Genomic DNA, 72,089 nt, shown 5'->3' on the forward strand with positions numbered 1-72,089 from the left:
CCAACTAGACCTTTTGGATTCATAACGAGAAACACTGGAAAACTCACCAAGTGTTAAACAACTAGCTTATGAGAAAAGGCCACTGATATATTTTGCAAGTCATTTTTTACATTTCTTTAACTCTCTAAATTTTCTTCATGGATGTGTTTAGATATAAGTCAATTGTTCATATTCTCAAAATAATTTATGATTTATAAAAAGGCCTTCCTTTTTGTCTGCTTAGATGAAATATTATGTGACAAAATATTCCCCAGTCTATGATTCTGAGATTTTATATGGGTGCCAAGATGGTAGTAAGAATAAATAACATAATGTGTATCAATGTGGTTTGTAAACTGCCTGTTAGCAGAATCTGGGTGCCAGACATAGGTTTTTTCATTGGTAGGGTTTTGGGAGGTGGGAGAGTGCAGTAGTTAAGCCACACCCAGAGATCCCCAGGGTCTACTCCTGGCCTCATTGAAGACTGTCACCTGTATCACCCTTTGTTCCCTTGCTCATCAATTTTCTTAAGCGGGCACCAGTAACATCTCCATTCATCCCTTTCGCATGCTACTGTAGCCCAATGGCTTCTGCTCGCTCCAGAAACACGAAGAGCATCAAATTGTTTTAGCAGCCTCTCCTTACTCATCCTTCCCAATACTACTATATTGGGGGCTCTTTCAGGGTCAGGGGGATGAGGCCCTTTATTGTTACTGTTTTGGGCATATTGAATACACTATGGGTAGCTTGCCAGGTTCTGCTTTATGGACGGTATACTCTTGTAGGCTTGCTTGGCTCTCTGAGAGGGACAGAGAGGCTCCAGCAGATTCTCTTCAAGGAGCTTTGTTTTATAGTCTCCGGATCTTGGCTGTTGATGAGATTACATGGCGCTGGGGGCAGTTTGTGAGTGTGACTGCCAAGCTACTGGAAAACTAGAGATCTGGGTGGAGGAGGCCAAATCCCGATCTGAGCATGCTTGGAGATCTCAGCCACAGGTCCCTGAGTACCTGACTACCTCTGCTGGTTCCTTCATGTGTGAGGTTCATCCAAGTGTGTGGAGAGTGGCCTTGATCATGGCAGTGGTTAGGTTCTGGAGGTTTTCGTCTGCCGAGGTTCTGCTTGGGGCGAGGAGGGAGACTTAACCCACCCACTCCAAGTGGCCCTGGTGAAGACAGCCTGGCATGCAGGAGCAGGAGATTCTGAGATTCATTGAGGACTAGGGCCTTAAATCCTATACTATCTCTCCATCTTCCCAGACATCTGCTATTTCTTTAGCACACATGTTTCTCAAAATTTTCAAAATCATTTCAAATAAATATAGACACATAACCCAATTTTCAACTTCCTCCCACATTCCCTATTGTTTCAAATTGGTTTAATTTAAAGAATATGATTTTGTCACCATCCACTATTTACTTTAGTTCTCATATGTGTACATATATGTGCCTGTCCTGGATGCAGAATACAAGACAGGTAAGAAGGGTTTTCCCTGAATTGGTTTATTTAAGTCAAAAGAGTAACCTTACTACACCTGGACATAATTTAAAAAAAAAAAAACAAAACATTAGTACCTTGTCCATCAAATTATGCATTCTTGGCCTTATATTTTTTAAGAGATGGGGGAGGTATTTGAGATATATTTAGCTGTGCTAAGAGCTTACTACTGGGTCTGTGGTCAAGGATTACTCATGTCACCAGGGGACCACATGTGGTGCTACCAATCAAACCTGGATGAATCATGAAAAAGATATGCACTCCACCCACTGTTCTATCTCTCCTACTCCTCCTTAGCTTCATAGTTCTCATTTCTTTCTGAATCATTGACTTGTAATTATTGATTGAATCCTATAACATATTGAGCTTCACTAATTTATATGTGATACAAGTTCAGAAAATCTATTTGAAATAAAACAAATGTAAAATGCCTAACCCATGTAAAATAAAAAGGTTTAAACCTCAAGGCTATATTGACACATAAGTAGGGAAATACTATTGAGGTTTGATTTGTAGGCATTTTGAATAACCTCAAACTTTTATCTCTCAGGTGACTGAATATAATCACTGTATCACTGTCATCCTGTTGTTCATCGATTTGCTCAAATGTGCACCAGTAACGTCTCCATTGTGAGACTCATTGTTACTGTTTTTGGCATGTCAAATACGCCACGGGTAGCTTGCCAGGCTCTGCTGTGCGGGTGAGATACTCCCGGTAGCTTGCCAGGCTCTCCGAGAGAGATAGAGGAATTGAACCTGGGTCGGCCGTGTGCAAATCAAACGCCCTACCCACTGTGCTATTGTCTATGGCTGTAGACAGCTGAATATAATAACAAGTTAGATAGATAGATATCCTTATTAAGGATAAGATAGATATAGATAGATAAGATAGATAGATAGATAGATAAGATAAGATAGATATCCTTATTAAGCACTTTATTGATTAGCAAAGTAAGACTCAGATTGGTTTTACAAATTGTCCAGAGTTACATAGCAGTAGATGGTAAGATGCATGGTGAAGTGGAACCAAACTTAAAACTCTGACTAATCATTTATGACCTAACTAATGAATACTAATTAAGAAGGGGAAGAAAGAAGAGAAGAGAACACTATAGCCTAAAAGTGGAAAAGAAAGGGAACAAATTGAAGAGGTAATATTGGTTAAGTTAGCCTTAGGGTTATTCAGGTATAACTTACACACTTTGTGTTTACTAGGTAGTAAAGATGCAATAGAGAAGTTCTATACACCTTGTTGTCCAGTCTCCATAGAAAAGCTCTTAGCTAAGATGGGTATGTCTCACTGCTGCAAATTTAAACTCTAGGTTTTAGTAGGTAAGTACCTAGATTTTCAAGTCCATACGTTAAACCTTTCTGTGATTCTTAAGACGTAACGTGTGGGGAGTGCTCTTTTACAGTTTCCATTGGTTGCACAGGGTCTTCCTCAGTTCCATTGTGCTCTTATATTTTTAAATTTTTTTTATTAAATCACTGTTTGATAGGCCCTTCCAAAGATGTTTATAATTAGGTTTCAGTCATACAGTGTTCCAGCATCTATCCTTCTACCAGTGTCCATTTCGCAGCACCAGTGTCAATTTCCCTCCCATCACTGCCTCCCCAGACTGCCTCTATAACAAGTGCTTACTGCCCTCTTCTGTCTCTTTCTCAGGCCTCCTGAGCACTGCTTGGGAGGACTCTTCTCCACCCAAAAATGGACAGGGGCACATCTGCATAAAGATCAATTGCTAGATCTTTGTAATCGATGTACTCATCGATTTGCTCGAGCAGGCACCAGTAACGTCTCCATTGTGTTGTTACTGTTTTTGGCATATCGAATATGCCATGGGTAGCTTGCCGGGCTCTGCCATGTGGGCTGGATACTCTCAGTAGCTTGCAGGCTCTCCGAGAGGGATGGAGGAATCGAACCCAGGTTGGCCGCATGCAAGGCAAACGCCTTACCCGCTGGACTGGAGCAATATTTTACTAAGCACAGTAAATTAAATAAATGGTAATTAATGCTACTTCCACTACTAGTACAAGGCATTAACAAATGCAAAAGTAAAAGTTCAAGAAAAATAAGTAAAGAGAAAAATATTGAATAATTGGGCTTATGTATATGACTAAATGAAGCAAGGACACAGACAGTATCAAACCAAACCAAGCTCTTGAATTTTGACCACAGAACTGAGGTTAGTAAAGAGGTTAAGTGGAGGAGGTTAAAAGGATACAAGAGGTTCAATAGACAGTGGGCAGATTGGAATATTGATATTTCACTGTTAGGTGTAACGTACATTTGAAGAATGTGAACCTGTATTTCTAAAATATAGAGTTGAAAAATTACATTACCTTAATAGGCTTTTAAATTAAATAAACAGCAGGTTATTCTTAGTGCTGCATTGTATGGTGGTAGATCCTAGTTTTTTTTTTCATGAATGATCAACTAAACTAACCTAAAACCCTGGAAGCTTAAGACTCAAAATCATCCTTGAAGTTGATCAGTAAAAACGGACAATATTGTGTTGTCTGGATAACTAGAGAAAGACATCATAATATGAAAAGGAGAGTCCCACAGTTTATTCCTCTAGTTCACAACAGTAAGCTGTCTGTGCCAAGAATATTTCTCACTATGTTCCTCACTAAAACAGATGAAAATGGACCGTTCTGTCTTTCCTTGATGATGTTTGCACAGGCAAAGCTTTTTTAAACTACTAAAAGACAAGAACCCATTTGCAAACAAATTACTTTCCTCTCTGATTACTATAATAATCTAATGACAGATTTATAATTCTGTCAGTATAACAATTTCCACTAAAATAACAAAATTTAATTGCAAAAATACATTTTCTTTGTTCCAAAATCTTATTTTAGATCTCAACCCAATATTATTTTATCATGATGAAGAAGTACTGGAGCCCAAAGAGATAGCACAGTGTTTTGGATGCTTATCTCGAATGAGGCAGACCCAGGTTTGATCTCCAATACCACATATGATACTTAATCATTTCCAGGAGTGGTCCCTGAGCACAGAACCGTGCATAAGCTCTGAACATTGCCTAGCATGGCCCTCTAATCAATAATAATTTGGCCTTGATTTTTTTTTGGGGGGGAGGAGAGGAATTGGGATACTGGTTCATAGCAAGCTGTGTAACAAAATTAAGGCAAAACCTATTAACTAGTCTTTGTCATAAACTAGAAGAGTTTCTTTCATGTAAAGCAAACAGCTCCCCTGTTCTAGAGGTATTTTACTGAGTCTGAGAAACAGTTGTTAAAACTTTATTTGAAAAATTTAGAAAAGTAACTTTTTAATTTTTTTTTCTTTTTGGGTCACACCTGTCAATGTACAGGAGTTACTCCTGCTCTGCAGTCAGGAATTACTCCTGACAATGCTCAGGGGACCATATGGGATGCTGGGAATCAAACCTTGGTTGGCCATGTGCAAGGCAAATGCCCTACTTGCTGTGCTATCACTCCAGCCCCTAGAAAAGTTTTTTTTTTTCTAATTTCAGATAATGGTATTTTCTGAAGGAGAGCAGGAAAATAAATTAACAACAAGGTGATAATTAAAGATTGGTTGCTTTTGAAGAGTAGCTTAATCTACTTACTTGGATTTAGGTTTCTTTGAAAATTCTATGAGAGGTGAAAAAAATTCTATGGATGTGAAAATTCTTTTTCTGTTTTATGACTATGGGTTATTGTGGCTATAAGTTGCTAAGGAAAACTTAAACAGAAAATGGATTCTATGCTACAAAACTAAAGAGCACATATTTATTGTGCTGATTATAAGTCCTAAAGGCAGTTTATCAGGCACCTCTCTTGACTAAAGAAATGGGGAGCAGATATTCTTTCATACTTAAAATAGTGTTTTGTCAACTTTGCAATACTTCAAATTGTCACTCTAGGGAGAAAAAAGTATTGATATGACAAAATATCTTATAGGTTAGTTCACAAAAGGACTGAATTGAAATACTTTTTATATAATTAAGAACAAAGTTGTAAGAGGAAAGAAAAGCACATTTCAGATGAATAAAGAGGAATTAAGGGAGGGAAAGGAAGAAGAGAGAGAGAGAAAGAGAGAGAGATGTGTTAAGAGAGAGAGAACTTTGGGGGAAATGAGAACAGTCCAGATGGCAGAACCTAAAAGTTTTTATGACCCCCTCAACAGTGTGGGTAAATTCTAGAGAATATAAAATAAGTAATTCATTCTTATCATGTTTGAAATTGTTGATTTTGTTCAATATTCCAAAATCAGAAATGCTGGGGTTTGGTGTTCTGCTTTTCTTCCTTTTTTGATTGTTCCCTTAAATAACAGTGAAACCATACATTTTATAACACTCTTAGTAACCTTTTCCTGAGAAAATTATATTCTCAAAAATATAAATTTCAATCACTTCTAATGAGTCTTTAACTTCCGTTTCATAAAACTGAAAATTTCTTGAAAAGGCAATTGATGGAAAAAGTATGGCAGTTGGGATGTCACCATTAATCTACAGTACATGGTTTCTTTTACTTAAAAGGCACCACATATGGTATTATTAAATAGGCTCCACATGGCACATTTCTTGTTCTTCATATAAATCACATTTTTGTTTTTATTCTTGTTGGTGGTGGTAGTTGGAGTGTAGGTTTTGACGGTGATGCTAGGAATCACTCTGGCATGTTTGAGTAATAGTACATTACAAATGGCATTAAATCTAGAATAAGATGCCTCAATCTCTTTTCTCTTTTTACCTCCACATAATCAGCATTATTAAAGTGATGTTTTAGGTGCAGATGCATGTCAGAATAACTAGGGAGTTCAGCCAATTTGGGAGTCAACCAGTTGAGGCAGAAATAACATGTGGAACATTTTACTTCAGAGCTAAGTTATGGAGGTAAAAATTATGCTCCACTTAATAATGGATAGCTTATGGAAAGTGTTATCTTTAGTATTTCCAATAGTTTTCTAGAGTCTTATGATTCTTCCCTTTCTGACAAAACTTTATGGTTCCAAAATTTATAGCTAGAATTTATGGAAAAAGTAATTTCATTGGTAGGTTTGGTATTAATTTATTCATATCCAAACGTGATAAATATGGGTCTCTTTGGGGAGTAGTCAGGAAGTAATGACCACAGAATAAACTCAAAAGGAGAAATTTTTTATTTTCCAAAGGAATTTCATTATGAATCCCATCATCTATCCACTCAAGTTATTTTTTTCAGTTATACTACCTTTTCATCATGAGATTCAGAAAAAGCAGGATTCATATTTTTACTGGTTCTGCTTCTCATCACCTTTATACCTTTGATTCTTAACCAAGAATGCACATCAGAGGAGGTTTTTTTTTTGAATGGTGATATCCTGTAGCCAATCCCCAAAAAGTTTGAATCCAGTAAATTGGAACTATGTCTTTCAAAAGAGTGAAAGTGGTGTCTTTCAAAAGAGTGAAAGGCACAATTGTAGTTATGGAACACTATGTTTTAATGTTAAAATTTCTGGAATCACGTAACCATTTTGGACATTTGATGAAGAAATTAAATTTTGTCTGGAAAATGCACATAAACACAAGTACATGAAAATATACACCAACTTTCATAAAATTGCATCCTAAAATTGTTACAGTAAGAAATAGAATGCAAGCACAGGCTTAACATCAAATAGTGAATACTTCTTATTCCTTCTTCTCTTTATTCCAATCTGAACATTCTTTATCACCTTTTTTGCCATATTTTGCAATCTCCTTTCCATCTGAAGATCAACAATACTCCGCTCTAGACTACATTCAGTTTCCAGGTTGTATTCCAGAAAACAATAAAAAATATAGCTCTAAATTTTAGAGCACAGAAAATAATACTTCTTATTACTATATACTAATTATTAAGCTGCTTAAGAAAGATCAAGTAATTTCCCTGACAAGAAGAAACAAATGGGAGTATGATAGCTAATACCCTAATTGCAATGGCACATTGGCTTAGTGCATGGACAAGAATAAAGCACACTCTTGGTGAGTAGATTTTAAAAGAAAGGCTGAATGGATGAATAATAAAAGGCTGAAAGCTGAATAAAAAGCATAGATAAGATTGACATTATTTATATTGCATAAACTTCTATGGACAACTTACTATATATGCCAAGTGAGGGCATAAAAACAGATTGAATTATTTCCCATCTGGAAAAGTGGATACCTAAATTGTTCATATTATTGTATATGAATAACAGTGGGGACTATTCTCTAGTGAAAGGCATTACTAAAGCCACAGATTAAAAGCTATCATAGCAGGAGAGGGATCAATGATAGATGGTTCTGTTATATAGTGTATGACCACAATAACCTAAAAGGCTGGAAGAAAATCACTATTTTTTAAAATATTGGATAGTTTAATAAAAGAAGTATATTTTAACAAATAAAAATGTATAACATATTTACCTTTTGAAATAATGGAGTAAATCTACATGCCTTTATATGGAACACTGTTCAAAATAAATTGTTTATTGAGATATAGGAGTCAAAGAGAGAAGACAGCATTATTATTTATGCATATGTATACCTAGAGTATCTCTGGAAGGATACATAAGAAACTGGTAATGATGATTACCTTTAACAGAAGAAAACAGGTAAACATAAAAAGTGTTGGGCAGGAAATTTACGTGACACTGAATTATTATCATTCTTGAGTTTTGTATAAGTTCACATATTGACTCTCTATGAAATATATTTAAATTTTAAAATTATGTATAATTTTGCAATATTAAAAAGTAGCTGAAATATAAGTAATATTTAAATGTTATGATATATGCCAATAGCAGACTAAGGAGATTTAGCTAAAATAAATGAAAGGATATCATGTATAAACCACTATCCTGGTTTCTTTTTTTTTTAATTTTTAAAAAAAAAATTATTGAATCACCGTGAGATAGTTACAAGCTTTCATGTTTGGGTTACAATTACACAATGATCAAACACCCATCCCTCCACCAGGGCACATTCCCCACCACTAATATCCTGGGTATACCCGCCCTTTCCCACCCTCCCCCTGCCTCCATGGCAGACAATATTCCCCATACTCTCTCTCTACTTTTGGGCGTTATACTTGCAACACAGACACTGAGAGATCATCATGTTTGGTCCATTATCTACTTTTGGCATGCATCTCCCATCCTAACTGGTTCCTCCAGCCATCATTTTCTTAGTGATCCCTTCTCTATTCCATCTGCCTTCTCCTCTCCGCTCATGAAGCAGTCTTCGAGCTATGGTGCAATACTCCTGGCCCTTGTGCCTACCATCCTTGGGTGTTACAAGCATTCCTCAGGAAGGAGAAGCGAGCCCACATAAGTAACCTAACCTCACAGCTTAAGAGCTTGGAGAATGATCAACAAAAGGAGCCCAATCCGAACAGGAGGAAGGAAATAATAAAACTCAGAGCAGAAATTAATGAGATGGAAACCAAAAAAACAATCCGAAAGATCAGTGAAACCAAGAGCTGGTTCTTTGAGAAAATAAACAAGATCAATAAACCTCTAGCAAGACTCACCAAAAAAAGGGAGAGAGAAAACCCTAATAAACTGAATTAGAAATGAAAAGGGGTACATTACAACAGAAATTACAGAAATTCAAAGGATCCTCAGAGATTACTTTGAGAATCTTTATGCCATGAAACATGAAAACCTTGAGGAAATATCCTGATTTTTCCAATGAAATCATAATTATTTTGAAAATGGGACTCCTGTATGTGTAAGGAAGATTATAAATATAAGCCCTTTAACTAGATGAGAATTGGTGGAGCTTTACACAACCTGATCTCAGATATTACCACAAGTTTCACCAAAAAACAATCCTAACTTTTTGTACCTCAAAGGCTTTGCTTACCCAGACAGACATCTGTACATGTGATTTCCAGGAAGACTATCGGTATTTTTTTTCACGAATTATGAGATTATATCAGAACACCATGTCACAAAAAATATTCTATTTTTCCTTGTCTCTTACTTTACAGTGGTAGTACTATTATGAATGTATTAATCCTACTTGGAATATGATGGTTAGTCATTACAAAATGCCTTGATGCAACTTAATCCTGTTCAGGTGATATTGAAAAAAGCAAGGTGGAAAACAAACATTATTTTTTAGCTTTCTTTATTTTTAGCCTTAAAATGTAATGACATACAATTTTACAATCACTTAAAAAAGGATTTATATTTGCATAAAACAGAAGCAAAAGAGAAAGATATGAAGTAAAATACCATCCTGCTTCAAGTTTTACGTCAGTACTTAGAGTACCGACATACATATATATTTATATACATTACAAGTATATTATATAAAATACTGTAAGTAATCTTGGAACCACAATAAATATCAAGTAAAGTTTTAGGCACACGGCATAGAAAAATGCAGACTCTGCATGATTCTTGAGAGTGCTGAGTAACTCAATCTTAGATCATTTTCACTCATCTATTTTACACAATATGTACAGTCATCACACATATGATCCCCTGTCTCCCCTGAATCTAACCTCAGCTCAGAATTAGCGCCTTCCTATGAATACTATTGCTCTACACAGCTAGCACATAATGAAGTATCCTGCCATTTCTTCAGCTGATTTCTTAAGAAGGTATCAATGCTACCAAGATAACTATAGCCCATCTATACAATACGTTCATAGAAATATGCTGACAGGCACCAACTTGCAGAACTGTGCACTGTAATACTGGGAATTTACCCTGGAGGCAAACCTTTAAAAGTTTTAAGTATATCATTTTTGAATTGCCAACACTGTTACATCCAAAAATTATTCAAAACTGAGGTAATGCCTGGTTTTGTTTTTTAAGACATAGAAAGGTTTGAAAAACCATTGGAAGTATTTTTTAAATTTCTGGCAAGCCTGGATGAACCTCAGTCAGTATAAATTCTGCCTGTACTTCTGTCTGCACAAATGTAAACCAAGGAATCCAAAGGAATACTCGAGCTGTATTTACATATAGTTAGGGTCAAAGATCACAGCCATAGAACACCTGAGATCACTTTGTGATAAGTGAAACCTATTATTTCAATTAGTAGAGCCAACGTTCATTGATAAACTTGAGTCAAACGAAACCCACTGATGTCCCCAACCAGCTACAAATCTGACTCTGGCATATCTGGCATATCTGCCATCAGGTACCCTATGCCATATCGTCCATTGGGAGCAGTGTCCACGGTTGGTGATCCACTTTGCTTCCGATAAATATTTTTACCAAAATTTGGAGATGGCATCTCACTTGGTATCTTTCCATGAATGAGGCTAGCATCATCTCCCTCTAAGTTGACAGGTTCCTTCAAAACCCTGCCTCTCTTGTAGGTCACAGATGATAAATTACCAGAAGTACTATGTAACAAGTTGCAATGACGAACGATGAAGACCACTGGGACAGGGAGTATTGCCAGGACTATGAGAGAGACACAGACAGCTACTCCCCATACTGGATAGCTCAGAAACTCTTCAGCTGCCTGTTTAAACAAAAGTAAATTGTTTTAAATAAAACAAGTACATCTATACATATATATACACACATATATATTCAACAATTCTATACAAGTACATGAAAGCAAATTATATTTATCTTAGGTTTGTAAGCACTCAACTAGCCCTGTGACTTGCTGGGATGCCACAGAAGTTCCATTAAGTAATCAAGTAATTTCCAAGACTTTCTAGGTCTTGCAATTTCTGAATGACACCAAATAAGAAAAAGTATAGGGTGGGGGTGGGGACAATAGCAGAAACCTAGGAAATTTAAAAAAAAAAATGTTTCCATTTTATGTAACTTTCAGGGTAATTTGTTATTAAGCAATGAAACTATTAAATATAGCATACAAAATCACATATCTGAAAATCCACCATGTCTTCAAAACCACACATATTTGGGACCGAGAAGAGTAAGAATCTCAAGGGCCTGGGAATAGAGCTGGTATGGAGGTAAAGGTGCACGGGCCCACCCTGGTCAATTCCCAACACTGCATTTCCCCCGAGCATCATTGGGTCATCCCGAGCACCGCGGGACCAAGCAGCACCACACCCTATACCCTCATAGTGAAAGACCTATGATCCTGCTGTCGAAGAATCCTGGGAGGGGCCTAAGGGAATCCTGAGCACTCCTTGGGAAACATTCCCTCCTCCAAAAGTCTCAAGGGTCTTACATAAACGGGACATTATTCATTAAAGGTAAAATCACGGCCACCTGCCTTGCACGTGGCTGACCCAGGTTCAATGACAATACATGGTCCCCTGAGCCCTGCCAGAAGTGATCCACGAGCACAGAGCCAGGAGTAAGTTATGAGCACCTCTGATTGTGGCCTTCCTCCAAAAAAAGAGTAAAACATTAGTAAAGAGAAAACTATACTGTAAATAAAATTATTGGAGCAAGCAATATGAAGTTAATTTGTCATATGCCTGCCAAGGTGGTAGGTTGAGGGATGGCAGGGACCCATGGGATACTGGTGGTGGGATTGATGTTGCAATATTGTATGTCTCAAATAACTGTTGTGACCAATTTTGTAAATCATGGTGTCTTTATATATATGCATATATATAAAACTTCTGAAGTTTTCATATTTTACTTTATTCTTTATATATATATATATTACTATATTACTGTCACCCTGTTGCTCATCGATTTGCTCGAGCGGGCTCCAGTAATGTCTCCATTGTGAGACTTGTTACTTTTTTTGGCATATCAAATATGCCACAGGTAGTTTGCCAGGCTTTGCTGTGTGAGTGGGAGACTCTCAGTAGCTTGCCCGGCTCTCCAAGAGGAACGAAGGCATCGAATCCAGGTCAGCCACGTGCAAGGCAAATGCCCTACCCACTGTGCTATCCCTCCAGCCCTGTGACAATATATAATATATTATATATACACACATATATATGTGGTATTTGTATGTATCTTAATTTTTTGTGTAGTATCTTAAATGCTACTCAGAAGTAGGATTTAGTGTGTATCTTTACCTACTTACCTTATCTTCAATCCAGGCATTATACCCAGGGGGACTTAATCCCATGTTCACAACACTAGATAATAGCAGTGCTAATAGCACTAGAGGAGAAATGTATTTCCACATATAGTAGTAATATTTGTTTGGTACAAAGCCCAGCATATCTTTTAGGTCCTCCATGAACCTAAATAAAAGAGAATATTTGATTATTTTTTGAGTGGACATTTATGTACCTTAAAACATGTAAATGATATATAAATGGTTTGTCCGGGGTTTTATTTCTTATCATTTATTATATTTTTTACATTAAATTAAAAAGTCATGACATTTCATAACTTGAGAATGAGTCTATATATTGACACTTTTAAAGTAAAATGTAAGTAGCTAACATTTTACTTAGAAAAAACCTTTAAGGGTGCTGAAGAGATAGTACTAGGATACTTGTCTTGCACCCAGCTGACCCAAGTTTGATCCCAGCACCTCATATGTCCTCTGAAGTCTGCAGGAGTGATTCCTGGGCACCAGTCGAGGAGTGACCCCTGAACATCACTGGTACAATCTCCCCCAACAAATGGAAATAGAAAAGCTTTTAAGCCAATTAATAAAATGTCTTCTTCTGCTGAGAGGCTTTGGGCCAGTACTTCTCAAGCTTGGCCCCTTCCTGACCTTAATTCCTTCCCCTGTCCACCTATCACACACCATATCAGTTGGCCCTGCTCTTGTGCAATTCTTCATCTGTAGCTACCTTGGAATTTATCCTGGGGCCATATGGCCTCATGTTAGAACACTACTTTAAACAACTGAAAATGCTATAAATCATCAAAACATGGACTGGTGTGTGTGGAGGGGGGAGGGAGGGAGGGCAGATTATACTCATTCCTATTTTTTTAAAGAGATGTGGAGAAGTACAAAACTCTGCCGTCCTATTCAGCTTCATGCTCAAATCATATCCAGGTCCTTCTAATTGTCTTTCATTCACATCTCTTGCTAGTCCCTAAAATTCTATGCTCCAAATAATATTTTTTCCACATTTACATTCCTTTATTTAGTATTAATTGATTTACTTCACTCAAGCTTGTTTCTGGGAATGTGCACAAAACAGCAGAGAACTAGCGTAGAACTGAGCACAGGAAATTGTTTCATGCAAACATTAAGAATCAAACAGGAACATCGATACAAATATTTCAACGAGTAGAAAGCATTTAAATGAGGCCATCTTGAATGTGAGAACTCTTTATTTGCTCCTAAGATACAATATGTTTTTTAAAGTGTAGAATACTTTCAAATCATATATATTATCTTTTAATGTTTATTTTTTTATGTTTTCTTTTTAAAATTATTTTCAAACAAGATTATAAGACCTATCATTGAGAATTATTATAGGATCATAGGCAACATATTTGAAGCACACTATCTCACATATAGTACGGATTTATTAGTAGCTTCCCTGTAGTAATTATAAGCATTAATAGTAGTATTAATAGTATTCTTTCCAGATTATAGTTATTTAGGAATATAAGCTAAAAACAGATATTATCTAGTACACCTACTATAAATGAACTAAATGAAAATAGAAATTATGCATCTATTGATGCTATGATCAGTCAAATAAAACTATAAAATTCTAACACAAATTAGGGGTTGTGGAAAACTTAATAGACTATAGAAAAAATATTTTATGATATCCTCCTATACAACCAGTTATACTTAAGTGATGTTGATTATCAGAAATTATTATGGATATTAAGATCTAATGCATGGCAATCACTGTTACTAGTATCTTATATAGCGTTAATAATACATGATTATTAAACATGTTTTTCTATCCTTCTTTGCCTGGAACTTTTGATGGCAATTGTTCAGTTGAACAATACCAATGAATATTGTAATTATAAATATCCAAACCACAGAATCAGCTACACTGAAATAACTAGACCTAAACTTTAATAACCAAACATGAAAGATGTGATAGAGACAGGCTGGGGTGAGGTGCAAGGACAGCAGGAGAGGGAACCTGAGAACACTGATGGAGGAAGTTGACCCTTAGGGCAGGATGTGTAAAATGGGACATTGTGTGTCTAGAACCCAACTCTTAATAACGTAGATCATGGTGCTTTTGTAAAATAAAATTCAGAGAAAAATTAAAAGGTAATTTTGTTTGTTTGTTTGGTTTTTGCTTTTTGGGTCACACCCAGCGATGCTCAGGGATTACTCCTGGTTTTGCACTCAGGAATCATTCCTGGCAGTGCTCAGGAGACCATATGGGATGCTGGGAATCGAACCCGGATCGGCCGCGTGCAAGGCAAATGTCCTACCTGCTGTGCTATCACTCCAGGCCCTAAAAGATAATATTTTATAAGAAAGGAAAAACAAAACCTGAGGCTTCCTTGGTCTCCAAAAATGTAGATTTTTATGTCACTTAAGAGGACTGTTCTTATTCAATGTAGTCATTGCTACTTTGTGGAGATCTCTAAGCTGAAAGCTCTCATTTCCTAAGTTCCTATACGTTTGAAACAAGGAAAAATCTCTTGTGTGTGAGATATAAAGAAATATAGTAGGGAAACAATAAATGCCCCAAGGAAATAGAAACAAAAGTGGATAAAGCTTCCACCAGGTGAGGGAGGGGGAGGATTACACTGTGGATGAGACACTGGCCACTCTGGTAGAGGCTGAGAGACTGGACTGATTGCAGGAAGCCCTATCATTAACAGTGCTGTAACCTACAGTGTCTATATCAAAAGAATAAATAGATATTGTACAAGATATCTAGAGACTTTTTTTCTGAGATCATAGAGTGTGCACTATATCACATAATACATAGATATGTCTATCTATCTACATCTATCTATGTCAAACAAGTATATAATTCTGAAGTTTAGACATTTATTGAGGTTAAAATAATGACTCTGGGCTGGAACAATAGCACAGCGGGTAGGGCGTTTGCCTTGCACACAGTCGACCTGGGTTAGATTCCTCTGTCCCTCTTGGAGAGCCCAGCAAGCTACCAATAGTATCCTGCCTGCAAGGCAGAGCCTGGCAAGCTACCTGTGGCATATTTGATATGCCAAAAAACAGTAACAAGTCTTACGATGGAGACGTTACTGGTGCCTGTTTGACCAAATCGATGAACAACAGGATGACTGCTACAGACAGTGCTAAAATAATGACTCCATATAAAAAAGTTTTGTTTAGAAAATGCCATGTACATCTATCTCAGAGTAGGATATATTGTTTTGTAAAGTTGGTTGTTATACCAAGCATTATGAGATCCAGATGTCTTTCAATAAAACAGGTTAGCAAAGCAATTAGGAGTATAGACTTTAGAGTTCAATAGAAATGATTAGAAATCCTGGGTCTCTCTATCTTGTACGATGATGAAGTAATTTTGTATTATTCTACTAAGTGTTAGAGAATTTATATCCTCTGTTGTTATTTAGAAAATAACAATAACTCAATACAATGAGGTATTTAGAATAAATCCAATACTCATTAGGTCTTGGAAGCCACTACATATTTTTGTTAAAAAGTAGAAGAGAAGTTCGAGAATCCCAAACTATATTATCATCCATATAACTCAACCTAATCAGCTAATATTGCCTTAAAATGAAAACTAAGAAAAACTAAAGAAAACTCAGAAAAAAAAGTGTCGATTTTGTAGCAACGAATAGTTCTCTCTGGTAATTTTGCATTCAATGATATCAACATTAACAATTAGTATTTCCAAAGTAGATGAGAAATGAATTTATTAGAACAATATACTTACTTATCTATGCCATAAACAAAGGATATAGTAATGTTCTCCAGAATAACGACAATGAGCAGAGGCAGTGTAGCAGAATAATCATCAAACATAGTAACAAAATAGTTTCCAGAGTGCTGTACAAATATCAGACCAATAGAAAATGACAGGAGACAATAGACAACTAGGCAAAAGAAATGAAAAAAAAAAATGCCGTTAGAGTATGAAACCCAGGTTGGCCCTTTGCAAAGTAAGTGCCATACATGCTGTATTATCACTCTGGCCCAAACCTAAACTATCCTCTGACTCTTCACCTTACTCAGCTTCCCAGTCAGCCCCCATTTCTTTCTTTGACAGTTTTATCATATGTTCCCATGACTTGCCCTTCTAAATGTTTATGACATGATATTTATTAGCATAAATATCTCACAGTATAATATATGAAAAAAATCTTATGTACACCAATTTTAATCATAGTACAATGATTTTTTTGAAACATAAGAATTTTCTCTTATATCTCAGTATCTGGACTGGAGTGCTAGCACAGAGGGTAGGGCACTTGCCTTGCATGCAGCCAACCCAGTTTCGATTACTCCATCCCTCTCAGACAGCCCAGCAAGCTACCGAGAGTATCCAGCCCACAAGGCAGAGCCTAGCAAACTACCAGTGGCGCATTCAAAATGCCAAAATAGTTAACAACAAGTCTCACAATGGAGACGTTACTGGTGCCCGCTGGAGCAAATTGATGAAGAATAGGGCAACGGTGCTACAGTACTACAGTGCTATCTCAGTATCTCTCATGAGAGATACTGAAAGCAAGAATAATACAGCACAAAGTGCAAAGAGTCACACAAATGCAAGCATAATTCAGCACAAAGGGGCACTTTAATAATTTCTTGCATATGGGATTTATTAACAACCATCAATACTGATAAATTAATTTCTTTCTGAAAAGAGGGATTAAATAGTAAAAGGCCACAGTTGCTAATTTACACAAGAACTGAATTCAAGTTTGTCAACCTCAGCTCTGCATAACTTGAATAAAGCATATAAGTGAATTACTTTGTGCTACTTTATAATTATGTATACAACCAAAATAAACATCCTTAGTCTTTACAGTTGAGTAATTAATTCATGATAACACTAGGTAAAATATAGTAATGCATAATATAATTTATATAAATATGTCATTTCACGGACTGGAGCAATGGCACAGTGGCTAAGGTGTTTGCCTTGCACGCAGCCGATCCGGGTTCGATTCCTCCGTCTCTCTCGGAGAGCCCGGCAAGCTACCGAGAGTATCAAGCCCGTGCAACAGAGCCTGGCAAGCTACACGTGGCGTATTTGATATACCAAAAACAGTAATAAAAAGTCTCATAATGGAGACATTACTGGTGCCTGCTCAAGCAAATGGGATGACAGTGCTACAGTGCTATGTCATTGAAGATAAGTACATATATAGCTAAAGATAATGGCAATACACATTAATAGTTATTAATTAAACCCCAAATATAACACTGTCCTATTTCATATCAAATTTCTCACCAAATATAAAATGGTTTTTGTTTAACAAAATAAAATGAAATACATAAAAACTGACCAGTAAAAATTTCCTTCCTCACTTTGAAGGTGTCCACAAATGGAGTGATGATGCCTTCAACTGTACCAAACATGCTGCCAAGCCCGAGATTTATTAGCATGAGGAAGAACATCACTGACCAGAAGGGAGATCCAGGGAAATGTGTCATAGCTTCTGTAAAGGCAATAAAAGCTAAGCCCGTACCCTGAACAGCCTGCAGAATACACAAGACATAAGTATTAACACAGAGCAATGTTGAGTGACAGTGCATGTATCAGTTACAGAGCAAAGGGGAATCTCTGAAGAATGACCAAGGGCTACTCAAATTTAGTATGCTAATATTTTACCTCTCAAAAAACTTCAAATTGACTATCATCTCATAAATATAACAGATAGACCAGAATGTTTTATGTGTCTAAAGGTGAGTCATTAATTAATTTCATTCTTACACATATCAGAGGGTATTTTTGCATTTTTTAAAAATTATGGGTGGCTTTCACATAAGTTTTTATTTGTAGTCTCTACCTAGATATCTCTTTTTTTCAAATTTTATCTTAGTTTTGCTTTTTTGGGAGGGGTCACACCCAGTGAGGCTCAGGGGTTACTCCTGGCTCTGTGCTCAGGAATTACTCCTGGAAGTGCTTAGGGGACCATATGGGATGCTGGGGATAGAACCAGGTCAGCCTTGTGCAAGGCAAATGCCCTAACTGCTGAACTATTGCTCCAACCCATGAAGATATCTTATGTGCTTAAATGACAATCATATCAATTAAATTTTCCTTTCTTGACAGAAAGGAAGGAGGATGGCAAGCAAACCTGGATATTTATTAATGCTCACCACTTGTGTTTATTAAAATATATAGGCCATGGCTAAGGAAAGGAATTTGATCTTGAGTTGTGAACCTAATTATTAAAATGTCCAAATACAATCACAATATTTAAAAACTCGCATATTATAAAAATGACAGCCAGAAAGTTCAAATTTCTCATTGCAAATAGCAAAAAAAAATTAACAAACTAATCTTCATTTTCTATGATGAAAAGAGTTTAATCAGGGCCAGAGTGAGAGTTCAGAGGAGAGGATGAGAGGATGCTTGCTTTGCAAGGGCCGGTCCCTGACATGCCAAATTGTTGCCCCGGCCCTCCATAAGTGATCTCCAAGTACAGAGCCGTGGCAATCCCTGAGCACCTCTGGGTCTGGCTGTCAAACCAAAACAAAAACAAAATAGCTTAACTACATGTATATTTTAAACAAAAACATTTTTTGAGTGAGGTTTTGGGCTATACCCAGCTGTGCTCAAGGCTTACTCACTCTGGTACTAAGGATCACTCCTAGCAGTGCTCAGAAGACTATATGGGATGCTAGAGACTGAACCGGGATTAACAGCACTCCGGGCATGCACCCTACCTGCTGTACTATTTCTCCAGCTTGAGTTCTATTTATACTTAAACTGTTATAGACTCGTCAATGAAATTTCTTTTTAAAGAGTAGCAAAGCCTATTTAAGATAGTATCGTCTCTGAAATAATGTTTAAGCAGCATAATCCTCCATAGACATTTGAAAGATCATTTTCTGGATAATACATATTTTAATTTAACGATCTTATTTTATTACTCAACCATATCCTACTAACTTTATTTAGCTCATCTTCAATATGACAGGAATTGAGATGAAGAGCAGGAAACTCATCTTCTTCCACTTTCTGAATAATGTCATAAACCAAATGATAATCTTCTGCAGTGATAGCTGAAAGGTTGATATGATGGGGGATAATATCCTGACTAATATTGCCCATTTTCAAATATTCCATGATCATTTCCGTGTTTCTGCAAAACAGAACAGCATATGACTCAACATTTATGGTCCCATTGGGTATATTTTGTTCATAATTATGTCATCAAAAGCTAAAAGAAATTGTCCATACACTACAATGCATTTCTCATTTATGACATTCGCTTTGAAGCCCAGAACTGCAAATACCACCAGCGCTGCCAGAACAGAAGTGAAAAAATTGACGAAGGACACCAGGACAGCATCAAAGTGGCAGTTGTTGTCCCTCTTGTTGTAGCTTGAAAAGGCAATGACGCCACCAAATCCCAGACCTAAGGCATAGAACACCTGAGTCGCAGCCTCTCTCCACACCTTGGGTTCCAGCATTATTTCGATCTGTTTAAAGTAAACGTAGTAGAAGTCAGCTGCAAACATGATACTATTATAAAAATAATGTAGGTGACATTAGTTCAACTAAACAGTACATGTGATAATGATATTTAATTATCCAAAGGTTATCCAAATCTGGAGAGTAATGTGTTACTAAATAGAAAAAGCAATGTTTTTCATTCAAGTACAGGGAATATGAGCAAGATTATCAAGACTTAGATAAAGATTTTACTTACAGGGTGAGTTCCTCATTACATGGGATTTTTAAATATTTTTACAACAAATTGTGAAAGAAATATTAAAAGAGAAAATAATTATTCTATTTATTTCTTTTTATTCATTTCTATTCAATGTGAGATAAATGAGCTGTCAAAAAAGTTGAATAAGATTCTGAATTTTGTACTTCCTAGTGGCAATCTAATATTCAATGCAGATAATAATTATAAACCCAGTTGCTTAATTCTTTGTATTTCACATAGTCCCTATTTATTCAATACTTTTATGAAAACATTTTTAGTAAATTAGAGAAATTGAACTCTCTCATCTCTTCTATTCAAATATAAAGTTCTAAATTTCTAAATCTGTAAGAATACGTATTTCAAGTAACTGCCTTTTTTCTTAATGTCACTTAGCATTGTATATAGTAAAAGATATACAATTAAAATTCTAGTCATATTAAACATGTACCTTAAGAAACAGTTGTTTTGTTTCTGTAATAGTAGTGTTCAAATAGATATTTTATCTATTTTTACCATTACTAGCAATGCAGTGACCTTTATGGAGAATAATCAAGCATAATTAAGAATGGGTTCCACATACAAAATCAGATCTTGATTCTGTTATCTAATAGTATAAAAAAGTGTAAAATAGGAAAAGTGGCTTGTTCTGAATTTCAATACACAGTGAAATATGGAAGTAGCAAACAAAAAAGTTATTACTGTATTGCCTATCAAAAACTTACTAATGTATACTGATTAAATACAGTGCCAGGCACTTCAGTAAGCATTTTTAATTAATTAATTCTATTCAATACAATACATAAAATTATGGCCAAGAATATAAAACTTAGAAAATTCTATCTAACTTACCTAATTTACACAGCAGTTCTGGGCTGGACATAAAATTTGAACATAGGTATTCTGTAACCCATGTTTTCTCAAATATTAGTTATTTTTCCATTATCTTTAGTTACTATAGTTGAAATTTATGCAATATTTTGACGAAAAATAAGGATTATAATTTACGTACAAGTAAGATGCATTTATTTTACTATGACTATTTTATTATGCAATAGTTCATGCTGATCTGTGAGACTACTTATAAACTGTCTATCTCTGTTGAATCCACTAGATGGCAGAAGGCAGCTATTTAACTAAAAACATTCTGATTACCTCCAATGCAGGAACTAATAAATTCAGGGTTTAGGGAATGGTTAGGGAGATTAGAGAAAATACCCTTAATAATAAAAATAGAGAGATCTTAAGCATTTGACAGCTTTTTATTGCTTATATACTGTCACACTGTAACAATTTTATCAAGGAAATCATCAAGGACAATTATCAAGAATTGTCAAGGAAAAATGAAATAAAGAACTAAATTTTTATTTGACTTTTAGAATTAACTAAATGTTAATAGTAATTTCTAGTTCTGTCCTAAAATATCACCAATATTTCAATTTTAAATGCAGTATTATAAATACAAATTAATTATTGCAATTTTAAATACAGAATGACAGGGATATATCTAGGAAAAAATTAAAATTGTAAAAATTCACATGGAAGCTAGTTATTCTCTAAATTCTGAAAAAAAATATTTCAAATACTGATGTTTGTCTATTAGGTACGGCCCATTTGAAGGTGATTTGTTTTATATTATAGCTGAAATTTGTATCTCTTAGCAAGTTATTTGCAAGTAGCTCCTACAGTTCTAGAGGTTTAACAAGATTTTTTTTTCTTTTGGGGGTCACACCCAAAGATTCCTGCACTCAGGAATTACTCCTGACAGAGCTTGGGGGATTATATGGGATGCCAGGGATTAAACCCATTGGTCAAGTGCAAGGCAAATGCCCTACCCACTGTACTACCACTCCAGCCCCAAACAAGTTTTTTTTTTAAATAGTCAAGAAAGGCAGAAACAATGTCAGCACTTTTGCCTCTAATGATTGGACATCAGTAGGAACCAGACACCCAATGAACAGAGCTTCATCAACAAGTATCAACAAAAGAGTGCCAGAGTACAAAAGTGACAAAGAACTCTGGGAGCCAAGGAATAATCTAATTTTCCCCAAATCTCAATGTTGATTGGATATTTATATTTCAGATAACACCCATTTCAGAACTAATTTTGATTATGTCTTTATAACTCAGTGTCTGCCTAGAATTCTGTTAGCAAAGAAAGAGGTGCAATCTGATTCCAGTAAAAAAAAGAAATCAGAATATATACATACTTCAAAACTTCTATTTATTACTTCTATTTATTAAAATATAGTATTTTAATAAAATTTATTACTTCTATTTATTAAAATATAGTAGACAATGGTCATTTGAAATAATATGGAGCATTTAAAACTGAAGGTCGATCAAAACTTACAGATGTATTTTAAAATGTTTGCCCTTGGGGCTGGAGCAATAGCACAGTGGGTAGGACGTTTGCCTTGCAAGCAGCCGACCCAGATTTGATTCCCAGCATCCCATATGATCCCTGAAGCACCGCCAGAAGTAATTCCTGAGTGCATGAGCCAGGAGGAACCCCTGTGCATCGCTGGGTGTGACCCAAAAAGCCAAAAAAAAAAAATAAAGTTTGCTCTTTTCAGGATGGCTAATGTTAAAGCTCTAAAGAGTCCATTGTACATATGTCAGAGTACATAATCCATAAATACAAGTGTTGGCACATTACTGGAGAAAACGTAATACTTTCATGATCACAGGTCTTTAAAAAATTCAAAACATACCTTAGGGGTAAACATATGGCGAATACCATCAAGCGAACCATTTAAAAGTAATGCTCTGATTAGGAAGCAAAGAAGTACAATGTATGGGAACACAGAACTAAAATACATGACCTGCAAAAAATAAAGGGGAGGAGGGAGTGAGACACATGAAAGATAGTCTTATACTAATTTACAGTTAGGATAAAATGTGAATTCTATTTTCTCACCTGAGCAGCCTTCTGTGGGAGTTTACACCAGCCTGTCCCACTCCCTCCTCACTGGCCTCTCCCACAGAGGCCCTCTTCAAGGAGAGAGCAACATTTCAAGCCCTCAGGACCTAAGGGAGCAGTGGGCACAATTTCCTCTCCCCTGCAAATGACTCACTCCTATTTGGTATTTAAATCTCATCTTTATTTGCTCAAGTCCACCCAAGAAGTCTAAAGTAAGACTGAACCATTTTCAGTCCTTATCTCCCATCTTCCCTCCCCTCAATGACCCAGAAACCTCTATGATTGTTTTGTTGTTGGCAGTACTGAACACTGTTTAAATTGCTGTGTTGGTTTGTCAATTCCCCTCCAGGAATAAAAGCTCCTTGAGGATACAGCAAAACCGGTTCGAGGCAGGAACCTGATCATGAATAACGAATCCAATCATGACATAACTCTGGACAAACATGTTACAGTGCAACAACTTGGACATTTTCTCTAGTTCTATTGGTTTTAGTTATATTTAAAAATATGTGGAACCCCCGAAGGGAAAGAATATTGTCTGATCACAGTTCTAATGTCTGTCAGCATCCAGAACAGTAAAAACAACACTTCTTTTTCCCTTTGACTTGATTCAGTGATTTAGAGATTGTGGTCACAGGGCTGAGATTTCTCTTCTACATGATACAGAAGAAAATTAAAGTTTCAGTAAAACTGATTTCAGTAAAATAAGTTTTGTAGGCAAATGAAATTAAATGAAAATGAAACTAAATTGATGCATAATCTTTTAACAGCTCAGTTCTTTAAGATCTTTGTTTTCATATAATATCTTTACGTATCTTTTTGTCACGCTGTGTGATTGTTTGCAAGATTGTTTTTGACTGATAGTCAGACATACAACTTTGAGGCCAGAGAGAGAGTGCAAAGGTAGGTTGTTAGTCTAGCATGTGGTTCAACTAAGTTCCATCCCTGTCACCCTATCTGGTCCCCTGAGCCTGCTGGCAGTGATCCCAGAGTGCAGAGCCTGTAGTAAGCCCTGGATATCAGAGGGTATGGCCACAAAACAAAAACAAAAACCACACATCTTTGCGTTATCCCTAGAAAATTTCTTCACTGAGTATTCCACTCTCTATTTCAAAACTGAGGAATTGTGACACTTGTTAGACTCCTAGGGTCTTTATTTCCTCACTCAAAGCCACTCTCTCCTTGATGTCCTCTCACTGAAATAATAAATCAGATATGCCATGAAAGTTGTAGTATATTTTGCTAAAATTGTATTACACACCTCTAAAACTTGCTAAAAAGCTATGCTATGAAAATGAATATTATTTTTTAAGTGATAATAAAAGGTAGCCTATGCCTAAGAAGAAATAAAACATGGTAGAGAAACTCGCTAGCAGGGTTTGGAGTGCTCTGGTTTGCCACAGTTGGTTCTTTTTCCACCAATGACAGTATCTTAGGAAGTATATAGCTCTGTAGCACTGTCGTCCCATTGTTCATCAATTTGCTCAAGAGGGCACCAGTAACGTCTCCATTGTGAGACTTGTTACTGTTTTTGGCATATCAAATATGCCACGGGTAGCTGGCCAGGCTCTGCCATGTGGGTGAGATATTCTTGGTAGCTTGCCCGGCTCTCTGAGAGAGATGGAGGAATCGAACCCGGGCCGGCTGCATGCAAGGCAAATGCCCTACCCACTGTGCTATCCCTCCAGTCCTAGGAAGTATATAACTATGATTAAATTTGGCTTCCAGACCTACCCGGTTACTTATGATCTGACTTACTTACAATCCTACATAGTAGAGAACAGATTTGCAATTAGTCAAAAGTGATATGGAATATAAAATACAAATCAGATTTGAGGGATCTAATATGAAAAAAATAACAACTTTAACAACTGGCCCTTATTTGATGATGTAATATAATTTTTAGGAGGCAAAGAAAGAGCACAGGGGCTGAGGCATTTGCTTTGCTTGCCATGGATCTTGGCCAATTCAGGCTCCTGGGTATCTCCCAGAGGGACCCCAGAGCACAGAGTTAGGAGTAAGCCCTGAACATAGTCATGCATGGCCCAATAACAAGCCCTTCCTGCACCCCAAGAAAAACAACGTATTTGGTAATCATACAGTATTCATAGAAATTAAAGATTTTCAAAAATATTAATTTCTGCAGAAAAGAAAGTGAAAAAAGCAGCAAGGGGGTGAATTCAAACATCAGATTTCATTTGCTTGCTTAGCGTATTTTTTAAAGAGTCATCTGCTTATTAATTAACTTTAAAGTGGCAAGAAGCAAATATCAGTGAAGTCATATTTCTTTCCTTCAAAGAGTTTACTGTTTGGTTAGTAAAAGTATGACAGATGGAGATATTATTATCATATTATAATTACAGAAGTGAGGCTAGAGATGAGGACAGTTCCCAGCAAGACTTCTGGTTCTGATGCTAGTTCTTAATACTTTTGACATTTTGGGCAAGTTACCCAACTTCTCAAACTTATATTATTCTATGAATTAGTCCTAAAAGCAGCAATTGCTTCTTAAATTTATCTTTAGAATTAAGATATGTAATTAAATAAAATACTTATATTTTAGATTGGAATTATAAAATATTGCAATAATATAAAATACTTAATACGGTATCTAGTGCAGAATGAGCCTGTCATTTACACTGGCTTTTATTATTGCTCATGTTTTGATTTTTGTCAGAAATATATTCACTCTCATCACTATTATTACTACTACACTAGTATTCTAACTCCTGCTGTTATATCAGGGTTACAGGTAAAAAATAAGCCAGAAAATAAAAATATACTTGATGAAATCTATGTATGGGGGTTGGGGAAGGAAGTATAGAAATGAATTTCTAATGTTCAGAAAGAATAAAGAATAAATTCTTGATAGGGACTGGAGCCATAGCACAGCAGGTAGGGCGTTTGCCTTGCACATGGCCGACCAGGGTTCAATTCCTCCATCCCCCTCAGAGAGCCCAGCAAGCTACCGAGAGTATCCCGCCCGCACAGCAGAGCCTGGCAAGCTACCTGTGGCATATTCGATATGCCAAAAACAGTAACAAGTCTCACAATGGAGACGTTACTGGTGCCTGCTCGAGCAAATCCATGAACAATGGGAAGACAGTGCTACAGACAGATAGTGCTATAGCCTAGTTGAGATAGGTAGATAGATTTAAATTAATAATAATGAGGAGGAGAAATTCATTTTGAAAGCAACTAGTAATAGCAATTACTTTCTGCATACATCATTTAAAAATTAGAATATCCAGACTTATTTGATGTCTTCCATAATCAGCATTTTATAATTTTTCATTTATCACTTGAGTGTTTGTATTAGTTTAAATTCCTATTGGGGTTTACCATAGCTACTCAATGAAGTTCAGATCTTCAAGAATTATTTCATATGACAAATATATAGATATATATATGTATATGTGTGTGAGTGTGTGTATATATATGTATATATGTAGTGGGGGCCATATGTAGTGGTACTCAGGGCTTACTTCTGTCTCTGGGATCAGAGCTCACAACTGGCAATGGTCAGGGAAGATCATATGCAATTCTAGGGTTTGAACCCAGGTTAGCCGCACACAAGGCAAGCTCCTTTGTACCATCTCTCCAACTCTAAGGTGTTTTTAATGCAACTTTTCCTAAGAACGCATATAATTAAGAAATATAAATCATATAGAACAAGTAAAATTAAGTCTTTATTTTACCACCTTCCTTAATTCCCATGATTGAAATTCACTGGTAATGACAGAACTATAGCATGAGAAACAACTGAATAAATAGCAAAAAGAACTTACAGGCACTGATAGAAAAATTACAAGAAAGTGCTTGATTAAATAAAGACTATCACCTACTTCAAATTTTTCTATAAAAATATTTATCTTTAGGTCATTTCCATATATTTGTAAAAGCAACAGCCCTCCCCCACCCCTGCCAAATTTTTCACCAACTACTTAGAATAAAGTGCTTACTAGCAGTTTGCCCACAATTTATAGCAGAGCTTGAGGAAGCATTAGACCGAGGCACGGTGATGAGCAGAATCAGGAGGGGCTCTAATATACTAACTTTTCCAGATGATTGAATGCCTTTGATCATAGCCAAACAAACCATGACCCAGGCAGCCAGCAAGCAGACGGTCATCTTCCAGTTTAAGCCCCCACTTTCAGAAATGGAACTGGAAATATTCAGGGCTTCTCTGTACCAATAATAGGTGGTAGCAGAACTTTTTTCACATTCTGGCTCTACAACTTCAGAAAGAGAGGTAACACAATCATTTCAGACTACAGGAATAACAAGACTATTGTTTATCCGTAAGCTTATTCAACAGAAGCATCTAAAATCACTTTTATTGAAAACTTAATTGTGAAAAAGGCAAGAACAACTTTTTATATGTTAATGAGATGTTTATAAAATAGGAACCTAATGTTTTTGATCCAAGTATTGAAAATCTATCAGACTTCTTACCACTCCATTACCTAACTAGTTCTGGATCAAAGTTATCATGCATGCTACTGGCTATATGTGGATTTTGAAATGACAAAATAGTTAGAAATGATCACTCTGGACAAGAACTTAGTAAAGGGATACACATGATAACCTTTCAGTATCTATATTATAAATCATAATCTCCAAAAGGAAAGTGTGAGAGAGAGAGAGACAGAGAGAGACAGACAGAGAGACAGAGAGAGACAGAGAGAGAGAAAGTGCCTGTCACAGAGGCAGGGAGTGGTGGGGGGGAGGGAAAATGGGGACATTGGTGGTGGGAAATGTACACTGAAGAAGGGATGGGTGTTGGAACAATGTATGCCTTAAATCCAGTCGCGAACAATTATAACTGTATATCTCATGGTGATTCAATTAAAAAATTATTAAAATATATTTTTTAAAATTTTTAAATAGAAAGAAGTGGAAAGTAATCTACAAATGAATGTTGTATATATGCAAAACAGAAATCAGATTTGGGAGATTTTGTATTAGAAAAGCTAGGTCATTACATTAATAGTTATAATAATTACATTTTAAAAAGTTAATGTTTAGATATGTTGGATTAAATAAAATGTTTTTTCTGTTTCTTTACTTTTTTTTTGTTTGTTTCTTTACTTTTAAATGTGTTTACCACAAAATTTTATACATGAATGAGTTGCAGTCTGTGTAAATTGAACATTACAATTTAAAAAGTTGTTTATATTTTAGAATATAAAACAGATGATAGTAACAGAAGACATGAAGTGATTACTTCAATCAAAATTCATTTTGTCTTCTGGGTTTTAATAAAAACAAAAGGCATGAAGAAAGTTCTACCAAAAACAACAAGTCTTCCCTCTAAGATCTAACATCAGGCATAGGAAAAGATTAGCCCTTTCACCACTTCTATTCAATAGTACTTGCCATAGCAGTTACGCAAGAAAAAGATATCAAGGGTATCCAGATAGGAAAGGAAAAGTCAAGCTCTCACTATATGCAGATGACCTGATAGGATGTTTAGAAAATCCTAAAAATTCCACAAAAAAGCTCCTAAAAACAATAGATTTGTATAGTGAAGTGGCAGGTTACAAATAAATATACTCAAAAGATCATCACTTCCCCCTACTTCAAACTGTATTGCAAATGGGGCAGTAATTAAAACAGCATGGTATTAGAATTAAGACAGACCCACAGATCAGTAGAATGAAGTTGAATATTCTGACATAAACATCACTTAATCTTTAATAAAGGAGCAAGGAATATGAAGTGGAGCTAGGAAAGCCTCTTTTTTTTTTTTTCTTTTTGGGTCACACTCCGGGATGCTCTGGAGGTGCTCCTGGCTTTGCACTCAGGAACTACCCCTGGCAGTGCTCGGGTGACCATATGGGATGCTGGGAATTGAACCCGGGTCAGTCGTGTCCAAAGCAAACGCCCTACCCGCTGTGCTATCGCTTCAGCCCCTAGGAAAGCCTCTTAAACAAGTGATGATGGAAAAACTGTGCTGCTACAGGCAAAAAAAAAAAAAAAAGGAACAGATTTCTTTCTAATGCCAGGCACAAAAGTCAGATCAAAATGATTAAAGGGTCCAACATCAGACTTCAGTTTATAAGGCACATGGAAGAAAATGTAGGCAAAACCCTTCATGATACTGAAGCTAAAAGAATCTTCAAAGATAAAACACCACCTACCAAGTAAGTAGAAGCAAAGATAAACAAATGGGACTGCACCTCAAAAGAAATGGTGACCAACATATATAGACACTCCATTGAATGGGAAAGATTATTATTTACCCAATAGCAATCTGATAAGGGGTTAATACCAAGACATTCAAGGCACTGGTAGAACTTTACAAGAAAACAGACAACCAATCTTTTTGGGGGAGAGGAAATGAACAGTAACTTCCTCAAAGAAGAAATACAAAAGGTCAAAAGTCACATGAAAAAAAATGTGACTACATGGATGTGACTACATCGCTAATCATCAGGGAGAAGCAAATCAAAACAACACTGAGGTATTATCTCAAACCCCAGAGACTGGTACACATCCCAGAGAATAAGAGAAACCATCACTTGTGAGGATGCTGGGATAAAAGAACTCTCCTTCACTGTTGGTAGGAATGCCAAAAGGTCCAGCCTTTTTGGAAAACAACATGAACATTTTCAAAAAACTAGAAATTGAACTTCCATTTGACCCAGGAATGCCACTTCTGGGACTATATTCTGTGGGCCCAAAAAAGCAGAAATGCCATCAGCACTTCTATATTCACTGCAGCACTATTCATAATAGCCAAAATCTGGAAATAACCTGAGTACTTGAGAACAGATAACCAGATAAAGAAACTATGGTATATCTACACAATAGAATACTACACAGCCACCAGGAAAAAGGAAGTCATGCAATTTGCTTAAAAATTGATAAACATAGAGAGAATCAGGTTGAGTTTTCAAAATGAGTCAGAAGGAGAGACCTGGAATAACTGCACTCATTTGTGAGATATTTTTAAAAAATCATAGTATAAGACTAATATCCAAGGACAGAAAAAACAGGGTCCAGGAGGACTGGACCATGGTTGGAAGCTTGCCACAAGTGTGTGGGAGGTGGAATGCAGCTACGATAGAGAAGGGACCGCTATGACAGTAATAGTTGGAAATGATCACTCGGGACAAGAACTGAGTGCTGAAAGTAGGTAAAGAGATATACATGATAACCTTTCAGTAACTGTATTTCAAATCATAATGCCCAAAACGAGAGAGGAGGGGAGGGGAGGGGAGGGGAGAGAGTGAGAGTGAGAGAGAGAGAGAGAGAGAGAGAGAGAGATAAAGTGTCTGCCATAGAGGTAGGAGGGGGATGGAGGTAACTGGAAACATTGGTAGTGGTAAAGAGACACTTGGGAAAGAGCAGGTGTTGAAATATTGTAGACTGAAATCCAATCATAGACAACTTTGTAACTGTGTACCTCAAGGTGATTCAATTAAAAAAGGAATAAAAAATAAAAAGAAATCTCTACTAAATGGAAAATTGCCAAGTTAACAACTGATAGCTATAATATTTTGCCCTAATATTTTTGGCACAATAAAAAATTACTTGAGAACAGTTAGAAAAATCAAATGGTACCAAAATATCTCTATGCATATTCCAGATATAAAAGTAAGAGAACTTAAGTATAATACTAAATTTTAGATATTTCCCAGGATATGTAAATAAAAAGCTTAAAATGTAATCATTTTTCAACTTTATGATATTTAAATAGGAAATGCTACAGTGAAGATGTCTTACAAGCGTTTGAAGCATTTTTCACCAAAGGACACTGATACCAAGGTAGAGGATGCTGGAAAGACTGAGAAAAATAAAACAAACTCCAGCCAATGATGACATTGTAGTAGAGAGCCACAAAAAGGCACACCTGCAAAATAATAAAGTGTGGTTTTATGAGAATGCTCAAACAAAAAGTAGCAGGCACATTAAAAAATACCTCCCTCATTTTATTTTTACATAACACACAGTATCTATCTTAAAATTGATGTTTCTCATATGGTTTTAAGTAAAGCAATAACAAGATCATTTATTATAAGCTCCAGTGGGTTTTTGAGTATTTGATTATTGAATTCAGTCAAAATACACAGTCAAAAGTTTCTATTTAAAATCAAGCTATTACAAATTCTGTGACAGATTGCACCATATACCCTGTAAGGAAACTTACCACACAACTTGCATATCCAATTCCACCCAGTTTAGGGCTTATGTAATTCCATACATCAATGCTTCCCCGCCGAATTCTTTGACCCACAGAAAGTTCCAAAAAAAAAAGGGGTATACCTATTACCAGAAGCAGTATTAAATATGGCAAAAGATATGCACCTACAGAGACAAAAACAAATAAAATACATTTCATTTATTTTTAATCGTTCCAGATCATACACTCATTCTGATTATCTCATGAAAAAGATTATTTCTACTGAGTATAACTACAAATGACATTAAATAAACTAGTTTTATATTCTAAACTTTCTACAACCTCAACTTGAATACGGTTATAGTAGAAAATAATTATGATAAAAGAAGGATAATAATGAATAATTTTAATGTCATATTATTCCAAGGGTAGAATAATTTCATTTTCAAATAAAATAGATTCCTTAAAATTATTTTTCAAGTTGATTTTCAGATCATAGAATAATCATTCACAAAATATATCTGAAGTTTAATCCGTGTGCAAGGCAAATGCCCTATCCGCTGTGCTATCGCTCCAGCCAAACCTAAGAATATCTAACTTATTTGTTCTAAATTTAATAAGTTTGAATGAGTCAGAACATATGACCTAGGAGGCTTGATGCAATATTTCATATTGAGTATAGCTTCTTGTACCGAACAGCCAACTATAAATGAGAAAATCCCATCCGTCCCTTTGTATTTTATAATTGATGATACAACTCTCTAGCTTTGTGATTACGAGAAGGAAAAATACTAGGAATGGAATTTACAGTTTTGTCATGTGTAAAAATAAAGAGAAGTCATTTTTGCTAAGAGCTAATTAACCATGGTTTCTCAAAATGAGTGACAACCCAGGGCTAGAATAATTCAGACCTGGTAATAGTCCGAGATACAAATGGGAGAGGAAGCTTTTCCTTTTTTCCTTAAAGAAGGTAGATTTCCAGTATGTGTGTGTGTGTGTTGGTGGGGGCGGGGGGGTGGTACTAAGGTACTAAGTAATTTTTTGTTTCCTGAATAGGAGACAGTAGGCCAGTGAGTTTGAGAACCTCTATATGAAATCACTGGGTGTACTCCACCAAGAAAGAGATTGTTTTAAATGGAAAGTAATCTCAAATTCACACTATCAGTCTTCTTCCATAACAGTACAACCAGTAAGGTTGTAAAGGTAGAAAAGTCCGAACATCAAAGTTTTTTCTCCAAGACTTGGCAAATCCCTAATATTAAATAACAAGAATCCAGCCAATTAAATGTAAAGATCTAAATATATTGTTAAATGACCCCCATGTTGGGAAAATCTCTTATCTTAAGTTGAGTCCCAAAAAGCTACACAATGAAAGATTGTTTGGAGGCAGTTTTATAGACAGAGAGAGGGCAAGACAGGGAAGGGGGAATTTTTTCAGGATTATGTAACCCACTTGTGGGGAATGCAAAAGGTCTTTTGACAGATTATGTCGTCCTCCCTTGGAGAATGAAAACCTGGGTGCTGATCATAAAATCCCACACTGAGCAGTCAAAAGTCGATCCCCAGGGGAGATAAAAATCTAGAAGGAGAATGCCTGAGAGAGGGGACAGTGAACAGGGTGTTTGCCTTGCAGACTGCAGACCTGGATTTGTTCCCAGCAGTCCCAAGAGCCCTCCAGGAGTAAGTCCCAAGCACTGTCAGATGTGACCCACTGGAAAAAAAAAAAAAAACAAGGACAAGAAATGTGGGTTGAGTGAAGAGGACAGGCAGTCTGGTGAGCAACACGGCCAGAGAAATGCTCCGGTCCCGAAACCGGGCCAGCAACACCAGGGATCCAGACAGAGGAGGTACAGCCGGTACACCTTCTCCAGATGAAGCCCTGGCGACACTGAGCAGAAACTAACACGGCTCCGGGTTGCGGGACTGAAACACATCCGACCGCAGGGGGTCACTGGAGTGGGGCGGTGCCAGCCCAAACTCCAAATGGCCCCGGACATCGGAAGTCATGCCCTTGACCCACCCTCGGCGCCATTTTGCCACATTCAACAGAGAAGTGGCCAGGCAGTCTGGTGAGCAACGCAGCCGGAGAAATGCTCCAGTCCTGAAACCGGGCCAGCAACACCGGGGATCCAGACGGAAGAGGTACAGCCAGTACACCTTCTCCAGATGGAGCCCTGGCGACACTGAGCAGCAACTAACACGGCTCCAGGTTGCGGGACTGGAACACACCCGAACCGCACGGCTGCCGCTAACGCAGCCGCTCGACCTTTTCTAAAAACTGAAAACAAACAATCTTTTAATGGAAAACCAATTATTAAATGCTTCCTTAGTAGGGCTGTCTTTCTTGGGGGGAAACTCCAACAACAATAGTGAGTTTTGTTTTGCAATATGGAACGTAATCAAGGAAAAGAGAAAATGAAGTGAAATTCATCAGTTATACAGTTGGGGGTGGGGGGGCGGGGTGGGGGTATACTGGGGATTTGGGTGGTGGAATATGGGCACTGGTGAAGGGATGGTGTTTGAATATTGTATAACTGAGACATAAACCTGAAAACTTTGTAACTTTCCACATGGTGATAAAATGAAAATTAAAAAAATAAATGTGGGTTGATACCGTTTAGGTTAGAAATTAAGTTTTGGTGGGTTAAATAGCGTTAATCTATTTTGACCTGTATTTCCTTTCTACTCTCTGCATCGCTCTCTTCTGGGAGCTTGCTTTTAAATCTCTGGATGTTGGCCATTGATGGGATTACAGGATCGATGAAGAGAATCTCTCGCCCAAACACCTGACTGTCATTCCCCAGGGCCCCTCGGAGGGGATGGGCTCCAGCTTCCCTCCCCACCCCAAGCAGAGCTCCTGGCAGCCGAAGACCTACAGAACCTAGCTACAGCCATGCTCAAGGCCCCTCTCCACACGTTCGAACAGGCCTCACGCACGAATGTACCGGCAGAGGAACCCAGGTGTGTGTAATCCCATCAATGGCCAACATCCAGAGATTTAAAAGCAAGCTCCCAAAAGCGATATCTTGTAGCCTACTTCTCCCTCTGAGAGAAACTGGCAATCTTCTGAGAGTTTCCTGCCCCCATGGGACAGCCTTGCAAGCTTCCCATGGTGTATTCATATGCTAAATCCAGTAACAAGCTGGATCCCATTCCCCTGACCCTGAAAGAGCCTCCAGTTCAACATCATTGGGAGGGCTGAGTGAGAGAGACTTCTAAGATCTCAGGGAAAGGACAAATGGAGAGGTTACTGAGCCCGCTGGAGAAATCAATGATTAATGGGATTTCGTGATCGTGATCGTGTGATTTTCTTTCTAACAAAAAGATAAAAGCAAGACAGTAGAAAATGTATTTGACAATTCATATGTGAAGCTAATGACTAAATTAGCTTATGTGATTGCACTTCTTGGGCAGACTAGCCAAATAGCTACATTTTCCAAACCTCTTGTGTTTTTGCTTGAATTCAGTAAAGAAGAACTTTTCAACATAAGGTGTCACCATAATGCTTTAATTTTTCTCTAGTGGTAAAAATAAATAAATAATGTGAAGTATGCATTTTGAATTATTTCATTGAGGTTTTTATGTCACAACTACATTAAAAAGAATTTGGTTTTGTCTACTCAGTAAAAAAACAAAACTGAAATCAAATACCATTATATTAGTTCTAGGTTGTGTGCTTAATTGTGACTTACAGAATATTTACTTTTTAGCCACATTTATCTTAAAGGCTTCTATGTGTGTATCAAGTTTGAGCCCAAATGTTACTAGACTTAGTTTACCACAGACCTTCATTTCTATATGAGCAATCATACTCTTTACATGTCTTTAAAAAAATGGCATGGAAGCCTTTGTTAAGTATCCATACAATTTTTTTAAAAAATATATCATGATGATTATTTTTGTTTAAAATGAATTTTATTTATTTATATAAGTTTATTCAGTATACTTACCTAGAAGTAAATGCTGTATCTAAACATTATAGAACATAGAATCAAACATATGAGATACCAGTGGAAAAAAGAATGTCTGACATTATATTTACTTTAAACTATCGATTTCAGGAAAAGATATATTACTGTCTATTCCTAGAATCCATAGTTTTAACCAACATTTGAGATTAAAATAATTGTTAATTTTAAATCATTTTGACTTATCTGAAGACTGAGACAGCTAAAGATTCAGTTAATAAATTATAGAGAGAAATTTATGTCTTCTATCACCAGGAATATTTTAAATCAGAAAATTTAGGTACTTTTTAAAAAACTGAGAGCCATGGGAGTGTAGGATTTGTCATAAAAACCAGTAACTTAAAAGATATTCAAAGCATCCCCAACCCAGAAATGAGAGAGAAAATTATTACTCCTCAGTATCAATTGGAAACCATTTTCCCTTATGAAAAGAATCCTAAATCAAAGCTGAACTCAATTCGAACAGTCTCCCTCTATTTACAATGGAACTTATAGTTTCTAAATAGAGAGTACCAAACATACCCTATGTGAGATAATCAGTTAGAATGTACAAAGTAATGATTGCTTTCAAGAGAAAAGCTACTTACCACCCCCATTCTTCTGACAGAGGTAGGGGAATCGCCATACGTTCCCTAAACCTACAGAAAATCCAACCTGGGCCAGGATGTATTGTAGCTTACTGCTCCAAACTGGTCTTTCATCTTCCACTTCAGATCCTTCTTCAATATCTGTGTCTTTTTCTTCTTGGGCATCAACAATGAGTTCACTCTTCTTAAAAGCATTATCTGCTGAGTCTTCATTGGAAAGAAGATCTTTGACAGATTCGATAACCTCATCATCTAATTCTCTTTTAACCACCTTGCTATTTTTAGGCATTGGGAAGAATGGCTTGTATTTTTAAATCCTCTTGTAGCAAGTGAGCCAATTTCTTTTTAGAACTGTTACTTGATTAGAAGTAAAGGTCAAGGAGGGTTTCAAATAAATCCTTGATTTAAGATGATAAAGTCTATGGGTCCTGAAATTGTTTGTCCAATAATCTGTAGGCACCTGTAAGATTTTAAATTGAGAAATGGTAAGATAAAATTGAAAAGCATTTTAAAATATTCAATACCCTTTCTTATTAATTTTTATGATGGACTCTCCTTCTAAAGAATATAAACTGTGTAACATTGACACTATTTCCAGAGGCACAAGAATTGCAAAGTACTTATTAGTTCCACACATTTTCTTTTAGCTAACCTTTTTCAGGGCAACCTTCAGTAGGAACAATTAATATTTTTCTTTTAACTTATTTCTATTAATATCATGATAACATGGTTTATGATAGTGTTACTGGTTATGCTTATGGCATACAAAGCTACTGATCCTCTACCTTCACCAGAGATGCTCTATAACTATGTCCATCCTGTCCCTTCCCAGTATCCAAAATTCCTTTTCTCCACCCCACCATTGCTTAACCTCATTTTTTTAACTTCTTCTTTCATTCAAGCATTTGAATTCCCTGTATATATTCTGTTCCTTAGTAATTAAAACTTTACAGCTTTTGATTTATTTCTTCCTCACTAAAGTGTATTCTTTATCGGACTCCTGACAGAATAATACACACAACTGCAAACCTGCAAATTTGGGCATCATGCATAGAATCTCTTCCTTACAAATGTATCTGTTCATCTTTGTGGTGCTGTAACTTGAAGAGATACAAACATCAGTGAAACAAGCAAGAAGAGGCAGATAGAAGGTAACAGGAGAAGACTGAAGAGGCCTAGAGCACAGTTTCAGCCTAGAGCAGAGTGGTGGTGAAGAGGTGTTATACAACTATGTGTCTGCACTCTAGAACCAACAGCACTGAAAGCACAAGATCCAACCTATAAAATCAAACTTAAAAATGTGCCTGTCAAGGATGAGGGGGGAGTGCGGGAGGAGGGGCAATGGCAAAAGGGGGTATTTGGTGGAGAAAATTTGATACTTATGATGGGATAAGTGTTAGAAAAACTGTTTACCTGAAAAGTAACTATAAATAACTTTTTGGGGAGCAGAACAATAGTACAGTGGTAGTGGGCTTGCTCTGCAACTATCTGGCAGATCAGGTTTGATTCCCAGCAGCCCATACAATTCCCGAGGGTCCTTTGGAAGTGACACCTGAGAGCAGAACCAGGAGTAAGCCCTGAGCACCATGGGGTGTGGCCCCAAACCAAAAGTGTAAATAAATAAAAAAAAAAATTGTAAATCACAGCCTCTAAAGAAAAAAAATATGTGTATACATACACATTTTTTTAATACTATAAAGCAATACAGAAATGACTGAGGTAAAGAATAACCAGGAATTTCAAGAAACAGTAGAAAGTAGGAATTTAAAAACTCACATACTTAAAATCATCTGTAAGAACAAAGACAAAAAACACTTATAAGTGCTTATTCTTATGTTCAATTAGTGTGCATCTCCCAGATCTGAAAAATTTCAGATATTCTAAAGTTTTTTTAAAACATGAACGATCAATCTAAAATTCATTGTGGGTTCAAGTGTATTTTTTCTAATTCTAGCACAAAGATTATCTGGGGGTGGGGGAATATTGAACTATATTGCAACTCCCATAGGTGGGGTGTGGGGGCAGGGACTGGTACCTGATAATAAGCTTATTACTGTGGAATAATTGCAGATGCAAAAAGGCAAGGGATTTGAATAAATAATAATAAGTCTATTTGTTTCATTTTGTTTGGGGGCCACAGCTCTCTGCTCAGGGCTTACCCCTCTTCGTGCTTAGGGATCATTCCTGACAGGACTACGAGGACCACATGCCATGCCAGAAACTGAAACTAGGTTGCACGCAAGGCAAGTGCACTTCCTGCTGTACTATCTCTCTGGATCTGACCTGTAATAATCTTGAAAACTAATCAAAACTATTTTAAACAATATACAATTCAACCTAAACGTTTCCTTTTGTAAACCACAGTCCTCTTCTACTTGTCATTTGCCAATCAGCCATGTATTTTTTTTTAAAAGAGAAAAGAGCAAATGAAAAGAGAGGTAAGAGTTTTTGTAACAATGCAAAATCATAAGATTTGCCCAAAAGGCAGACTCTAGCATACACACAAACAACGACTAAAATCAAACAAAAAATATTATAATAACTCCAACGATTCATGAGGAAGAGAAAAAAACTAGATCATATATTGCTCATAGATATGTTAATCCAGCCATTCTAAAATATCATAGGCAATTTATTTTAGCAATACCGTTATGTATTGCTATAGTAGCCACCCACTTGTGTAAGTTTGGTGGGGGTGATCTCCAAGGCAGTGTATTAATGACCCTGGGATTGCTCCCCTCCACACTCAGCCAAGCTATCTTGATGACTCAATGCTAGGGCCTAAGGACACAGAGCTTCTCAGCTGGAGGGTCACTGGTGCTCAGGACCCTCCAGGGCTATGCCAGGCAGTAATTGGGATCTTGTGGTGCCAGGGTTCAAACAGTGGCCGTGAAGAATGCAAAGCATGGGATCCTTACAGTGGAGCTATTCCCCTGGACCTCATTCTCATTCTGAGGCATATTGCCCATAGAAAGAAAATTTTTTCAAGCAGGATAGGAGCTATAGAACAGCGTGTAGGGCGTTTGCCTTGCACATGTGGCCAACCTGGGTTTGGTCCCCAACATCCCATATGGTTCCCTGAGCACAGCTAAGAGGAATTCCTGAGTGACTGTAGTAACACCAGAGCCTGTAGTAACACCAGAGCATTGCCAGGTGTGACCCAAAAAGAAAAAAAAAAAGAAACTTTTAAAGGAGAAATTGACAAGTAAACATATGAAAGTGTTTTATTCATAATACTCCCAAACTAGAAACTTAATGTCCTCTACTGGGTGAATAGTTAAACAAAGGAATACAGCCAACATCAAGCAAATAAAGCATGCAAAACGAGCAATGAAAACAAATCTTTGATACGTGCAACAACTTGGGGAAACGGAAGGAAATAAATGCCAAAAAGGGAAATGCTAATTTCAAAAGTACACATATTTTATGAATCCTTTTATTTAATATTTCTGAAATATCAATGCTAGGTAGAGATGAACTGCGGCAGCTGGGACTTTGGAGAGAGAAAGGCAATGAAGTAAGAAGCTATCACATGAGAGTCTTGTGAGATCAAAGGAATAGTTTAGCATCTTGATTATGGTAGGCACGGGTTACTTGAAGTCATACATCAGATAAAGTGACAAAATCTATACACCCATAAATACCGATTAGAGATGACTGAATAAACTAAATTTTACCACCATCACCATGCTGATTTTGATTGTCTACTTTATTTGCACATTCAACTAGGGGCACCTACAAGACAAGTGAGATGAGCCTCCCTTTGCACCTCCCTGAGAGCTTGAGATGATTTCAAAAGTTTCAAAATGGTTTCAAAATTTTAATTAAAATTCTAAATTAATCAAAATAAACAGAAGTGTCATGGATGGTCATGGGGAGTATCATTCTAAGAGAAAGGAGTCAAAAAGAGAGGGACAGACATAGAATGACCGCACTCATTTGTGGAATATAAAATAACAATATGAAACTGACACCCACAGACAGTAGACACTAGGGCCAGGAATATGGCTCCACAGTTGGAAGCCTGTCTCATGATCTGGGGGAGAAGGCAACTGGAATAGAGGGGGTCACCAGTTCAACGATGGTTGGAGGAATTGTTCGGGATGGGAGATGTGTGCTGAAAGTGGATAAAGGGGGCGGAAGGCAGCTATGCTCACCACTATACCACCAACGCCTCTTTGAAGAAACTTTGGTACATCTATACAATGGAATACTATGCAGCTGTTAGGAAAAAATGAGGTCATGAAGTTTGCATATAAGTGGATCAGCATGAAAAGTATCATGCTAAGTGAAATGAGTCAGAAAAAGAGAGACAGACATAGAAAGATTGCACTCATCTGTGGAATATAGAATAATAGACTAAGAGACTAACACCCAAGAAAAGGAACACCAAGTAAAATGTGGTCAGAGGTCATGCGGGGGAAGGGTGACGCGTGCCGAATGTAGACTAGAGATTGAACACAATGGCCACTCAACACCTTTATTGCAAACCACAACACCTAATCAGAGAGAGAGAACAAAAGGGAATACCCTGCCATAGTGGCAGTGTGGGGTGGGGGGAAACGGGAGACGGGACTGGGGAGGGTGGGAGGGATGCTGGGTTTACTGGTGGTGGAGAATGGGCACTGGTGAAGGGATGGGTTCTCGAACTTTGTATGCGGGAAACATGAGCACAAAAATGTATAAATATGTAATTGTACCCTCACAGTGATTCACTAATTAAAAATTTTAAAAATTTTTTAAAAAAAGAAAGTGGATAAAGGACCACAGTTGATAGCCTCATGGTGTCTCTATGATAAACCATAGTGCCCCAAATTAGAGAGAGACTATGGGGGAAATTTTCTGCCATAGAGGCAGGGGAGGGTTGGAAAAGGTGGGGGGTAATACTGAGGACATCGGTGGTGGAGAATGTACACTGATGGAGGGATAGGTGTTTGATCATTGTATGACTGAAACTCAAACAAACAATAAAGTTTTGTAAGTGTATCTCACAGTGATTCAATAAAAAAATTTAAAATTTTTAAAAATAAATTAACAGAAGTGTATGTTTACTTAGCTTCTATGAATCAAAGACAGTTTTACAAGTGTTATTTAGTCAAAAATTCTTTCAAAAGTATTTTAAACACAAAGTTGTATGATGCAACTTTATAAACAGAACATTGGTAACCCTCACATTCAGGCCCATATCCTGAGTCTTGTAATACTTCCAACTTAGCAGCTTGAAACCAAAGAAACTTCTTTCAAAGTTCTGTAAACCAGACACTGAAAATCAGTTCCAATTAGCCAAAATCAGGGAGCAGGTTGGTTTACACTTCCTAGGAGGCTGGGGGACTGTCCATACCTTGACTACCTTGACTCTTCACCCACTGGGGGGCTGTCTGCATCATTCCTTTCAGATCACAGAATTTTATCTCTTTCTCCATGATTATTTTCCCTTTTATTGATTCTTGTCTGATCTTGAATTTCCTTTGATACAAAGATAATTCAAATGTAGGACTTTGAAAATTCTAAGGCTTACAGAAGCCAGGCAGTTCCTACTTCAAGTTTTGTGTAAAAGGAAGGCAGGCTGGAGGGAGAGTGGGAGGGAGGGAGGGAGGGAGGGGGGGAGGGAGGGAGGGAGGGAGGGAGGGAGGAAGGGAGGGAGGGAGGGAGGGAGGGAGGGAGGGAAGGAGGGAGAGATGGAGGGAGGGAGGGATTTCTAACAGATAGATTAGTATGCATAAAGGTAAAAGGTAAAAGGTAAAAATTATGATCCTCATCATCCCAAAGGATTCCCTGAGTCTACCAGGAGTGATCCCTGAGAACAGAGTCAGGAGTAAACCCTAAAGAACATTGAGTGTACCCCCACCAAAAAAGATAAACAAAAAAAATCCCACATTCATGGATAAAGGGGAGAAAAGAAGAAAGTAAAGAGTAAAGTGGGGGACAGAGACAAAGACTCAGTCACCGGTCACTTATTTCACCACGTGAGCTGCAGTCAGAAGGAAAGCACTGACACTCTGCCTGCAAACTGGGACTGAGGAGGGGAGCAGAAAGACCCAGGTGATGCTATAATAATGATAACTGGGCTGTGACAATTTTAAGTCACCACCTTTTATATAAATATTAAAATACATACTAAGATAAAAATTGTTGGAGAGATGAATTATTACTGAAATAAGTTAAGAATATAATTAGTCTTGACTACTAGTTCTGGAAAAGCGTGAATGTGAATGCAGAGGTCCATATCTATGTTGAGTTTTATAAAATATGCTTTTATGACAAAAAAACAACTATAAAGTGCTGACAAAAAACAAATCAAAGAAAATCTATCTACATGGATAAATGTACCATGTTCATGAATTGGAAGATTCAAAATATTCTATCAATTCTGTCTAAATTGTTATGTAAGTATAAAGCAATTCATATAGAAGTTAAGCAAAAATTATATTAAAAATGTACGCAAAGGGGCCGGAGCAATAGCACAGTGGTAGGGCATTTGCCTTAAACGCAGCTGAGCCAAGTTTAACCTCGGGCAACCCATACGGTCCCCCAAGCACCACCATGAGGAATTCCTGAGTGCAGAGCCAGGAGTAACCCCTGAGCGTCGCTGGGTGTGACCCAAAAGCAAAAAAAAAAAAAACAAAACAGTATGCATAAAGATAAAAACTAAAACAGCTATAACAATTTTGAAACTCAAGAATGGAGTGAAAGTACTTGTTTACCTTACTTCAAGACTTATTATTTAGCTATGTTAATGAAGATTGATTGAAGCTGAAGCTGGCAGGACAGGCATATAGACCAAAGGAAAAGAGATACCCAGAAATAGGCCAACATTAATATACCCAAGTATTTTTGACAAAATTGCAAAAGAAATTTCAAAAGCTAAAGAAGAGTCATTTGACAATTGATTCCAGATCAGCTGGCCAGTTCTAGGCCAAATTAAACCTAGAACTAAACCTAGTATAAAAATTGAAATGGAGTACATATGCAAAACATAAACCTCTAAAACTTTTAAAAACAAACCATCAGAGAAAATCTTCAGTGGCCTAGAGCCAAGCCACGAGTTCCTAAACATGACATCCATCAAAGCAAGAAATGGTGTGCTGAACTCCATAACCAGTAACTTCGACTCTGCAAAGAAATCTATAATGAAGATATAAAATATTTGCCGAACACCTATCTGTTCAAAGACTAGTCTTTAGGATATATAGAGAACTCTTTTAACTCAATAGTGAAAAGTAACTTAGAAAATGAGTGAAGGGGGGCCGGAGCGATAGCACAGCGGGTAGGGCGTTTGCCTTGCATGCGGCCGACCCGTGTTCAATTCCCAGCACCCCATATGGTCCCCCAAGCACCGCCAGGAGTAATTCCTGAGTGCAAAGCCAGGAGTAACCCCTGAACATCGCTGGGTTGTGACCCCAAAAAAAAGAAAAAAAAAAGAAAATGAGTGAAGGATTCATCAAAGGTCAGTTCGTTGAATGTGGCATTTGGATGTCAAATGAGCACATGAAATAGAGAGATGCCAACTGAAATTATGAGAGGATGTCCCTACTTAGCTATTGGTTTAAGTACAGTGGTACGGAACAAAGACACAGTACAGGGATTTGAGTGCAGATTGGCATTCAGCCTATCTTGGTTTGATGTTCAACACTCTATAACCCCCAAGCACTACTCTGGAGGTCTGAGTACTGCCAAGCCCGTGTGTCTCTTAATAAACACTTAGGAAACAACACCCCCCCTCCCCGCCAAAATATACATGTATACAGTGGTAAGTGCATTCTGGCAAAGATTGCAGAGAAACTAGGTTATGTACACATTGCTGCTGATAAAAACAGAATGTTACAGATCTCTAGAACAGTAAACATGCAACTATCATATAATCCAACAGTTGCACTCCTTCATATTTATACTAAAAACATTAAAACTTGCATTTTTGGGGGCTGGAGCAATAGCACAGCGGGTAGGGCGTTTGCCTTGCACGCGGCCGACCCGGGTTCAATTCCCAGCATCCCATATGGTCCCCTGAGCACCGCCAGGAGTAATTCCTGAGTGCAGAGCCAGGAGTAACCCCTGTGCATCGCCAGGTGTGACCCAAAAAGAAAAAAAAAAAACTTGCATTTTTTAAATCTATACATGCACATAGTTTACATCAAAACTTCAATTTATAGTAAAATTTAAACAGACAATAAGGTCAGATACCATTCAATGGGTAACTTGTTAAACGGTCTTTGGCTAATCAAAAATCAAATAAATTAACTACTAGTAAGCACAACTTGGATGAATCTATAGAACACTATGATGAGTTAGAAAAAGAGAATTTCAAACAGTCGCATAATGTATGATTCAATTTATATAAAATTTTTGTAATGATCCAAACATGAATAAAAATTAGTGGTTGCCAGGAATTAAGGGAGGGTTGGGACAGAGTCAAGAACTGTAGTTATAAAAGGGCAACACTGAGATATCTCTAGTGCTGCATTCTGCAACTTGATTCTCAGTAGCAATAATCAGATTACAAAGTAACACTTATACAAAATGTTACATTTGCAGGTACATTTGCAAAGTACACACAACAGATTTAGGTTATTTCTTGGTACCATTTGAATCTGTAAGCACAAATATAACATAAAATTTTTAAAACTCACTCTACCCTAAATATTCATTTTATGCTGATATAATATAGCCAGCTAAATTTATGGAAACCTTTAAATCTCATTTGCTGCAGTAATATAATTGCTAAAAAATATTGAAGAGAAAATTTCCTTATAAAATTTTAAAACTATGAAGCCAAAATACCCATCAATTTGTTTATACCTTATGAATTTGAAGTAATTTGCTGTGATATTGGTATCACAAGGGTGTTTATTTGCAATAGTTTTCACTTTAGAATATATGTGATGTGCATTTTTAAGTATGATAGAGATAGGGCATTGGAGGGCAAAAGTGAAAATATCTTCCCAGTCTATCCTCCCCAATTTTTCAGTTCCATCGCTACCTTCCTATTAGTTTCCAAAATCCTTCAAGCAATTCCACCTAATATGTTTTCTCCCCACTTACCCAATGTATTTTTCTTACTAAATTACTATTACATGCAAAATTCTGCTTGTGGGTTTTTCTTTTAAAACAATCTTTGAAAGATTTTCCTCTCAAATACAATTTTTTTAAGAATAGCTATGTATTTCATGAATGAGTATATGATATATGTAGGTAAATTTTACTTGCTACAATGTTCAAGCAACTGAATATCTGATAGGTTTATAGAAGTGGAAAATAATGCACTTGTATAATTTTGATAAATATTACCAAGTGTGGCTGGAGCGATAGCACAGCAGTTGGGCGTTTGCCTTTCACGCTGCCAACCCGAGTTCTATTCCTCCGCCCCTCTTGGAGAGCCCGGCAAACTACCGAGAGTATCCAGCCCTCAAGGCAGAGCCTGGCAAGCTACCCTTGGCATATTGGATATGCCAAAAATAGTAACAATAAGTCTCTCAATGAGAGACATTACTGGTTCCGTTCGAACAAATCGATGAGCAAGGGGATGACAGTGATGACAGTGATTACCAAGTGGTCTTTGATAAATCAAAGGTTGTCTCTGCATGAAACAAGAAATGCATGAAAGTGATTGTTAAGGTTACTACTCTTTTAGGCCTTTGCCAATCTGATAGGTGAAAAAGTTCCAGTATAAGTCATCTATTCAAAACAAATAATCAATTACTCCTATGTGAAATGATCCCTCAGGACATTAATCACAAGCATTTAAGGTGAACTTCAAGACAAAAATAATTCTATCTTACAGCAAGTAACACTGTAATAGAAAACTATTCAGAAATCATCTCTCAGGCTTATTGACCAACAATTATGAAAAAAAGTATTTGCCAAAATTAATATTCAAGCAGATAAATTTGCTTAGCAAAATTTACCAATACTGGAGCTGGATATAGTACAGCAGGAAAGATACTTGCCTTAACTGCAGCCAAACCTGAGTTTGATGTCCAGCATCTCAGATGATGCCCTGAGCACCAGCGAATGTGATTCCTGAGTGCAGAAGAGCCAGGAGTAAGCATTTTGACTCCTGGATGGAAGCAATGGCATCAGTGGCACCAAAGCAAAAACAAATTAAAGCCACAAAAAAAATTACCAAATAAAATACCAATTTTAAATTACACAGCAGTTGGGTATTCGCTTTTCACTCGGCCAACCCGAGTTCAATTCCTCCACCCCTCTCGGAGAGCCCAGCAAGCTACCGAGAATATCAAGCCCGTGCGGCAAAGCCTGGCAAGCTACCCGTGGCGTATTGGATATGCCAAAAACAGTAACAATAAGTCTCTCAATGAGAGATGTTACTGGTGCCCGCTCGAACAAATCGATGAGCAACGGGATGACAGTGACAGTGGCAGTTTAAATTACACAGAAAACTATAAGTAAATCTAAATATTTCTGCCATACAATCTCAATGCCATGTGCATGAGATAATACCAGGGATTGTTTTAATAATATCAGCTTTAATAATATCAGCTCAAAAACTACCATAAAAATCTACTCCAGTTTAATAAGCTATTAATATATCTAAACATGGATGCATTTATAGTAATAAAGGATAGACATATTCTTCAAAAGAAGTTGGGAAATAAATTGAGAAGCAAAAGAAAGGTTCTGGGAACTCTTTATAAACACAAGGATCTCTTTCAGCGCTATCATTATAAATAAATGACCAGTTAATTACTTGTAAGATAACCCTGCAATTTAAAGGAATCTAATTTTTTTTTTTATTGAATCACCATGTGGAAAGTTACAAAGCTTTCAGGCTTTGTAATAAATCTCAGTTATACAATGCTCGAACACCCATTCCTTCACCAGTGCACATATTCCACACCAAGAATCACAGGATACCTCCCCCCACCCCTGCACCCTCCCAGCCCCTCACCCCGCCTGTATAGCTGATAAATTTCACTTACTTTCTCTTTACTTTGATTACAGGGAATCCAATTTTTTTTATATATTTACATTAAGATTTTATTTTGATATACAAGAGAAGTAGCTTTTCTAACATGCACACAGTGAAATTTCAATTAAAGATTAGGTCTTGCAATTAGTTTAACTTAGTCTATTTTTTCCAAAAACTTACAAGCAATTTCCCCCAATTATTAATATCTCAAAATGTTATACGCTAAATCTATTTTTACTATTTACTATGGTCTGAATGTTTGCAACCACTCTCCCCACTCCAGTTCATATGTTCACATTCTAAGTGATGGTAATGACAGATGGAGTCTTCGTGGGGTGTTAACAGTGACCTCAAAGCGCTAGAAGGCACCTTTCCCATGAGGACAGGGCTGACAAGGTAGACGAGGAAGCAGAAAGTGTGCCCTCACCTGGCATAGAATTTGCCATGCCAAGATCTTGATCCCCAGAGCCTCCAACAGTTTACAGACCCTCAGTCTGAGTCATGTGGCTCGAAAAATCAGGATGTCTGTGCCTGGCACGTGACTGTTTGAGGTGGGCTGCTGGGCTTGCTACCAGTATTGTATAGCCCAAGAATGATGTTATAACTACCCAACTGTCCTTGGCAGAAAAACAGTTCCCCAACCTTGGAAAACAGTATTATTTATTAACTGGTTAAGACAGCACTAATTTTCTAGAAACATGAATATGTACTTTTCATTAAAAATACTCATTTTGGTCACATTATAAGCATTAACTCCTGAATTAACTCCAAAACGTGCAATCAAAATAAAAATTGTCAACAACAGGAAAGAAAGAGAGAAAGAAAGAAAGAGAGAAAGAAAGAAAGAAAGAAAGAAAGAAAGAAAGAAAGAAAGAAAGAAAGAAAGAAAGAAAGAAAGAAAGAAAGAAAGAAAGAAAGAAAGAAAGAAAGAAAGAAAGAAAAAGAAAGAAAGAAAGAAAGAAATGACTGGTGTGAACCCACAGTAAAGGAAAGATCTTCCTTTCAAAATGGTAGTAATTCCGTTCTTCCTGGAAACAAATGAACATTGAATGTTTCACTTAGAATTAAGGGATAAAGGAATTCGTTATTAAATTTGACTAAGAAACGTTTCTCTAACATGTATAACGTGGATTATTTTTCATGTGGTGAGACCAGATGTTGCCCAAACAACAACAACAACAAAAGGTTCTGATGCTCCAATCAAAATCGCAGCTTAATGAATACACATAGACCTTTCAAGAAAAAAGTCCACCATTAGCTGCATTTAAACACCAACAAGTCAAGCCCAGTTCTCCAAGGAAAGACCTCAGCGTGTCTGTATCGCAGCAACACCCGTGCTGCAATGAGGTAGGTGGAGTTAAGTGCTGGGCGGGGTGGCTCCCACTGATGGTAATTATTTCCTAGGGCAGACACATTGTTCCCCTGTCTCAGAAAAGCATCCAGGCAATAAGGGGCATAAAGCAGCTTTGGGAGCTGGAGCGATAGCGCAGGGGGTAATGCATTTGCCTGGCACACGGTTAACCCAGGTTCGATCCCCAACATCCCATAGGGTCCCCTGAGCACCGCCAGGGGTAATTCCTGAGTGCAGAGCCAGGAGTAACCCCTGTGCATCGCCAGGTGTGACCCAAAAATCCAAAAAGAGAAAAAGAAAAAGCAGCTTTGAAAAAGCGGCCGATGGGGCCCAAAGGCAATGCAGCAAGCCAACTGTACACTCCCCTCCCATTCTCCCATGTCCAGGACGTGAACCACCCAAAGGGTGCGTGCAGACCATTCCGGGTCTCCCTTTAAAGACCTGGATGCCCAGTGCCCCCGCCTGCCCCCGCCCGCCCGGGAAACGGCCGCGGCCTCATTTGCATAAGCACCCAAACACTGCCGACGTCACCGCGCTCGCGTGCGCAGCCCGCCCCGCCCTACTCGGCGTCCGCCGCGGGCGCGGGAGCCGAGCGCGGACGGCCGGGCCCGGAGACGGCGGCGCGCGAGCCCGGGGGGCTCCGCTCTGCGCCTGGAGCCGCCGCCGCCGCTCGGCCCAACGGGAAGGAACAGCCTGGCTCAGATCGGTCCTATTTCTGCGGTGGGTGTGCCAGCAGGTTGGCGTTCGCTCAGAGGCTGCCCCTGGCACTCGACCTGGCCGTGGAGTGGACCGCAGCGGACGAGCGGGCTGGCCGGGTTCCCTTCTTCCTCGCCAAAGCCCAGCGCCACCACCCCCGCGGCCGCACGTTCAAACTGCTGCAGGCGCAGACTTGCACCAAGTGGGGGCTTGCTTTGGCAGACACGTGCCTTGCGCCGTCCCGAAGCCCTTGGGGGACCCCCTACTCCCCCCGCAGGGTGTCTCTGGCCACTCGGAACTAGTGTCACGTGCAGACACTCTTGACTTGGCCAGTGGCCTCCCGCAGTGGCCCCCACCAGAAAGGAAGGAGGGATGGAGCTGCGGCTCCTTTCCACCCTCCCGCCAGCACCAGCCCGTTTCCCACTGCCCGCGCGCCCCGGGAGCGCCTCTTCCCTCCCCGACTCTCCCAACTTTTCTCTCTCGGACTTGTCCCAGTCGGTCCCCACCTTTAGGACAGCCCCGACCGGACTTGGGCACGACTTGATTTTGCGGGGCTGCTAGCTGGGTGATTCCCCCCCCCCCCCCGGAGGAGGCAGGATGGCGGCACGTTTGCACCCACGTGCTTCCCCGAGGCGCTGCGCTCGCCCCCCGGGGGTGGCACAGGTGTAGGACGCGGCAGCTAGCGGCTGGACGTGCAGCCTCCCTCCCTCCCGCGCTCCCTCGGACCCAGCCCCGAGTCCTCTCGGGCTCTATCCACCCGTCCCCATCCACCGGAGCTTGCGACTCCGAGCCCCACCCCATCCCAACCGGTGCCCGCCGCCGGAGGAGCGTTTTCCTCACCGTTCGGGGGGCGCCGATCCGACGCCTCTGAGGGCCTGTTAGTCCCGCGGGTCAGATGCCGCCGCGGGGGGAGGGGATGGAGGCCGCGGAAAGGCACCCTGGACCCCAGCAGCTGCCACCCAGGGCGGGCCCGGGAGCCGGGTGGAGTCGCGGGGGTCGCTTCTCGGGCACGGCGCGCGGAGGCAGAGACTCCCGAATGCTTACGTGTCTGCCGGGGAGCTGGCAGGAGATGCAGGCGCCGGTGAGTGCGTGTGCGTGCGTGCGTTTGTGTGTGCTTGTGTGTGTCGGTGCCGGTGCTTGTGTGTGTATATATGCGTGTGTGAGTGAGGGTGTGACGGAGGCGCCCACGTGCCGGTCCGACCGAGCAGCGGCCGCCGCACACCCTACTGTAGGGTGGGGAATGGGGGTTGGGGGGGAGAGCCGGGGCGCAGTGCCGGGCGCCGCACCTCCCCGCCCCGCCGCTACCCCCCCCCCCCCCCCACCCTGACGCAGAGGCCGCTGCGGCTGCTCGCGTCCTCGCGCTGCTCCTGGAGGACGCGGGAGGGATCGACCAGGGAAGTCCGCACCCAAGCCCGGGCCGCTCCCCGGCGCCAGGCACCAAAAAGATGGGCACCACTTGCCCGCCGCCCCCACCGCTTCCACCCCACGCCTTTGTCTCAGCCTGGGTAACAATAGAAATGAGCCGATCTCGCACCCTCCGAGGATTCTTGGAGAGTCGGAAAGTGGACTGGAAGTGGGTGGCCCAGATGGGCACTTTTCCTGAGCCTTCTCTCCAAGCTGGCTATTTTTGCATCTTTTGCAAAAGAAAGCGCCCAGGGCATCCGCGTCTCCAAAGAACGGCTGGCAAATGCTGAGTGAGTGGGGTCAGGTTATGTCTGCGAGGTCCTTTTAGGTAACGGCCCCCCCACCCCCACATCCTATGTTGGTCCATCGTTCGCCACCTATCTGTCGAGGGGAGTCTCATTCGAGATGAAACAGGACTTCGCTGTCCTTGACAGGCAAAATGTACGTATAATTAAACCACGTGGAGAATTTCGAAAACTATATACACCCAGCACTAAGCACAAAGCCTGGCTGTTAACTGAAAATAGCTGAAATCTCCCCTAAACGAAGCATATGGGAAACAGGATTTAAGAGATTAAATTGTATGTCCTGAAACTTCAGGATTTGAGAGAAGAGCAAAATGAGCCCGAAACAGGAAAGTTTAGGAACCTGCTGAAGAACGCTTTTGTACCGGATGACTAATAATAGTATTAAAAATATATAATCTGTGCATCTAAGACTTCCAACAAACCCTCAGATTTTGACAGCTTGTATCCAATTAAGATTGAATTAAATAATAATGCCATTACTGACAGGTTTTTCATACAGTGAAAAATCTCCTTGGAAAGAAATCACAAGACCAAAGTTTCAGGTCAGAACACTGCTACTAATCCTTAGCTTTTAACTTGGCCAAGAAAATTTTTTTCTCAGACTCTCTTCCAATCCCACATTTAAGATAGTTTTTTAAATTAAATTAAATTTGATCCTCTGGATTCTCCTCCCTTGGCCTTGGTATAAATAAATATCTGACAGATGCCCTATGGGAAAAATAAAAGTTGTAATAAATCCCTTACAGAACATCTTGCATAATTTGCTTTTACCTCACATATTTATGACAGGCAGATATTTGTTAATATATCACTCTAAATATACAGAGACATATACGACAAATTGAAATATACTATATATATATATATTAAACAGTATCAGCTAAGAAGAATTTAAGAGAATTGGCACATTTTTGTACTTCAGAACCAGGATAATTATATCAGGATTAGGTTAACCTAGCTGTCTGCTTACAGAAGTGGTTTACACTTACACTTTACACTTTACACTTTACACTTCTTACAGTGGTTTACTGTAAGAAGGCCTCAGTACTCTGAGACTTTCCCACTGGCATTTGATACCAATCAAATGCACATAAAAAACTACAAGTCCCATAAATATAAGTGAAGAGGTACCCTGAATAATGACATACTAATTCATGACTTCGTGAGAAGAGTAAGCAATGAATTTCCCACGAAGTACTGGAACTTTAGCCAATTTAATCTTAATCAGTGAGGAGAATTTTATTAATTTAAAGATTAGAAATGTTATTCCGAAGGAGGGTGGCCACAGAAAGCCACAAAGCTCATACACGAACTGAGTGGAGATTTAAATCCAGATCTAGGTGGCTTCAGTTTTTTTTTTCATTTTATATTGTATGTATAAGCATTTGGGGGCTGGAGCAATAGCACAGCGGGTAGGGCATTTGGCTTGCACACAGCAGACCAGGGTTCAATTCCTCCGTCCTTCTCAGAGAGCTCAGCAAGCTACTGAGAGTATCCTGCCAGCATGGCAGAGCCTGGCAAGCTACCTGTGGCGTATTCAATATGCCAAAAACAGTAACAACAAGTCTCACAATTGGAGACGTTACTGGTGCCTGCTCGAGCAAATCGATGAGCAACGGGATGACAGTGATACAGTGACAGTGTTGTATAAGCATTTAGTAAAACTGAGTGGAGATTTAAATCCACATCTGGTTGGCTTCAGATTTTTTTTCATTTTATATTTATGTATAAGCATTTAATAAATCTACAGATTTTAACGTGATGGAAGAATACAGCTTGAACAATAATGAGGCACCTTTGAAAAGAAGTAGTATGAGGATGGAATTTTACCAAACGAAGAGCTTGGGAACTCAGAAAAGGGTATTCATTTCAAAAATTTGATAGCCGAGACACTTTCAAGGTTTAGTGTTCAATTGTTGCTATCTTTTAGGAAATGATTATTTTGTGCTTTATCACACAGTGGGAAAGTGACCACATGGTATTGGTGTGGGAGAAGGAGGCATGCACACAGAAGGTGAAGACAGAACTTGGAAGAAAATTTTATCCTTCAAACCAAGGCAGATTAGTCTTTTAGAAATGCAGACTAAACTTAATATATGCTGTATTTTCTAAGCAGATAGTCGATACGCTATTAAATGCATACCTTTGCAACTTACATAATTAGATGTCTTAGTTTTCTTAATCCTTATACTAACACTATGATGTAGGCACAGTTAGACATTTCAGGAAAAAGAAAAGTGCAAACGTTAGTTGTTCAAATATATGCAATCATGTTATCTTGCTAGATATAACTACAAAGTGGTCCCTAACTAATCAATTTCTGAATGTTTTATTTCTGACTTTTTTCGAGGGGCCACAACAGACAGTGCTCAGGGCTCTTATGTTGGCTCTACCTTTAAGGATCACTCTTGGCAGATGATGGGCTGGGATGAGATGGGTTACTGAAGAACCTGGTCTGCATCCTCCCTGCCATCATGTCTCTCTGTCCCCTCCATCTCTGACTTTGATAACTACTTTAAGCAATTGATCTTACACTTCTTGTGAGAGAAAATTATTCAGCGTTCTTCAGCAGAGATGTGACTATCCACTACTCTCTTCTCTTTTTGTGGGGAGCTGGGCAGAGATTGAGGTTTGTGATGCAGGAAGGATGTAACTTAACAAGTCTTTCTGACTTCAGGTCCATAATGATAAAGATCCAAGGATGTAGTACTGTACCTTCATGGACCCACTTCCAGCACATCTGAATGGGGTCAGTTGAGACAAAGTGCTTGATTGGAAAGAGAGAAAAAAAAAAAGGTTTACTAACAACAAGCTGGATTCATGTGCCAGAGGACCATCTTGCCTGTAGTGTTATAAGAAGCAATTTATACAGGAAGAGAATAAGGAAGTTATTTTGTTGAGGACCAGTAAGGGGAGGGAGGCTGGTCTATATATTCCCCTGTGATTGGTCTTCTGACACACACTCTAATGTGTAAATCTAAAGAACAAAAAGATTTCTGATTAAGGCTTCTGATTATATGCTGTTTTCCTGGTTATAGGCTTTTGTGAGAGAACAACAGAAAATTCTTTACATTCTCAATAGCGAACTCTGCCCAGAAGAGCTGGCTAGTTTGAATTTTGGCCTAATGTTTAATTTATTTTGGTCTGGTTTCACCACTAGATTTCAGAAAAGCAATTCAAAGATTTATTCCACACCCCTCTCCCCAAAAAAACCCTTTTAATTCACAATAATAAAAGCATTGAAATAATATCACATATTATACGTTTTTTTCTTTTTTATCCATTTTAATAACTATTTTCCCTGTCAACTGCTAATTGATGCATGATGTGAAAAATTTTTATGGATCCCACGTTACATGATCTCAAAATATGTAGCTAGTAGTCTATCCTCCATTTTCAAAAATGGAGGAGTAGAATCAAAGCAGGTAATCTGTACTTCGAGGATTGAAAAAGTCCATTATTGACAAGAGTCAAAGCAATCACATCAATTTTCTAACAATTGGCTAAAATATTGAAGTAGTCAAGATGGTAGAAAGTAGACTGAAATTTGCTAATATTTCTGAACTTTGGCAAAAGACAAAGATGACTATGACAAATGAAAATACCAACAAAAATGGTTACTTTGTTGACAGGAAGTGTATCACCGGCAGTTCTTTTCAAGACAATCTCTCTAGACCTAATTATAGGTGCTTTGAATTATCAGATTATCTGTGGGATTATAGTTATGATCTCTTTCCTCACAGAAATTTTGTCTAATAGAAGGGATTTTATGAAAAGTAAACAAATTAATTAAATCTGAGTTTAAAATAAGAGATGTGATGCCAGTGTTCTCATTTTGTTCATAAAAGTTGCTCAAAACATTCATTCTTTGCTTTGTGTTTATCCCTTTCACCTTTCAGTTGGAGATTAAAGTTGTGTCTCTAAATCCTGAGAGTCTGCAATTTCTTAGCTATTTTTCTAATTTCCTTCTTAAAATTGAGCCAGTTGTCTTACCTGGCAAGCAATTTACAGTGACCTATAGATAATACTAACAAGCTCATGTATACAAACATATTCATATATATTTTTTCCATTTAAAAACCATTATTGAACTACAGGTTCACTGTATTCATTATGTATTTTAAATTAATGGAAACAACCATTTTATTAGAAATTTTACCACTGGATAATATTAGTTGCAGTTTTCCCAATCTATATATTCACTAACTGATCCCATACCAATTCCACACATGGGTTAGCATTTTGGGGGGTTGTTTCTATTTTCTTTTGTCAGAACCTACTTTATTAGCTTTTCTATTAGCATTTTGTCAGAACATGTTTCATGTGACTTATTATGGACCCCAGGCTGATTCTGTACAGTATATTAACATTTTCAAGGCAAAGAGAAAGATGAGATAAACCAAACCATGGGATTTTATTTAAAACTACAGATAGAAGAATGTTTTACCCTTCTTCTGGTAAAACAGAATGGTATGAGACTAACGTCCACGGACAATAGGTAGAAACAAGACAAGGAAGATTGGTCAAGTGTTGGGGGAGAGGGCAGTTGGAATAGAGAAGGGACCATTGGGACAATGATGGTTGGAAGGTATCGCTCTGGATGGGAGATGAATGCTTGAAAGTGAGTAAACGGCGGTGCTCAGACAGGGTGGGAGTCAGGGTCCGAGAGGAGACAGCACAACCGGTGTTGGCGTGTATGTGGGGAGAAAGGGACTCTCCTTCACTGTTGGTGGTAATGCTGACTGGTTCAGCCCTTTTGGAAAACAATATGGACGATTCTCAAAAAATTAGAAATTGAACTTCCATTTGACCCAGCAATACCACTCCTGGGAATATATCCCGGAGAGGCAAAAAGGTATAGCAGAGTAGAAATGACAGCTTCATTTCTATATTCAATATTCATTTCTATATATAATAGCCACAATCTGGAGAAAACCAGAGTGCCCAAAAACAGATGACTGGTTAAAGAAACTTTGGTACATCTACACAATGGAATACTATGCAGCTGTCAGAAAAGATGAAGTCATGAAATTTGCATGTAAGTGGATCAACATGGAAAGTATCATGCTAAGTGAAATGAGTCAGAAAGAAAGAGACGGACATAGAAAGATTGCACTCATGTGTGGAATATAAAGTAGCAGATTGGTACGAGCTTGCAGTGATACAATTTCTGGCAGAAATTTCTCTGGACTTAATTACTAAAATACAGAAATCCAAAACTGTGCAGCCACTGTTGCGGCTGCTCGACCTCGTATCTCTTCATTCTGAGCAATGGAAAACAAATTATCAAATGCTTCCTTTTCAGCAGGTCTGACTTTGGGGGGAGAAACTCCAAACAATAATAGTGAGTTTTTTGTTGAAATATTGAATGTAATCAAAGTAAAGTGAAATGTATCAGTTATACAGGCGGAGTGGGAGGCTGGGGAGGTGGGGAGGTGGGGAAGGTATATTGTGAGTCTTGTTGGTGGAATATGTGAACTGGTGAAGGGATGGTTGTTCGAGCATTGTATAGCAGAGACTTAAACCTGAAAGCTTTGTAACTTTCCACATCGTGATTCAATAAAAAAAAAAAATAGTGGATAAAGAACCACACATGACAACCTCTCAGTATCTGCACTGCAAACTACAATGCCCAAAAGTAGAGAGACAGAGACAGAGACAGACAGAGAGGAAGAGAGGAGAGGGAGAGAGCGACTTGGTGGGTGAGGAGGGATATGTAGGATATTGATGGTGGGAAATGTACAAAGGTGGAGGTATTGGATGTTGGAACACTGTATCACTTAAACCCAATCACGAAAGCTTTATAAGTATATCTCAGTGATTCAATTAAAAACTTTTAAAGAAAATATAAAGAACAAATTTTTTTAAAAAAGAATGTCTTACTTTATGAAATTCTGTATGTTAAATTTACTTAAATTGTCTATTGATTTTCTACTTCTATATTTACTGCTAATCCTGATATACCCTTTTTATTTAATAAATTGCTTTATCTTTCTATACCTGGCTTCCTAAATTAGTCTCAATTACTGTTTTCTGAATAAAGTATTATTGCTAGTTCAAAAGTAGTGCTATATTTGACCTCTAACATCCCTCAGTGGCAGGGACTTCCCCCAGCTGTCATTTACTTTCTGAAAGTTGCTGCCTGTTTCCTATTGACTTTTGGCTTCCATTCCAGCTGTTTGCACATTTATATGATAAATACAGGTTCCCCCCCCCCTCTTACTGTGTTCTACACTAACAAACAAAACAAAAATGATAAAATCTGTCTCTGCTGATCACGAACTTTGTTTCTTGTTCTACAAGTCAAAGTGCATATTAGATACTCTGAAAAATAGTTTATTTTGTTAGTTCATAGTGGTGCAGTATTTTTAAGGAGAAAAAAATTTCCATTGTAGCTTCCTTCATTAAGTCTTGTTAAATTTCTTCAGTTTTATCGAAATGATAAAACTTTAGTTTATTACTCATGTATTTCCTCATTAAAGTTCCTCTTGGTCATTACAATTGTGAGATTTAAAAAAAAAAAAGGCGTTTATTCCCTGCACTCATATCATTTTCTTACCCAGGAATTCTCTCTTGAATTATATGTGGAACTATGGACTACATAGAATCTATTGATTGTAGGTTAGCAGGCTTTTCACTGATGGGGAGGCTAGAACCAAAAATGCAATTATGCATGTCAATTAAGGCATAAATTTGTGTAAAGAATTTTACTCTGACAATGAAATGGAACAAAAGCATTGGAATAAGCTATTGTTTAAGTGTATCATTTAAATATGCTTGTACTAAATTGATGAAATCTACTGGAGAATATAAAAGTAAAGCCAAATCTAGCAAAGGATACACCTAGCAATAAGGCCTTAGGTCAGTGGGATAATATTCCACTCTTACAAGAATGTTCCCAGGTGGGAGAGGGAACACAAAGAGCTGAAGAGTACAAGTCTGGCATGCATGGATTCTAATTTCAATCCATAGCACCTCACAGACCCCCCTAGAATCACGTGGGAGTCTCTTCGCAAAGCTCAAATAAATGTGTTCCTAAACTAAATGATTGAATTTGGATTAGGAACAAAAAGATACAAGATGAGCTTTGAAAAAATCTTCTGTGCCAGAAGTAATAGAAATACAACTATTGAAAGAATATAATATAATTAAGAGAATAAAATTTAAATTAACTTAAATTTTATAATTTAAAAACATACTACTTTTTAAATATGGGGAATCTCTGGCTTAAAACACTAAAAATAATATATTAATGCAGCATAACTCAATAAGTAGAACAAGAATGCATGAGCTGTGTTCATAATAAAACACAAATGGGAGGAGCGGGAAAGCTCTTGGATGGTGACTAATGATCCAGGGAGCCAGGGCCAGAAAGTTGCCATTTTTTTAAAAAAGTAGCAGGGTAATAATTTATTTGTGTAAGTATAGTCTACAATTTCTAAAGCAAATGCCTAAAGATTTCTTCAATACTTAAAAAAAACCCAAAAGCTTGGAAACAGAAGCTTGAGGAATTTTACTGATTACTCATATATTCAACATTCAGATTCTACCATTAACATTTGCTACACTTCATTTATCACACATCAGTCTTTCCATTATTTTCTTTGTATTACCACTGCATATAAGTTTATGCATTTATAAAAGATTTCAAAATAAACTTTATACATCCTTTTATTTGCTGCAAGCTCTTTGGCATACAAATCAGTTACTGGCATTCAGTAAGTGTTCACAGCTTTTTTTTTTATAGTAAAATGTAATGAACAAATTTTAAGTTAATTCCATTATGATATGATTTTTGCAACAATTATGTAACTCATCCAACTCTGTATTACCATAGCTCTAGTAATTTTCCTTCAGCCTCTTCCCAAGTAATACCCACATCATCTATTTAAGAACATCATTCTAATTTTTTCCAAAATCAATTTTTATTTCTATAAACTTTATAGAAATAAAATCATAGTATAGTTAATGTCAAAATTTAATGATATTGTAGGAATAGGTCGTTCATTTTTATTACTGAGTGGTATTCTTTCTGTGAATTTAAGTATACAAAAATATCCATAGTAATATTGATGCATATCTAGATATTTCCAGTTGGAGCTATCATAAGACATTTTCTTACATACTTCTTTCATTAACATATCTTTTCATTTCTCATGGGAAAATTCCTGTGAGTAGAATTCCTCTTACCATAAGAAGTGTTTGCTTACGTACACTGTAAGTATATGCTTAGTTTTATAGAAAACTGACAACTTTTTCCCAAGGGATCTAGTTTCAAAGTCTTACCATGTTGCTGTAGAGTTGAAAAGAGCCTTTCAGGAAAAATAGAATTTTTCCAAAATGAAAATTGAAATATTTCAATTGGGAAAATTATGTTTTAAAGAGCCCACATCGTGAGAGTAAATTTTTCTTGTGGAGGAAATGAGGTATATGTTTGATATAGCAAGAGATGCCATTGCCTAGGTAATTAAATCATTTCCTGAACATCTGCTTGACCACAATGCTAATGATGGATGGCTTAATGCCAGAAAAATGGGAAATAGGGGGGGGGGGGTCAGAGGGCTCGACATCCTGATCATCACTTGGAAGTTCAAACTTCTTTGCCCCAAGTAAGAGAAAAGAAAGAATGGAAAATCAGAGAGGTTTGGACTTGAGGCATTTTCATTCAATCATTTATTCTCTAGAGTAATCATTTGCTGAGTGTTAAGACATGCATCTGTGTCTGAAGCCATCTAAGGGCAATATGTTGAAAATTGTCAGAGAAAAAGAATAACTCTTAACTTATTTTGTGGCAAACTGGATTTAGTTTACTGAGAGATATTATTATTAGTCAAAACATGAAACATTGGGAAACATTGCCTTAACCATGAGAAAGAATTTAAAGAGCAATCGAGGAATGGCTAACAAACTAGTGAACAGAATGTGTTTTTGAAGACATACCTTCTTGGTAACATAGTAGTTCCTTATTACCAACTACCCTATCATAAAAATATATTTTATGTTATATTGCTAACACCAAAGGTGTTAGAATAGAAGAACATAGATATTTTATTTAACAATAACAAGCGTACAAAAAACAGAAAATCAAATCCAAAATGAGCATAAGGTCTGAGTAGCTACATTTCCAAAGAAAGCATAGAGATGGCCAATGGATCTATTGAAAGGTGGCCCACGTCACTGATGAATAAATCTTCTATATTAAGGATGTAAAGGGCAGCACCCTGGATTGAGGGAGAACACTGGCTGGAAGGAAGCTCCACCTCTAGACAACTAATTCCTAATCCTGAGATTAGGAGAGTCTAACTGTAAACTCTTTTTGTAAGAGTGGGTTGGTTATACCCCAAAGTATGATCCCAAACTTTCAGCACTGGCTCAGATGACAAGCAACCAAATGGCATATACAGGAGTCAGTCTCTGGCAAGTACCATCTTGGAGACCTCTCAGAAATGAACTGATAATGGCAGGAGTGGATACCATTTTAGTCCCCAGTAACCCTAGCAACATGCCCTGAGGGCAAATTCCTGAGGGGAGCTCCACCCAACCCTAGGGAATTCCTAATCAAGCTTGCCTGGGGGCGGCAAAGAAACACAAACATCCTGACACTGACAAACCCAGTCCTTGCCAGCTCACAAGGCCATCCCACTGTAGCCAGACACGCTCCCTGTGGACCTCTGCAGACCTCTCAGAGCATAGAGAAGTAGACTCCACTGTCTGGGGTGCCCTTCTGCCAGGCCATGGCTAGGCAGTCTTTTTGTGTGGGAGAGGCAGAGGTTGGGGGGGGGGGAGTGGGGACGCAGCCCCAGCTGTGCTTAGGGCTTACTCCAGGCTCTGTGTTCAGGGATTTCTCCTGATGGGGCTTGGGGGATCTTGTGCAATGCCAGGGTCAGCCACATGCAAGGCAATCACCCTGTCTGCTGCTGTGCACGCTCTTTCCTCCCTCTCCCTCTCCCTCTCCCTCTCCCTCTCCCTCTCCCTCTCCTCTCTCTCTCTCTCTCTCTCTCTCTCTCTCTCTCTCTCTCTCTCTCTCTCTCTCTCTCTCTCTCTCTCTCTCTCTCTATCTCCCTCTCCCTCCTTTCCCCCTCCCTCCTTTCTTCCCCGCCCCCCCCCCCCCCCCGCCACTAACCCCAGTCCCAGGCAAAGTTTATAATCTATTCACTCTGGAGTGACTTTTATCTCAGCAATAGACCCTAGACAATTACTGAATACTGTTACTGAGGAAAAAAAAACAGTCACTGAACTCTGCCATGGGGCACCTATCTGTGTACCCCACAGCGACTGCGGTTTTGGAGTCTCCATATAAGAAACCCTGGTGCCTATTGACTAGTCCTGTTCTAGACTCCCAGGCCCTGATCTTACAAAATAGCCATCACTGGAAACCTATGAGGACACAGCTGGCTGCTACGCTGACCTGCCTCACTGGCATAGATGTACCCCAGGCATTTGAGCCAATGAGCATTTGAGACTGCTGAAAGTCCTAATGGCCCCCCTGAATGCCATTAGACCTGGTCTCCTTCCACACACAGTGTGGCTATTCTGATGAATACCTTTTACTACAAGCAACCCAGAATTTGAAGATAAAGTTGGATCTAGACACTGGTGACTATGAGTCTTCTTTCCACCCCCAGGGCTGCTTAACCTTATACCTGCAGTAATGACAAAACTTTTGCCATAGTCCAGCCCTTCTTAAGACCAATATCTCAGTCCCCAGGAAGGTCCTGTGGAGACATAATGGGTAGAAGAAGGAACTTGTCCTCCTTGATGGATCAAGGCAAAACGCCTAGATATATAATTACTGATATAACTGAATAATGCAAGCTCAAGAACATGTCAAAACAATGATTTAAACATTGCTTGGTGAAATCAAGAGGCCCAAGGAAGAGAACTTTAATAAAAACAAAGTATAAGGGAAGCAAATTGACAAGTCCAAATAGAAATCATCATCATCATCATCATCATCATCATCATCATCATCATCATCATCATCATCATCCTGTTGATCATCGAATTTCTCAAGTGGTCTCACTAACATCTCCATTCTTCCAAGCCCTGAGATTTTAGAAGCCTCTCTCTACTCATCCTTCCAACAATGCCGTACTGGAGGCTCTTTCAGGGTCAGAGGAATGAGCCCCAGCTTGTTACTGGTTTTTGGCATATTAATACACCATGGAGACCTTGCCAGGCTCTCCCATGTGGGCAGGAAACTCCCAGTAGTTTGCCAGGTTCTCCCAGAGGGAGAAATAGGCTATAATATATCATGTGACTGCTTTGCAGCTGCACCTTCCAGGAGCTGGCTTTTAAGTCTCTGGATGTTGGCCGTTGACAGGATTACATGGTGCTGGGGGCAGTCCCTAGGTGTGACCGCCTAGCTACTGGGAGCTGGGAAATCTAGACGGAGGAGGCCCAGTCCCGATTCGAGGAGCCTTGGAGGTCTCAGCCCTGAGTCCCACACACCTGGGTTCCTCTGCCAATTCCTTCATGCGTGAGGCTCATCCAAACGTGTGGAGAGGGGCCTTGAGCATGGATGTGGCTAGGCTTCAGAGGTCTTCGGCCACCGGGAGCTCTTCTCGGGATGGGGAGGAAAGCTGGAGTCCATCCCCTTCAAGGAGGCCCCAGGGAAGACAGCCAGGCATGCGGGCAAGTGACTCTGTGCCCAAATAGAAATAATAAAACTAAATAACAATGATAGAACATCACCAGGTGTGATCCAAGATGTTTTTGAAAAAAAAAGGTGGGCAAGGTCAGCATGTGGTTGTCCCCAGTTTGAGCCCTAACATTGCAATATCGTCCCCCAAGAACTGCTAGGAGTGATCCCTGAACACAGAGCCAGGAATAAGCCCTGAACAGAGCCAAGCATGATTTAAACTACCACCACCAACCCCTGGCCCATTCTCAATGTCTTCCCAAAGGCTTAAGAGAAGGAAGGTCTAAACATGTTTTGTGAAACAAACATTACGCTTCTACACAAAAATCAGAATGGTCAATTTGATAGTAAAACCAAACTACAAACCAACATATCTTACGTACCCACATTCTGAGCATCTCAAAGTGCAACTCTAGAAATCAGGAGCATAGCCAGGTATGACTTAAAGCACTGAAAGGATGCCCCAGTCGTCCCTGGTACCACAGTTTCCAATCAGCTCTTCATTCTTGGGTCCTTGCATTGAGCCACCTCACTGGTTGGCCAAGAATTGTCTTGCCAGAATTTTCCTGCCTTACTTCCTGAGCTCTGCTTGCAGACCTTCCCACACCACTCAATGAATGGAAGATTCATGCTCTTAAATAAAGCACTGTGGATTACTATGCACCTCTTTTATATTCATCTTAGCTTTGTAAACTTCTGATTCTCAACTTGTGGGAGGGATGACTGTGCTCTGAAGTATTTGCAAACCAATATGGTATAATTTTCTAGTGAGTGTGCAATCTGGCTTTACCCTCTTTTATTTCATTTTCAGTAAATTTTATTGCTGTGTTTTCTATCAAACCATTATACATAATTCTTGTCTGCCCTTTGGAGTCTGCCAGAGCACTTTTTTTGTTCTGGTTTTTTTTTGCGGGGGAGGGGGGACACACCTAGCAGTATTCAGGGCTTATTTCCGGCTCTTTGCACAAGGTTAACTCCTGATTCTGTGCTCAGGTGATTGTATGTGATGGCCAGGGTTCAATCTGGGTTAGCCACATGTAAGTCAAGGGTCCTACCCATTGCACTTTCGCTCAAAGCCCTGAAGTCTGCCAGATATACTCCTCATTATACACAATGTTATAAAGACTGAGTTTTAAACAATTTTTAAAAAGAGAATGAGGGTTAGTAAGACAGATCAATAGACAGGAGCATGTACCTTGCATGTAGGAGACCTGCATTAGATCTTCCAGCTCCACATGGTCCCTTGAGTCCCACAGGAATTAAATTAAAATAAATTTTTATTTATTTTATGATGTTGGGAGTAGTCCCTGAGCACAGCCACATTTGACATCCATGTCTATTATTTTTTTAAAAAAAGATAGTATTTCATCAGTCAAAACTAACTTTGACACCAAAATACCAAGCAGTCATTTTATCTTTCATGGAAGAATTGGCTATGACCAGGTAGGTAAGTGTTAAAATTGTTTGTAGCAAAAATATTTCAGCAAAACTTATGGCAAAGTGAATGAGACCAGTAAAAAGATTTATAACTTCCTGTATGAAATATGTACTGGGTACACATTGTACATCATGATAAATATAGTTAATGATAGAACACAACATATTTTGAAAGTTGCAAGGAGAATTTATTTAAAAGTTCCCATCACTCAAAAAGTTCTAATTATGTATGTTAACTAGATATCATGCTAATCATTTTCACTGTATCACTGTCATCCCATTGCTCATCAATTTGCTGGAGCTAAGTAATCTCCTTAAGTTAAAATTCCACTTTTCCCCCACTGTTTAATTTTTATTAGATACTGTTAAATGCTAAATTTAGTGGCCCCTCTCTACCTATCTGCACAGTTTTGTCAATTTCTGATTATGGAAACTAGAAGAGTCATCACGATTTGAAATAATAGTATGATTATGTAGGATAACATGGTTTGTTCTTTCTGCTTTGCCATAAGGAGCTTAGGTTTACTGGGTTACTCCCATCAAAGTGCTCCAGTTCCTCTGTGTTTATCTATAACCTCTTTCTTTGTGCTCTGCTTCCCCAACCTGTCATTTACCTTTATCTCCTAAACAAATTCTGTTAACTTGTAAGTATTGTTTTTATCTTCTCCTTAAGTCCTTTGCATAGTTAATTCAGAGCAATGCACTTTTTGTCTAGACACAGGAAGACAGTTAATGCTATGCTTTTGTAACTTGGGAGTTTATTGACTCTGAATGATATTTACTCCTTTGTATAGATTCTCTCCAATTACTCTAACTTCCTAGATTCCCAAAAGCAGAGTCCCCATGAGGGAATGGATGGACCCAAATGGGCCAGGCAAAAGCACTATAATATTTAGCTGTAAGTTAAAAGCATGGTCGAGGACAAATTCTGTCATGATCTAAAAAGTAACAGCTGGATTAGGACCCTGCTAGTGTTAGGAAAGATTAATCTGGCCTGAGCACTGTAGTCTGAGATCTATAGCTAGCTGTCCCCAGAAGAGCCACCCTACAAGCTTAATGTATCTCTTATTGTGTCCATAAAAAATAATTAATATTAAGCAGTAGAATTAAGATGTCAATTAAGATGCTAATTAAGTTACTGGACTAAGGAGAAGAGAAAGAACTCTAAATGGTATTTGGCCCTTGAGCAGAAGAATGTCTTTCTTATGATGCCTGTGGTATTGGATGGGGTGTGTTGGCTACCCCCAATGCGGGGAGTTGGAGAGAGAAGAAAGAGAGACCAAGGCAGGGAGTGGGAGCATGGAGACATGAGCAAGGGAGATAGGAGGAGATGGGAATGAGGGGCAGTGTGAGATTAGAATGGGGAGCTTAGTGAGATTGGAACAGGGGCATTGGGAGAATGGAATAAGCGGCAACTGATTACCAACCAGCTTGGCCCTCATTTCCTCCTTTGTCATTCCACAGCCTTGACTGTCCCAGGTGGGGAAGTGGCCTGAGACCACCGAACGTAGGTGGAGAGAGAGAGAGAGAGAGAGACAGAGAGAGAGAGGGAGAGAGAGAGAGACGCAGGAAATTTAACAGTCACATGGTGATTATACATGACAAGAGTACATGGAAGAGGCTGGGGGGATTTGATCGAAAAATACTGCTAATTCAAAAATAAAGCATGAAATGCCCAAAAGGTTGTTCACTTGTATCACTTGTCATCCCATTGATCCTTGATTTGCTTGAGCGGACGCTAGTAATGTTTCCGTTTGTCCCTGTTGCGTGCTAGTGTAGCTCAATGATATCTGCTCACTCCAGGAACAGGAAGAACCTTAAATTGTCCATTCAGGGCTTTGACGAAGAAGTCTGACCATCTCATAGGTAGGTGGCCACGCAGTCTGTTGACATCCCGTGGAATCCAATCGGTAACAGCTCTAGTCCAGCAGTCGTCTCTAAATCACATTACCTGTCTGGCCCATCTGATTTTCGATGTCTTGGCAAATGAGACAGCATCCCTGATTCTTGACCGTCGATGGAGGTCGGAACTCTGGATTCCTTCTCTCTCTTGGGTGAAAGGTGATGCTCCTAGTATAGCTCTTTTGATTCCTCTTTGAGATACCCAAATAGCATTCTCATCCTGTTTGTGTAGGGCCCAGGTCTCTGTTGCATGTTAGTGCAGGAAGAACGGTGGAATCGAAAAGATGTGACTGGATCTGGAGGTTCTTTGCCCTCTTAACCACTTCTTCAACGCTCTTGAAGGCCTTCCATGCTGCTCTCTTCCTCCTGTGCAGTTCTGGCACCAAGTCATTCTTCATGTTGAGTTCTCAACCCAGGTACACATAGCTGCTGCATTCAGAGATATTTGTTCCATTTGAGAGCAAATGGAACGTCAGGGACTAGTTTGTTTTTTTTTTATAAACATCATCTTGCTGAGATTCAGCTGCAGTCCGACCTTTCCACACTCGCAGTAACAGTCACAAATCACACAATTCACAAAATCCCATTGATCATCGATTTCTCAGGCGGGGTCAGTAACCTCTCTATTCATCCTATCCCTGAGATTTTAGAAGCCTCTCTCCACTCGGCCTTCCCACATTGGAGGCTCTTCCAGGGTCAGGGGAATGAGATCCAGCTTGTTACTGGCTTTAGCATATGAATACACCATGGGAAGCTTGCAAGGCTGTCCATATGGGCAGGAGACTCTCAGTAGCTTGCTAGTTTTTCCCAGAGGGAGAAGTAGGTTATAAGATATAGCGTGGTCACTTTGCTGCTTTTCTGGGAGCTTGCTTTTAAGTCTCTGGACGTTGGCCATTGATCGGATTACACACATCTGGGTTCCTCTGCTGGTACCTGCATGTGTGAGGCTTGTCGAACGTGTGGAGAGGGGCCTTGAGCATGGCTGTGGCTAGTTTCCGGTGGTCTTGGGCCGCTGGGAGCTCTGCTCTCCTCGGGGCAGGGAGGGAAGCTGGAACCCATTCCCTCCGAGGGGCCCCGGGGAAGACAGCCAGGCGTGTGGGCAAGAGACTCTCTGATACTGTTACTGATACTCACAATATCAGTAACAAAAAGTTGCTATTGTCAGAATAATGCTAATTTTTTTAAAAGCCCTCAACATTCATAAACCAGTGGCTTAATCATAATTATTTTCAACACATTTGCGAGACATTAAGAAATTACCTATCTCTACATGTTGGGACTCAATGGTTTGAAATTTTATTCATATCTCTCATTTGTCTCACAGCATGATTTTCAAGACATGGTCTTTTAATGGCAAAACACAAGAAGGAGACGTGCCAACAAAAATTGCTGCAAAAGTGAGGTTATATCTAGTGATAAGTCAGAGCCCCCAGCTCCTATAAGAAAAGCAAGGAATTTGACTAAGTCCTGTAACATAGAGGAAGGAAGTTTATTTCTCCCAGAAGTTTGGGGAAATTATTACATGCTGTAATTTCATACAGCGGTCTAATTCAACAGGTACTTAATCTGAACTTGGGGCAATGGAGATGGCTCAGATGGAATTATACCTTGCATGTGAGCACTGGAGGCTGGAGCTGGGCTCCCTTCCATCACCTCCCTCTAGCATCCCTTGGTCCTCTCTGCAACAGTGTGGGCTCCACTCCTAGCACTGCAATGGAGTTATTTCCCTGAGCTCGGCTATGTGTGATGTTCTGATTTGGTTTTATACTCTTGCTGGAGTTCTGCTCATTCCAGAATTGTGTATTTTATTGCCAAGTTGTGCCCAAGTATCTCAACTTCTTTGTTATTGACAACTCAAATCTTGCCTAAAACACCATCTAAAGACTTTTGCTTTGTAGGTGCAGCCTCACCCAGTCCCTGAGTCATCCATCAATAATAGAGAAGGCAAATTATTAGTCATTCCATTTTCTATTAACTCTTGAAGATGGTAAATACAATTGTGCCTTATAAGACTTAGAGGCTTCGTGATCATTGACTTCTTTATCTTGAAAAATTGCTTGCAAGAAGGTGAAAGACTTTCAAAGCAGAATTCTGCATCACTTTTCTAGGTGTCTGCTTAGAATCTCCCCTAAGTAAACCCAACTAGTACAGTTCAATCTATTTCCCTATAGTTTAGTGTGCTTTGTGTGTCTGTAGAACCTAGACAATAAAATTTAATAATAATTTAATTAATTAAAAATAAATAATTAATAATTAATTAAATAAATTAATTAATAATTTAATAATAATTTACTCTCCAATCTCAAAATATCTGTTTTAATCTATTGTTCTATTGCTCCCTTATTGTAAGGGTCTTTTTGCTATGTACCACAATGCTAGATAATAACTTAGAATAATGATTTTGTTCTAATTAAGAACAGATTGTTAAGCTAGGAGTAAGCTGAGAACTACCTTGGATGGCTTATTCCATGCCTCCCCTTTCTCCCTACTTTTTAGTTTGTTTGATTTTTGGGCCACACTCAGAGGTGCTCAGGGGGTTATTCCTGCCTCTGCACTTCTGCACTCAGGAATCACTCCTGGGAGGCTAGGGGGAACCATATGGGATGCTGGGGATCAATCCCGGGCGAGCTACTTGCAATCCACTTGTACTCCTAATCCACTGTACAAGCCCTCCAAGCCTCACGCCCACTTTTAAACAACTGCTTTGCATAAAACTATGTAATGTATTATTTTATAACCAAGAAGTCTACAAAGGTCAAATTTTAATACTTACCAAAAATATTAAACAATTCATGTTGTATTTTAAAATCTTATTCTTAACTATTAAGGGGACTAAATGTTTTACTTTATTATAATAAAGTAAATACATAAAGATAATAAAGTAAATAAATAAATATAATACAGATAATAAAATATTTTTATTTGTAAAAATTATTATTATTATTATTATTATTATTATTATTATTATTAAGAAAACTAGGCCTAGGCCACTTTAATGTTTTGTGCAGTATCATATGCTTTTTTTCTTGATGACTGCAGATATCACCTTGGCCGTAGTCACTGGTGGATTCCCTGACTGAGATGTAGTCTTCCGTGAGTATAAAGGAGTTACTTGCATAAGCTGCTGTCAAACCAGTAAGACGGCATTGATGCATCCATCATTTTCAGGATCGTTGGTAACTTGAGCATATATTCCCCAAATAACTTTGCCTCCCTGTGTGACAAGGCCCAACTCGCTGACGTTCACCTCGATGACAGTACCTGTGGTGATAACACCCAGAGTAGTATAGAGTGGAGATGAGGGATTCTTCTTTACACCAATTATTGATGAGCAAAAAGTGGCTTACAGGTCAGGATGTGTTACATGGGCTTTCTTGAAAAGTAAACCCATTGGTCTAATGAATCTTTCATATTTAGGTGGTTTTCGTGTAAAGCCATCTCCAACAAAGCAGACTTTAGTAACCATCCTCTTCCATGCTTTCTTCTTTCTCTTTCCTGTTCGAATAACTTTTATTACTTCTGTTTCTCCCTGGGCACGAACTTTGGGCAGAGGAACTTCCCATTTTCCTGCTTTCTCTTTTCGTTTCTGTTTAATCATATTGGAAAGTACTTTAGCTCGGGATTGTCTCTCTCTGTCCAGCAAATACTCAGGCATTGCTCCTTGTGGAGTCTTTTCATCATTCTTTTGCTTGGTGTTTCTCTTTTCATGCATCTTAATAGTCTTTTTCATTTGTATTTTCTCAGCATGGCGCTGTTTATGGTAGAGCTTAGCCTTCAAACCAATCATCTTTTTTGCTTTCCTGGAACGTTCATGGGCCTCTTGACCTTCTTTCTTTCTCTTCTTCTCATGGTAATCCAAACGATACCCATAGCGTTTACGGTGTAACTCAATATATTCATTTTGTGGCATGGGGACGGTGTCAGGGCCACGTGACGCAGTCACCCCGACGTCAAGAAGCTCGAGACTTCTAAAAATTATTTTTATAAATAAAAATAAATAAATATAATATATGCTACAAGATCTGCTGATCTTGTAATCAAGATGTGTAATCCCATCAACGGCCAACATCCAGAGAGAGACTTAAAAGCAAGCTCTCAGAAGAGAACGATGCAGAGAGTCTCTTGCCCGCACGCCTGGCTGTCTTCCCCGGGGCCCCTCGGAGGGGATGGGTTCCAGCTTCCCTCCCCACCTCAAGCAGAGCTCCTGGAGGCCGAAGACCACCGGAACCTAGCTGCAGCCATGCTGGAGGCTCCTCTCTACACGTTCGGACAGGCCTCATGCATGAAGGTACCAGCAGAGGAATCCAGGTGTGTGTAATCTCATCAATGGCCAACATCCAGAGAGAGACTTAGAAGCAAGCTCTCAAAAGCGCTCGATATCTTTAGCCTACTTCTTTCTCTAGGAGAAACTGGCAATCTTCTGAGAGTTTCCTGCCCACATGGGACAGCCTTGCAAGCTTCCCATGGTATATTCATATGCAAAATCCAGTAACAAGCTGAATCTCATTCCCCTGACCCTGAAAGAGCCTCCAGTGTGACATCGTTAGGAGGGCCAAGTCAAAATAGACTTCTAAGATCTCAGGGAAAGGACGAAAGGAGATGTTACTGAGCCCGCCCGAGAAATGGGTGATTAATGGGATATTGTGATTGTGATTGATTGTGACATACTACAATGTGCTTTAACTTAAATGTTGGTGTTTCACAATGCACTAAATGTACATTTTAAATGTCTATTACAAATTGTATTACAAATGTAATACAAATTATAGTTAAATAGTCCTTTTTATTGCTTAAATCTAAAAGCTATCTCTGATTATTTTGGAAACAATTCATCTCAAAGTTATAGCTAATTGTTGTGAGAAGATATATACTGTTTAGATAAATTATAGCAACTTTATTCTTTGTTTTGTAGTAAAGGTAAAATACAATTTTTTCTTTGTGACTTTAACAGATTACTACATATTTCAGGGTAAATTATATGGAAATTAAAAGCATAAATACATGCAGTCAATTGATAATTACATTAGTAATAAGTGTTAAATATTACTCTTAAAAGAATGGTTATGTCTCATAGTAATAATAAAATCACTTTCACTGTGCAAATATCTGTGCATACCTAATAGTTCCTTAGTTTGTGGTTAATGAAAAGGTTGACTCAAGCAATTAAACAGAATTGCTAGCTACATCATTAAAGAGAAATTTTTTTGTGTGCCAGTTGGTATTGCTAAAGAGATGATTGATACAAATATGCTGCATTTAACAACGGTAGTACAAAAAGATACCAGCATCTATATTTTTTCACAAGCATAAATGTATTGTTTAATACAAGTGATAGTTGAACGGAAAACTCCAATATATATCATTTCAATACATAATTTTATTAATATAATTTTACCCAAAAATGTGTCTGCTTTGTAAATAATTCTTAGAATTAGACATAATATTAGGAGATGCTAAATGTATAGGAAATTTAATAAAGTACTTTAACATTTAAAAAATAATTCACAAATTTTTTAACTTTAAGGTTAAGAATTGATTAGGAAGAAAACTAATTTACATAAAAACTGGCTTATTATCATACCAGCTGCTGAAAATTTTGTGAAACAAATTTCATGTTGGCAAGCAGAACCACAGGCTGTCTTAGATGTAAAAATAACTGCAGACATGAAAGATGTTCCATGCAAATAGGGAAGTATAAGACCAAGTTTCTGAGGAATTTTTGTATAGAATTCTCAGTAAATATGGAACATTTTTAAAAAACGTAATCTGCAGCTAAGTCGATCTATTTAAGATAAAATATTATTACAGATAAGATTGACATTCTATCTGATCTAGATGCATATTGAATGGTTTTCATAATAAACTAGAATCAATGTGTATTTGGATTTTATTTTGAATTGTTATATAACTTATTTTTGAAAAAGTAAAGGATTATATATGTGTACATAAATATGTGTTCACACTTGAATTCTTTTACAGTAGCCAATGATTTAAATGTCTTATCTATAAAATGTATCAATTTTGTTTTGTCTTTAATTACTGGCAACCTTCAAACAGCAGGGAAACCTACAAAAATGCTAATGAAGTTGTTTTGTGATTACAAAATTATTTCATTCAATCTGTGGAGGTTACTAAAGGTGAAATTTCAGGATAAAAAAGTTACAAAGTTATCTATTGATCTGAATTTTAAAAGAGCAGATTCTTCAAAAGTATTTTTAAACTGTACTTCTTGTATTACATGGCATTCTACAAAAGCTTACCAGTAATCATTTTATCCTGTATGAAAATATTTCCAATTATTTATAGTTATAAATATTGTGCTTATATTTTTAACTAGAAATGTTCTTGTTTTATCATATTGATACTTAAATATTAATTTAAAGGTGTATACAGAAAAACTTATGAAGTAACATGTTGTGTTATTAGTCAAATAATGCAAACCGGATCATTTGTTTTGTTATTCATTAAGGATTTTAAGTCAATCTACTTTCTGCATAATTCCTTACCTCCTTAAATATCTTGGATTAGTCATCTTCACTAATATTATGGGGTTTATATTTAAAAAAATTTTTAAAGTTAATTTAGGTTAACACAATTAAATGAATTGTAGTTTTAGAAATGGAAATTGTAGTTCGTCTTGAAAATATTTTACTTCAGGACAAAATGTATTTTCCCAGAACAAGATG

At 38.3% G+C, this 72,089-nt stretch overlaps 2 protein-coding genes across 4 annotated transcripts; both read right to left on the reverse strand.

The window, feature by feature from the left end:
- Positions 1–9,545: 9,545 nt before the first annotated feature.
- On the reverse strand, positions 9,546–50,000 carry SLC6A15 (solute carrier family 6 member 15). 3 transcript variants are annotated; one of them, XM_055118202.1, is made up of 12 exons: positions 49,756–50,000; positions 35,738–36,197; positions 31,210–31,367; positions 30,786–30,912; positions 27,111–27,292; positions 22,846–22,956; positions 19,660–19,901; positions 19,369–19,561; positions 17,756–17,948; positions 16,180–16,339; positions 12,438–12,600; positions 9,546–10,934 (listed from the first exon to the last, which is right to left on the reverse strand). In XM_055118202.1, the coding sequence occupies exons 2-12, from the start codon at positions 36,024–36,026 to the stop codon at positions 10,563–10,565; spliced, it is 2,190 nt and encodes a 729-aa protein (XP_054974177.1). In that variant the 5' UTR covers positions 36,027–36,197; positions 49,756–50,000; the 3' UTR covers positions 9,546–10,562. The 3 variants fall into 3 exon arrangements, with proteins under 3 accessions (XP_054974177.1, XP_004602768.1, XP_054974176.1); XM_004602711.2 differs by having other exon boundaries at positions 49,552–50,000; XM_055118201.1 differs by lacking the exon at positions 49,756–50,000 and adding an exon at positions 41,079–41,133.
- An 18,399-nt stretch (positions 50,001–68,399) lies between these two features.
- LOC129399121 (ribosome biogenesis protein NSA2 homolog) lies at positions 68,400–69,323 on the reverse strand. The gene is given in 1 exon segment (XM_055118203.1): positions 68,400–69,323. A coding segment is annotated over 1 exon segment (783 nt). The 5' UTR covers positions 69,314–69,323; the 3' UTR covers positions 68,400–68,530.
- Between the last annotated feature and the right edge of the window lie 2,766 nt (positions 69,324–72,089).

The sequence above is a fragment of the Sorex araneus genome, chromosome 10, assembly GCF_027595985.1.
Source record: "Sorex araneus isolate mSorAra2 chromosome 10, mSorAra2.pri, whole genome shotgun sequence".
NCBI lineage: Eukaryota > Metazoa > Chordata > Mammalia > Eulipotyphla > Soricidae > Sorex > Sorex araneus.

What these genes read in the sequence shown, in the direction of transcription:
- SLC6A15 (XM_055118202.1), bottom strand. Translation starts at nt 36,026, where the DNA reads ATGCCTAAAAATAGCAAGGTGGTTAAAAGAGAATTAGATGATGAGGTT. An exon ending in TTGGATATGCAAGTTGTGTG is followed by an intron (nt 30,913 to 31,209) that starts GTAAGTTTCCTT and finishes ATTATTTTGCAG; the next exon opens with GTGTGCCTTTTTGTGGCTCT. An exon ending in GCATTCAATCATCTGGAAAA is followed by an intron (nt 22,957 to 27,110) that starts GTTAGTATATTA and finishes TATTTTTTGCAG; the next exon opens with GTCATGTATTTTAGTTCTGT.